Source organism: Citrus sinensis, chromosome 4, assembly GCF_022201045.2.
Source record: "Citrus sinensis cultivar Valencia sweet orange chromosome 4, DVS_A1.0, whole genome shotgun sequence".
In the NCBI taxonomy this organism is placed as follows: Eukaryota; Viridiplantae; Streptophyta; class Magnoliopsida; order Sapindales; family Rutaceae; genus Citrus; species Citrus sinensis.
The window spans coordinates 5,235,477-5,307,565 of NC_068559.1; the positions used below are offsets into that span (position 1 = coordinate 5,235,477).

At 33.7% G+C, this 72,089-nt stretch overlaps 3 protein-coding genes and 2 pseudogenes across 3 annotated transcripts; 3 read left to right on the forward strand and 2 right to left on the reverse strand.

Moving 5' to 3' along the window:
• Positions 1–31,327: 31,327 nt before the first annotated feature.
• LOC107177927 (uncharacterized) lies at positions 31,328–32,206 on the reverse strand. The gene has a single exon (XM_015532503.1). It carries the CDS (start codon positions 32,204–32,206, stop codon positions 31,328–31,330), a length of 879 nt encoding a protein of 292 aa, XP_015387989.1.
• Positions 32,207–32,956: 750 nt separating this feature from the next.
• Positions 32,957–36,827, forward strand: LOC102620743 (probable LRR receptor-like serine/threonine-protein kinase At3g47570; annotated as a pseudogene).
• A 1,626-nt stretch (positions 36,828–38,453) lies between these two features.
• LOC107177926 (LRR receptor-like serine/threonine-protein kinase EFR) lies at positions 38,454–39,862 on the forward strand. The gene is made up of 3 exons (XM_015532502.1): positions 38,454–38,505; positions 39,016–39,151; positions 39,262–39,862. The coding sequence occupies exons 1-3, from the start codon at positions 38,454–38,456 to the stop codon at positions 39,860–39,862; spliced, it is 789 nt and encodes a 262-aa protein (XP_015387988.1).
• Positions 39,863–46,160: 6,298 nt separating this feature from the next.
• On the forward strand, positions 46,161–47,025 carry LOC107177925 (probable LRR receptor-like serine/threonine-protein kinase At3g47570; annotated as a pseudogene).
• Positions 47,026–48,301: 1,276 nt separating this feature from the next.
• LOC102620292 (vacuolar protein-sorting-associated protein 33 homolog) lies at positions 48,302–56,076 on the reverse strand. The gene is made up of 23 exons (XM_025101250.2): positions 56,058–56,076; positions 55,854–55,931; positions 55,724–55,763; positions 55,520–55,600; positions 54,887–55,081; positions 54,566–54,676; positions 54,395–54,460; positions 54,125–54,232; positions 53,969–54,013; positions 53,369–53,425; positions 52,807–52,904; positions 52,404–52,455; positions 52,255–52,311; positions 51,806–51,868; positions 51,580–51,686; positions 51,165–51,287; positions 50,948–51,029; positions 50,773–50,840; positions 50,404–50,484; positions 49,499–49,556; positions 49,153–49,214; positions 48,956–49,049; positions 48,302–48,662 (listed from the first exon to the last, which is right to left on the reverse strand). Exons 2-23 carry the CDS (start codon positions 55,904–55,906, stop codon positions 48,573–48,575), a joined length of 1,791 nt encoding a protein of 596 aa, XP_024957018.1. The 5' UTR covers positions 55,907–55,931; positions 56,058–56,076; the 3' UTR covers positions 48,302–48,572.
• Positions 56,077–72,089: the final 16,013 nt, after the last annotated feature.

The window sequence follows — 72,089 nt, forward strand, 5'->3', positions numbered from 1 at the left end:
GTCAAATATCATATGAGTCATTTTATGTTTAATCATCGCTTGTCAGAATCAAATTAGTCATTTTTGAATCAATTATCTACTGCATTTATTCCTAACAATGTGCAGGAAGCCTTAAAAGATTCAAAGTGGAAAGTGGCTATGAATGTTGAAATGGGATCTCTTCAAAAAAATCAAACATGGGAACTAGTTGATCTTCCACCAGGAAAGAAACCAGTGAGTTGCCGATGGATCTACACTATAAAGTACAAGGCAGATGGCTCCATTGAACGATACAAAGCAAGGCTTGTAGCTAAGGATTACACCCAAACCTACGGAATAGATTACACCGATAGCAAAAATTAATACTATTCGTATCTTATTATCATTAGCAGCAAACTTGGATTGGCTAGTGCAACAGTTCAATGTAAAGAATGCTTTCCTCTATGGAGACCTATTTGAAGAAATTTATATGGATCTACCACTAGGATGTAGTGGACCAGAACGACTCAATCAGAAAGTATGCAAATTGAAAAAAATCATTATACGGGTTGAAGCAATCCCCAAGAGCATGGTTCGGGAAATTTAGAAAGGCTATAAGTTTTTTTGGCTATAGCCAAGGCAATTCATATGATACCTTGTTCATTAAAAAACGACAAGGTAAAATCGCTGCCCTGATCGTCTATGTGGATGATATGGTAGTTACAGGCAACGACGAAGAAGAAAGAGAGGCTCTTCAAAAGTATTTGTCGAGAGAGTTTGAGATGAAGGATTTAGGAGCCTTAAAATACTTTCTTGGAATTGAGGCTTTTCGATCTAAGAAATCTTCTTGTCTAAAAGGAAATATGCCTTAGATTTATTGCACGAAACGAGAATGACAACTTGTCAGCCTATTGACACCGCAATCGAAGGACTGAAGTTTTGTATTACCTCATACCAAGTTCCAGTAGACAAAGGAATATATCAAAGGCTGATTGGAAGATTGATGTACTTGTCCCACACAAGGCCAAATCTTGCTTATTCATTGAGTGTTGTAAGTCAGTTTATGCATAATCCCGGAGAACAACATATGAAAGCAATAATGCGGATCTTGAGGCACCTGAAGTCAAATCCACGAAAAGAAATCCTATTTTCCAAAAATGAAGATTACAACAACATAGAAGTTTATACTGATGCAGATTGGATTGGGTACTTTACCTTTGTGGGAGGCAACCTTGTCACATGTCGTTGCATGTTCAGTGCGAATCGTGTCTTTGACAAGTGCAGATCGTGTCTTTGACAACTTTCGTTCAATGTCGTTTTATTTGAAGTTCTCAACACTTATCAGCCAAGAGTCAATCAATTACCGAACTCATAAGTTGGTGTTCACATTTCTTTAGTCATGTCATCACTTGTATATGTGTGGAAATAGTTTTAGTCTACCACTAAACACCAGTACATTATCTTTGGTCATGAGACATCAAATGAGAATGTTTGCTTTCTTCACTATAATTTTTAGGGAAATTGATCAAATGCCATTATTATTTCAATAAATTTATCATTTTCTACTTTTTTCTATTATAATTTTTTTAAAAAGATATAGGAGTGTGTAAAGCTTAAATTATTTTTCATCCCTCAGTCTCCTCATTTTTCTAATTCAGATGGCCAACTAAATAAAATTGCTTATAAACCACTTCATCATATCCCTAAGGATATTACAATTTTCCACTTATGTTTCAAAATCATCAACCATTAAAATGATTTCATTAGAGTTCAACTTTTATTTTATTTTATTTTTTGTCTAGTATTTTACTCATATGTCCTAGTAAACTCGCCATTGATCAATAAAAATAAGGTAAGATTCAATTAAACTTCCTTCATAAATTTACATATTTCAATTTATCTATCAAATTATTGAAACATTAACGAGCCCTATTTACCATTCAAAAAATTTATCTATCAAATCATGAATTTTTTCATCCTTCTTCATGGTAAATAGGTGGCATGAAGTTTTCAAGAATTAAGAGGGTGAACCCTTCATAAATTGACGTATTTCATAGTTACAAGGCTAATTAAGGATGGTTCGGTGGATTAGACTTGCATGTTGCTACATAAAGAAGAAGAAGAAACAACATGGAAAGTTTATAAATGCAAAAACCTTGAATAAAGTCACTCCTGACGCGTCAAGAGAAAGTTAATTACCAAAATTACATGTCTTTGTTAACATTATCTCTTTAGTCATGTCATGAAACATCATATGTGGAATGCTTTAAGCCTTCCAAGAATACGTTTCTCTATGCCCATTTTGTAAGGTTATAAATCTTCAAAACGTTAGTTTAAATTCATCATCACTTTGCCAATACAAGTTGATTTTGGTGTTGATTGAAAAACGATGCCCATTTTCTACACCATATTTTTTTTTATGGAAAATGATCAAATGTCATTATTATTTCAGTAAATTACTCAATTCCCCATTTATGTTTCAAAACCCACTACCATTACAACGAATGTTGACTCTTTTGTTTTTCTGTAATTTACTATTTTACCCATATAATTCACGGCACTAAATACAACTCATTAAATACATTATTATTATAATATTTTATTATTTATTATTCATTCCAATCGCACTCAAACTTCAGTAAAACTGTTAAGAGGCGGGCCAAGAATGCCTTCAGGCTTGTCACTGAGAGGTAAATAAAAGGTTTTTCCAACTTCATCATAATTTATAAGTTGTTAATCAGTGTATTTTTGGCAAAAAAATTACAAGCATTTGATGTATACTAAGAGATTAAAGGTTTCATTAGTGCTTTCATCTTTATTTAATTTTTAGTTATTATATTTTATCTTAATTTTTAATCTAAATCCGTCTATTCAATTGTTCAAATAAATTAAGGTTAGAATAATTTCGGCAGCTAATAAGGCATATAATCTTTACAGCACGATACTCTAATCTTTATTATACTACTTGTGTCGGCTAATACACTTACTAATTTACGCAACAACATCCTTATCAAGCCACTAAAACTAAAAGATTTCTTTAGATTGAGAACTTTATTGGGTGTTATGAAACAAGTTTAAGGGGGGTGTAGGATTGTAAACTCGTTTTCGATCCATGTCCTAAAAAAACACATAGCCTAGCCCATCACATAGAACTTTCTAATTTAAGAGAAATTAGGTGTTAGGTAAGGTTGGTGTGGTTAGTGAAAGAGGTAAAGTGAAATGAGTTTGGTTGATAATTATTGTGGTGATTGAGAATAAAAAAGTGATTGTCATTAAATTTTTCTAGTTTGTGTCGGGTTATAATTAAGTTTTAGGTATTATAAAAGTACCTTTATCATTTGTGTTGTATGCATCAAGTCTAAGAAGAAGAACGCATAAGAAGCAAAACAAAACTTCTAAGAGTGATTTGTGAGAGCGTGTGAATTGATCTTGTAATGCTCTTGAGCTTTCTTTAATAAAATTTGTATTTTATCCTTTAAATTCTCCAATAATAGTATTAATTATTTTTTTTAATTGTTTGTATAAACTCAATTAATAAATGACAGATAAAATATTATATAAATTGAAATAGAAATTAAATATTCCAACTAAGTAAATATATATTATTCAAGTTAAAAAAAGCAAGAACCATGATAATTACAATATACAAATGTGGAAATGATTCAATTTATGGTAGTTGATGTTTTTCTTTAATTAATTATTTGTTGTCTTGTATAAATAGGGTTGTCTAGCTATTCTGAAAGCTATAAAAGTTTTCAGAATATTGTTATTTATTTTCCACATAAAGTACGTAACTTATTGGTTAAGTTGTGGGTCCCACAAAAACTTCGAATGAAGTCACTCCTGTCAATATCAAAGTTCAACCAACATTATCAAAATTATAGCTGTATGCATGTTCACATTTCTTTAGTCACGTCATGAAACATTGTATGTGGAAATGATTTAAGTCAGTACGTGCTCTTTACGCCCATTTCGTATACGTTAATTCGAATCATCTTCACTCTGTCTATTAATGTGGAATTTGGTGATGCCGGCCAAAGGGGATACCCACTTTCTTCACTATAACTTATAGGGAAAATGATGATCCAATTCAATTATTGTTTCAGTAAATTAATCATTTTTCCACTTATGTTTCAAAACCCTCTACAATTAAAATGATTCTGCTAATTAACCTTGACTTTGTTTTGTGTCGACCACTGTTTTCCGCACATGATATGATAAAACTGAGCATTGACTAACAAAATATCTAGAGGTAAAATAGTAGAAGATATAAAAGATCACAGATTACCAATTTTTTTTTTCAACAGCACGGGATTTTGACTTTGATAATTTTATTACAAATTTCAAGATATACTACAAGTGTTTAACCATATTGATATTTAATTTTTATTAATAGTATGGGTTATGACTTATAAGATGAGGGTTACAAGAGAGTCAAATAATTATACTATTCATTTCTAAAATTTTATGAGTTACATTAATTTATTGACAACTTTATTCTCTAATTTAGTTATGTTTACTAATATTAAATAAAACTTATGCCATATATATAAAACTAATTAAATACATGATTAGTTATTATTTAAAAAGCTGTAAAATTATGCAATTAGGGGACCCCTTTTCTTTTAAATACACCCACGTCTCTTATGAAAGGATTAAATAAAAATATTTTGGACACATTTTTATATAATAAAATATTTGTAATTTAATGGTAAGAGAGTTTTTTCAAGTAGTTTTGGAGATTTGGGCTCAAATTCTAATAGCCATATAATTTTGTTTCTTTAGATATTTGGTTCTCAAAAACTCAAATTCTATTATTTTCTCTTAAATTTTTAAAAATAATAATAACAAATTTTTTATTTTAAATGTTGGACCTCATTGTGAATATTAAAAAAATAAACACTCCTAATTAAATTAAAATTTTTTGAACTAAACTTCTCCTAATTTGATTGTATTGGTCTGTCACTATTACATGCTTATTGATTGATAATGTTAAGCGATGAAAATCTAACACTTTTACATAAATAGCAATGAAGTGGTGCGCACAATTGGTATGTGTAAGTGATAGTAGATGTGTGGCTAAATCAGATGAGATGATATGTGATCATTATGTGATTGGCATGATCACATTAGGAGAAGTTTAGTAAAGTCACAAGGTGGATCAAGAGAACATTAAATGAGTGGCTTTAGCCCCTTCTGAACCATTATTATTATTTTTAAATACAACCCAAATCCTTTCTTGAAAAGACAATAAAAAGAATTTGATTATTTTTAAATTCAACAGGATGTTTATAGTTTAGTGGTAGGAGTTTTATTTTATGATTTTTGTGATCATGATTTAAATCTCGACACTACTAGAAAAATAGTCTTTTACTGACACTTGGTTTGTGACACTTTATTACAAAGTATCAGTATTTGTATACATATGGGCCATTTTCCGTGTTTAACACATATGTATCACAAATTAATGATACTATAGTGTCTGTAATTGTGACATCAGAAATCGCTGACACTAAAGTATTAGTAATAAAAATAAAATAATTCTAATCATGTAACAGATGGAATTCGAACCTGGGACCTCGAACATCGAAACATTTAAGTTTAAGAAATTGGTCTTTTTCTTGGTGACACTAAGGTATCAGTAAAAGAAAATAAAATATAAATTTCGTTCCAAACTGATTTTCGAACCCAGGACTTTCCAAAGCCAAAGCATTTAAGTTTAAAATTGAAACCGCTCTGACTTTTTGTTAGTTATGCAACTGAATTAGTAGAATATTATAATTTTAATATAAAGTACTTGAAATGTATTGAGCGCGGCTCACTGAAAATTTTAGAGGGTTTTGGCTGAAAATTTATTAGTAAATAATATATTTTCAGTTAAAAACGGTATCGTTTCACTTAGAAAAAATAAAGATAAGTAAAACGCATCGTTTTATACAAGCCTAAGACCAAAATCGAAGCTAATTTTTTTCTAAGTCATTAACTCATCAGTCTTTCACCACTCGGTTCTCCTTCTCTGTCAAAGCTAAGTAAACCAAACCCTAAAATCATATCCCTCACTGTAATCAAACTTCACGTCGATCCCAACCAAGCTCGAAGCAGAGGAATTCATTTCTATCACGATTCGGTTCTCTCTGTCTCTCTCTTTTCACTGCGATAAATTCGTTTCTGAAGGTGCCATTTATTCATTTTTATTTATTTTTAATTATTATGTTTCCAATTTACAGTGCCTATTTTCCTCATGCATGTTGTTTTGTTGTGGTTTAACTGTAGAATGAGTTTTAAAATTCTTAGTTTTTTTTTTGTAATCTTGATTGTTTATAATTTGGGACCTGGGAAAATCTAACAGAGAGGTAAATGTAACTGAAGTTGAATTATTGTACTAAAGTCTTTAACTAAGAGTAGTTTTATAAGTGCCTGATTCAAATCAGTTTTCTTTCGTCTCTTTCTTTAGTTGCCTTGTCACTGGACTTTGAATTTCATGTACACTTTAACTGGAATTAATGGATACAATGTCAATGTAGATTTGGGTTTTTCTCATTTTCCCCATTTCTCGAAATTGCATTTTAAATTTTGCATGATGCTTTTAATTTTGGGCCTAACTTGTTCCATTTAATTAGCGCTTGATAAAGATACATATTAACAAAGGGTCAATTCATCAATCCTTTCCCTGTAATGCACTTGCTAGACTTAGTATAAATGCAATATCTCACATGCAAACCCTTCAACAACAACAAGTATTGCCCTTAATCTTTTTTTATGTGATTTCCCTTGTACAGCTCTCTGACATAGTAATTAACAATCTGTCGCTTTTGAAGAATCACAAAAGTTTACGGTGTAACAGCTGTCTTCATTTGGTAATTCTTTTAAATCACTCACTTACTTTCAATTTATATTATCGTTGTGTTTTGAGTTTTACTTGTACTAAGATGTTTTAAATATTTACATGCATAGCTTTACTTTCGTTTTTGTTGCATAGACTGTTCTGGAATAAAATTTTTTATTCTAATATATACTTTTGTTTGTTCTAATATGAAAAAGAAATTTTGAAAAATGTGGATGTGGCATGTTTTGTTGGCTTACTGAATGTGTACATGTAAGTTAGATTTGCTGGCTTGGTGAATGTGTACATGTATGCTCTGTTGGCTTGTTGAATGTGTACATGTATGCTCTGTTGGGTTGCTGAATACTTAGATATATGCTCTGTTGGGTTGCTGAATACTTAGATATATGCTATGTTGGGTTGCTGAATGCTTACATATATGCTCTGTTGGGTTGCTGAATGCGTACATATATTTAAGTGACTCTAAACAAATAGAATTTAGATTTATTTTGCAATTTGTATTTTTTAATTTAAACCTAAAGTTTGGAGTTATTTTTGCAATTTAAGTAAACTTATTAAACTAACAACATCTAACAAATGAACAGGTAACAATACAAGTTATGGACAAAACTTGGATATTCTGTGATAGATTGTCTGATGAGTATAGTGATGGGGTTGATGATTTCTTGGAGTTTGCCATTCTTAATTCTGAATGTCAATTAGATGTCCTTGTACCACTTGTTGTAATATGGAGTTTTTGAGTCCTCAACAAGTGAGGCTACATCTATTTAAAAAAAGGTTTTCTAGAAAATTATTTAGTTTGGAATTGGCATGGTGAGGTGGACCGGAAACCTACCTCTGTAAAATGCCAAGACCAGCCACAAAATCAACATTTTAGATGTCCGGATTATAGTTATGTAGATGACATGGTTCATGATGCTTTTGAGCATTGTGATAAAGATCCCAGTTCTTTAAAGAATATGCTTGAAGATGCTGAAAAGCCCCTATATCCGGGTTCAAAGCATTCAAAGTTATCGAGTCTAATGAAACTGTACAATATAAAAGGACTTTATGGTTGGTTTGATAGTGGGTTTTTAGTTTTATTGGAAGTGCTTAATGAGATATTGCCAAATGATAATAGTTTGCCTAAGTCCATGTACGAGGCCAGAAAAATAATGAAGCTATTAGGCTTAGATTATGAGAAAATACATGCATGTCAAAATGATTGCATTCTTTATAGGAATGAGTTCGAGAATCTTAGTGAATGCCCAAGGTGTGGAGCATCTAGATGGCAAATAAGAAAAGATGGATAAAAAAAAATTAGAAAGGGGGTCCCTAAAAAGGTGTTATGGTATTTTCCTATAATTCCTAGGTTGAAAAGAAAGTTTCAATCACCACAAACTGCTGAGAACTTAACATGGCACGAAAATAAACGAATTAGAGATGGCAAGCTTCGCCACCCAGCAGATTCACCAGCTTAGCAGTTAATTGACAAGAAATGGCCTGATTTTGCCCAAGAGCCGAGAAATCTTTGGTTCGCTTTATCATCTGATAGGATTAATCCACATAGCACACTTAGCACTACTTATAGTTGTTGGCCTGTTACATTGATAACATATAACCTTCCTCCGTGGCTGTGTATGAAAAGAAAATTAATGATGTTGTCTCTACTGATATCTGGTCCTAAACAACCTGGAAATGACATAGATGTATACCTAGCACCATTGATTGAGGACTTAAAAACCCTATGGGATGTAGGCGTTGATGTGTTTGATGGTTATAGGAAACAAACTTTTAATTTATGAGCTCTGTTGATGTGGACAATTAGTGATTTTCCAGTTTATGGAAACTTGTCTGGGTGTACTGTTAAGGGGTATTATGGTTGTCCAGTTTGTGGGATAAACACATGTGCATGTTGGCTACCGCATAGTCGGAAAATGTCATATATGGGTCATAGGCTATTTATTGAAAATTCTCCTAAGCCTTTGTCTGGTACAAGTATCTTAAACTTGGTGGCTGACATTGACACCAAGTTTGGGAAAAAAGTCCAAAAAAAGCATAAACGGGGTGAGGTTGAGGGTCACAATAAGGGTAAAGGTGAGGGTAACAGTAAGGGTAACAGTAAGGGTAAAGGTGAGGGTAAGGGTGATGTTGAGGGTGAGGGTGAGGGTGAGGGTGAGGTTGAGGGTGAGTGTGAGGGAGATAGTGAGATTGAAGGTGAGGGTGAGGGTAAAGGGGATGTAGCTCAGTTGCTGTACAAAAAGAGATCAATCTTCTTTGATTTAGAATATTGGGAACATTTGTTAGTTCGCCATCAACTAGATGTGATGCATATTGAGAAAAATATATGCGAGAGCATCTATGGCACATTACTCCAACAACTGGGGAAAACAAAAGATGGAATTAATGCTAGAAAAGATCTTACACATCCAGACCTTAGAGAAAAAATTAACAAAGCATTGATTGTATTAGCTCCTGATGAACAAAACAAAGTCCTGCCCCCTGCCCCGTACACTTTAAGTAAGAAGGAAAAAAAATGTTCTGTGAAACCTTGCAAAGTATTAAAGTTCCTGATGGCTATTGTTCTAATTTTAGAAATATTGTTTCAATGGATGATTGTCGTCTTCACGGGCTTAAGTCTCATGATTGTCATACCTTGATGCAACAACTACTACCATTAGCAATTCGAAATTATTTACCTCAAAATGTCAGATCTGTCATAATCAAGTTGTGCCTCTTCGTTAATTCTTTGTGTTCTAAGGTAGTAGAGCCCAATTCTCTAGACCAATTGCAAAAAGAACTTACAATCACCTTATACAATTTAGAACAATCTTTTCTACCTGCCTTCTTCGATATAATGGTCCATTTAACAGTCCATCTAGTTGAAGAAGTTAGATTATGTGGCCCGGTTTACCTTCGATGGATGTATCCATTTGAGAGAGAAATGAAACCTATAAAGGGCTATGTACGCAACCGATACCGTCCTGAACGTTGCATTGCAGAGTGCTATATTGCTGAGGAAGCACTTGAATTTTGTGCTGAATACCTTTCAAATTGTAATTCAATCGGACTACCTACTGGTTGTCTAATTGATTTTACAGTCGAAAGGCCACTCGGAGGTGCAAATATTAAGGTGGTTGATGGCCTTACATTGGCGCAAGCGCACCGATGTGTTTTGGTGAACATCCCTGAGATTCAACCATACATAGAGTATGTGATTGAAAATTTGAACCTCTTTTTCGTTAATTTTTTTCAATTTTAATAATTCTGTTGGTATAATTTTAGGGAGCATTTGGCCTTATTGCAATCAACACACCCTCGTCAATTAAAAAAACCTTTATGGTTGCCAACCGAGCACTCCCGTACGTTTGCTGATTGGCTGAAACAAAAGGTTAGATTAACTTCATTAGATCTAATAAAAGTATCCAAGTAAAAGCACACAAACTTTTCTCTTTCAACTAATTATTGTGATTTTATTAATTGAACAATAGGTAACAACTGATAAATCAAATAATGTAGTGGTTGACGAAAAAGTATGGTGGCTGGCAAACAAACCCCGCTCAAGCATGGTTACATATGATGGCTACTGTATTAATGGTTTTAATTTTGCTACAAGAGATCGGGACAACAACCGCATAACACAAAATAGTGGCGTTTATGTAGTTGCTAACACTTTACAGATTTCAAGTTCGAAAGACAAAAATCCTCATTCTGGGGATATGCCTTTTTATGGGGTTGTCAGTGAAATTTGGCAGCTTGATTATCTAGGGGTTAAGAACGTACTTTTCAAGTGCGATTGGGTAGATGATAGAGGGGTTTATGTTGATGAGTTAGGGTTCACTGTAGTCAATTTAGATCGAATAGGCTACAAATCTGATTGTTTCATTCTAGCTCGTCATGCAAAGCAAGTGTTTTATGTGAACGATCAGTTAGATAATAGTAAATCAGTTGTTTGTTCACTGAGCTCAAAATGTAATTATTCAAATGAGCACTTGTGTGATGGCATCGATGAGTATGCACCATTATCCAACAATTTTCCAGAATGTAAGTTAGGTTTGGGTGATGAGGAGTTTGTGTCAGAGTAGTTGTTGATGTTTTTCTTGTAAATATTGGTGCGGAAAATGAATAATCCAACTACTATGCCTTATTACCACTACTTCCTGTAAGTCACCAACAAATTTGTTTTTTATTATTTTATTATTATATTAGGATATTAGATTGGTATGTGGTGCACTCATCCACTTTGATGTATTTGCAGGTTTGTTGGAGACATGGCAGAAAAAGAGGAGCCAATATTTGATCCAGATCTAGAAGGCAGACCAAGACAAAACCTTACAAAGAAGAAAGACTTGCAGAGAGTAGCTAGTGACGACATTGAGGTTATGTACAATTCCTACGGAGTTCCAGTTGGCAAAAAGAGAAATAATCTGAGGAACTACATTGGGGTGATTGTACGGGAAAGAGTTCCAATTATCTATGATGATTGGAGGAAAGTGTCACTAGACATCAAAGAGACGTTATGGACTCATTTTCAGGAAAAGCTTAAGTTGAGTCTTAAGGCGAAAACCCAACTGTTCAAGTGGATGGGAATTGTATTAAGGGGCTTTAGATGTAAGTTGGCCAATGAATATATTCTGCCCAATGCAAACAACTTGAGTTCACTGAAAAAGCCTCCTCTTGAGTATGAAGGCATTAGAAAAGAGGACTGGAAGAGCTTTGTTGATAAAGTTTTATCTGAAGCCTTTCAGTTATGTTTAAAATTATGTTAGTTAGATAATATTATTGAGTTCATGTAACCATTTTAATCAATATCCGCTTTGTGCAGGAAAAAAGTAAGGCAGCAAAGGAAAAAAGAGCAAAGAATATGTACAATCATCACTTAGGCAGCACAGGATATGCTGGGTTGTTGCATAAAAGAGTAAGTATAATAACCACTCTATACAAACTTATGACATTTTCAATACAAATAATAGGATGATTCATACTAGTTTTCAATTCAATTTTTGTTGAATTACTACAGCAGTTGGACCTCGGAGTTACTGAGCGCGAGATTGACCGCAGTGAAGCCTGGTTATTGGCTTATAGGAGAAAAGATGGAACTTCTACACCTGAAGTGCAACAAGTGGCTGAGAGAATTGTAAGTTTCCACCACCACTGTCATTATTTAACTTATTTGTTTTTTTATTCCTAATTTTGATCAAATTATTTTTGTATTTATTTTGTAGAGTGAGCTAAGAAGTCAAGTTGAGCAGGGAACATTCCAATCCCAAGGACCGAATGATATCCTAGGTGAAGCAGCACTTCAAAAGAAGCCTAATGGAAGTCGGGTGCAAGGATTGGGTCAATTCATCACCCCATCCATGTATTTCAATGTCCCTGACCCCACGGAGTTGGCGCGAGAACAAAGAATGTATCAGGAGAGTTTTCAGTTAATGCAAGCTCAATTAGATCAAATGAATGCAAGGATCAATGCCTGCAACAACACTGAAGTAGGCAGTTCCAACTTTCCTAACTCCAAAGGTGGTTGCAGTGTTAAGATGGAGATAGATCGTCGATCACCCAGCAAAGTTACTCCAAAGTCAGTGACTAACAACCCCAAAGCAACTCCAAAGTCAGTGACCAACAACCCTAAAGCTACCCCAAAATCAGTGACCAACAACAACCCCAAAGCTACCCCCAAGTCGGTGACCAAAGTTAGTCCAAAGTCAGTGACCAATGACCCCACTGTTTGTCCAAAACCTGACAAAAACATCAACACACCTCCCCTGCCATCCCCTGCATAGAATCCACCCCCAGTAGTTTGTGAAGCCACTTCAAAAATCACCCCAAGAAGATCTCCAAGATTAACTCCTTCAAAGAGAAAAGTGGATGGCCGAAGGTCTCCTACAAATGTTGTGGTATATCTGTATGAACAGAAAGGAACAACAAAGGAACCCGTTGTTGTAAAACCAGTGACAACAAGGAAACTGATTCTGAGAAAGAATACCCGCGGAGCTGTGAAAACAAGAAAAGAGAAAAAAAGTTCACAAATGAACATCTTTTCTTTGATGATTGAGAGCTCTCTGCCACGGACGATTATGATTGCCCATGATTTGAAGACTTTTGGTGTCTACTGGGAGAGCAGATTGGACGAGCAGATTTGCAATGAAGTCATTGAGTTTACAGAGCTCTCAAATTTTGTTTTGGAGATATAGATCAAGTAAGAAATAAAAAACTCGATTTATGTTTTTACTATGTTTTCTGATTTTGCAAACTGTCATTTATTTATTTCTTATATTCATGCCATGAAAGTTTCTTTTTTTAATAGACACTTGTATGAAGAGATGGATAATGGCTGTGGTGTTATTCCAATTCAATTTGGATGCATAGCTAAGTTACACCCAAGTCAAGCAAGCTACCCAAATAGGTGTTCTTATATTTCAGACCTTTTGGACAAGATTCAAATAGCCCAAATAATTGTCTTCCCATATAACCCAGGGTATAGTTTATTTATTTTTTGTCAATTTTATTTTTTAACATAAATTATTTAAATTTATCTTGTAATCTGTCTTTTTTTTTTTACTTGTTTGTTTAGTGGCCACTGGGTGCTAGTAGCAATTGATATGGTGAGGCGAAAAATTTATTATCTTGATCCATTAGGTGATAATCTTGATGATGAGTTGAAGCAAATGGTGAATGAGTAAGTTTAATTAGTTTACTTAATTCTTTATTAATTTTTTATGTTGTAGATTAATTTGTTGCATCTGTTATTTATTATTTATAGTGGGATAACAATGCATCAAGTGAAGAGTAATAAAAAGAAGGTTGTGCAGTGGGTCTCTGTGAAGGTATTAATGAAACAAAGTTATGATTTCCATTGTTACTTCATCAGTATATTTGAAACTAAGTTTATTTATTTTTTTTTAGTGTCCGAAACAAGCTGGAACCTTTGAATGTGGTTACTATGTGATGAAGTACATCCAGGATATTGTTCGCGATTTGTGCATTCTTGAAAACAATATGAGTTTGTCCAAAACTTGTTTAATATTTGTTCGAAGAATGCATTGTGAAATGGATTTTCTTAAGTGAATTGTGAAGATGGTTAATGGGTGAACAATTTGCTGCTTTATGCTTGAAACTAGCAATATAATCATATCTTGTGCTAGGGATTAGAGGAAGTGTTGTGTATGTTTAGGATAATCACATACACTTCATTTGCCATATTTATTATAGGTAAAAGCTATAACGCTATATACATTTTACTGAATGCATTCAACATGTTTGGAAAAATTAATGCCAATTTTTACTGTGTTCTACTATGTATTTAAGGCACTTTAGTGTAAACCAAAATGACTGGAGTTGTTGCATGTACAAATAGAATGCATATAAATCTCAGTGTTCAGTGTTAAAGTATTATTGAGCAATGATTGGAGCTGCTGCATGTACAGATATAAAGCATATAAATCCCAGTGCTGAGTGTTAGAAGTAATATTGAGTAAAGCAAATAATATATTATAAATTATCAGCTTCTTAGATAGCTTTGGTAACCGTTGTTTGCTATGGTAATACAATTTATTTGCATGTTCTTCAGTTTTGATGTTAATCCTGGCAAACTTAAAAATATATGTTTTTATTGTGTTCTTCTATTTTAGGACAGATTCTATAATATATGAATATATTTTGTTGCTTTATTTTTGAAGTTCAAGGGTTGTAATGAGTACACTATGGACGATCTTTCGCAACTTCGCGATCAGTGGGCGATGTATGTTGCAAAGTTACTTGTAGCATACAATAATGAGGTAAATTATATTTTTGCTTGTAAATATCAAAGAATTGATTTTTGTAGCATAGTAGCTAATTGATTCTATATACTGCAATTATAGGTGGCAAAGGTGAAGGGAAAGGCAAGGAGCAAAGAGTAGATGTACTGATTGTTTCCTGCAAACTATCATTATGTGTTCATGTAAATATTTGACATGTTTTCAAACAATATTTTGGATATTTGTATTACTATTTTATTTGATACCTATTTAAATGTTGGTAGGAATATTATATACTTATATTTAATTATTCAAATTTGTACTTTAGTTTAATTTGAATAGATTTTCTTTGAATACCATTATTTGATTGGCAAACCTAAAAGAATAGTGAAAATAACTATAATTTCAGCACCATTTAATCGAAGCCATTAACGCTAAAAAATGATTCAGCATCATAATATTAGTGATGCTATAGTATTACAAATTGCTGACACTAAAGTATTAGTATCCGTTTTTTCTATCATGTCATATCCCAGTGTAAAATAAACTATTGACATGTAATAATTGTTAGTAAATACTATTACTATAGTGTCACAATATTTTGTGATACTATGGTGAAAGTAACTTTTAACAAGTGATCATTATCAGTAATTACTAATACCATAGTGTCATAAATCTGGTAATACTATAGTAACAGTAATCACTAACACCAATTACAAGTGTCACTATTTTTCTGACTCCCAGATTACTGACACAATTAACAAGTGTCAGTGAAAGTAATTTCTGACACTATTCTAAAGTCAGTAAAGACTATTTTTCTAGTAGTGCGACAACCAAATAATTTTTTAAAGATATTTATGCATATTTTCTTGATTCGTTATTATAATTTTTAATATTAAAAAGAAAAAATAAAATCTAAATATTTATGTAGATTTATTTTAATTTATTACTACTACTTTTTAATTAAAAAAGAAGAGAGAGAATAAACTTGAGTTAAGTGAACCAAAAAAAAAATTAAGTTTCCCGAAAGAGTAATGATATAGCCACAAACTCTTGTACAAACTTATTTTGTACAAACTGATGTGGCATCATAAGATTGGGTGAATTAAATATCACTTGACCCACATGAATTTTTTTTATTATTTTATATTTTCATTCGACCAATAAATTAATATCACGTCAGTTTGTACAAAAATTTGTGGCTGTATAATTACTTTTCCCGAAATTGAATTAAATTTTTTCAACTAAGCACCACTAATTGAATTGACTAGGTCCACCACTGTAAATGGCCATACTATTTTACGAGAGATATGGAATATTTTAAATAATTATTTTAATTAATAAAATATTAGGATTCTCCCTGTAGATTGTAACATTATAATAAATAACGCATGCGCATAGAAAACTGATTTAGAACAAGCCCTTCCATTCCTGAAAATTTTTTGAACATGAATTTTTATCCATGTTAATTTTAATTTGCTTAGATTTTCTTGCTATAATAAATTAACTGGTAATAATTTGAGCTCCGTTAAGCTGCCTGTGTGATATTTTTCATTCACTCTTGACCTGTCACAATTCCAAAAAACAAAACAGAAGAAAAAATGGGACTTCGGTATTTTAGGCGCTGACTAACATTTTAATGGCATAAAGGTATATATGATTGCACATGGAATATGCTCTGACTATATTATGAAAAGAAAAAAAAAATAAAGAAAGCATGTGATATTTATTTATGTTACGCAAGAATCAAAATTATTATGTAATAGACATATATTTAGTAAGAACTAAGAATCCTGAGCAATACATATTTACATACAAATATAAAAAATAATCTCAAGTTATGATAGTTGATATTTTCTCATAATTAATTATTTGTTCTCTTCGCATTATTGTAGCTGTTTTGAAAGATATAAAAGATTTCACAGTAATGTTATTTATTTTTCACAGATCGTGACCCACGGGTCAAGCTAGTAAGAAACATTTGGTCAGGCTGAGGGTTTTGTGGAATAGACTTGCACGTTGCTTACATATAAAGTAGAAGAAGAAACAACAAGGACGGTTCACAAATGCAAGTACTTTAAATAAAGTCGCTACTTATCAGCCAAGAGTCAATCAAATACCAAACTTATAAGTCGGTGTTCATATTTCTTTAGTCACGTCATGACTTGTATATATGTGGAAATGGGTTTAGTCTTCCACTACCACCAGTGAATTTTCTCATCGCCCATTTTGTTTGGTCGTGAGACATTATATGAGAACGCTTGCTTTCTTCACTACAACTTTCAGGGAAATTGATCAAATGTCATTATTATTTCAGTAAATTTATCAATTTTTCTACTTTTTCTATTATAATTTTTTTTAAAAGGTATAGTAGTGGGTAAAACTTAAATAAGTTTTTATGTTCCGGTCTCTTCTTTTTTTTTTAATTCAGATAGTCAACTAAATAAAATTACTTATAAACCACTTGGTCATATCTCTAAGAATATTACAATTTCCACTTATGTTTATATCTTGGACAAAAAAATTAAGTTAAAAAGCATTAAAATAATATATAAATTAGAAGCACATCAGAGATAATCAAATAATAAAAATTCTCTTATTTAACTTTTACCAAGGAGATGTAGATTTATGTTTGTTCTTCTTGTTTTTAATTTTTTTTTTAATGTTTTTACATTTACTAATCACAGGGCGACATAACAGTTAAATAACTACTTCATCAAGTAGAGGAAAACAAAATTTAATCCGTTTCAAATAAATAATTTTCAGATTTTTGTAATGAAGTTTGTAGCATTTGATTGTTAATTTAGGAATGAATATGATCAACTGGCTTCCTTCTGTTATGTCCAACTAATTTGGAATTGTATTGACATGAATACGGATTGTTATTTCGGAATATTCTGTTTAATTAGCTCATATTTCGGGATGTTGATATGGTATGATTGAATTTTCTTGCAGTTGTTATAACGTTGGCCAAACTTAAATAGAAAGAACCGATATCTCTTAATGAAGGAAAGCTCTGTTGTTATAGCGCACGTGGCCCAAATTTGCTGAGCAATTAACGCTGAACATTTCCGTTGTCCCAAAAGCTACCACTTCTTGTAAGCTGCAGTATTTAAATAAACAATGAGAAAATTATATGACTGTATCAGGACAATAAATACAAATGAATAATAAGGGAATAGAATACTTTGTGTAACAGAGTGATCCCATACTGATAACGAGTTGTAATATTAAGAAGGAAGTGTTTGCATGAATGATATAAAGTTAAGGGAGCTATATGAAATAAAGATAGAGGGCAAAGCACATAATCAACATTTTATTTCCGTGAACTCAGAATTGTAATACGAAGAAATACGTTAAATGGTTATTGACAGACAATGTTAACCGATGAAAACCTAACACTATTACAAAAATAACAGTGAAGCGGTGTGCACGATCAGTGTGTGTAAGTGGGACTAGATGTGCGGCTAAATCAGATGAGATGATATGTGATCATTGTGTGATTGGCATGATCGCATCGTAAGCATCAAGTGATTCACGACAGAAAGTTTATAAATATACAAACTTTGAATAAAATCGCCTCCGTCAATATCAAAGGCGGATCAAGAGAAAATTAATTACCAAAATTATAAGTCTTTCTTTTTAACCATTCTTTAGTCATGTCACGAATATGTGGAAATGATTTAAGTAAGGGTGTTCATAGATCAGATTTTCTGGATTGGGCGTCAATTTATATCGGATCCACGATTTTACGATTTATAAATTTTCAATCTAATCCAATCATGAATTGGTGAAATTCAATTTAAATCCAATTTGTATATCCGCGGATTGAATGCGGATTTGACTCAATCCACTATTTTGCAGATTGGCTTGCGAATTAAAATTTTTAATTCTGTCTAATCCATGAATTAATGAAATAAAAAAATATAATATAAAAATAATTTTACTACCAATCAGATCCAAAATTGAATAAGATTTAAATAAACTAATTGTTTAAACAAAACTAGAATAATACATTCGAAGTTTTAAAATATAATACACTAAAAAAAAATGAATTTTTTTTTATTTTCATTGTTCAATTATTTAATTATTTTTTATTTTATATTATCATTGGATAAGATATAATATGGTGTTAATGTAACTATACTTTTATTTATTTATTTATTAATAAATAGTAATGCTATAATTATAATTTTTACTTTTTGCAGATTCTTGGATTTTTACAGATTTACAAGTAAATTCATATCCAATCCATCGCTTGTGGATTTTATAATTTTCAATCAAATCCAATCCTCCAATTCACAGATGGAATTGCATATCAAATAGATTGAGTAGATCGGATTGTATTTTGAACACCTTTAGATTTAAGTCTTCCCCTACCAATTGATCTGCAATTCCATATGTGAATTAGAGGATTGGATTGGATTGAAAATTAAGATCGAATTGTATTCTGAACACCCCTAGATTTAAGTCTTCCCCTACCAATCCGCCCATTGTTTTAGGTCATGAAACATTAAATGAGAATGCCCATTTTCTTCACCATAATCTTTAGGAAATTGATCAAATGTCATCATTATTTCAGCAAACTAATATTTTTGTCCCATTTAGTAATAATATTTCTTTTGAAAGATAAAGGGGTGGGTAAAGTCTAAATTATTTTTTATACCCTCCTCTATGGGTAGACCCAACTAAGATCCATGAGAGCTTTAGACCCTACTGAGTCATATTTTTCCTTTTAAATATGCCCGAAGTCCCTTTTGAAAGAGATAATGAAAGGAATTTGGTCATTTCCAAATCTAATTGAATGGTTGTAGTTGAATGTAGAGCTGGCAAATTTTGACATGACCCGATTACCCAACACGAACATGACACCAATAAATAAGTATGGGTCGTCGAAATTAACACGATTATTAAATAGGTCGGGTCCGGGTTAACACAATTTTTTTCCGTGTCGGGTTAGGGTTAAAATTCTTGACCCATTTACCCGATCAATGACATGATTATATTTTCTATTTTAAAATAATTTACAAGTTCTTGTCATCAAAACTCAAATATTAGAGATGATCTCTCTTTTATTTTATTTTTTGAAAGGATGAATATAAACAGTGTTTTATTTACAAAATTTTATATATATTTAGAGCTTCAATAGTGTAAATGTGTAAAATATTGGTAGATGTATATTTTATAATATTGATATATAATATTATTTACATATATATAATTAAAATTTCAATAGTGTAAATATGTAATATTTTGGTAGAATGCATATTTTACAACTACATAACTTTTTTTTTTAAAAGATATTTATGCATATTTCCCTTAGGGATGATAATAGATCGAATCTGACCCAAGATCTACGTGATCCAAATCCAATTGGGTCATATTTGGGTTAGTATAAAATGAATTTGGATTGAATTTGGATATCGATGCACGGATCTAAGGTGGATCTGGAGTAGGTCTAGATTTATCTTAATATATAAATCTAGATCCATATCCACTTACTATTTAAATTTATTTAATTTAAAAGGTTTCTTAACAATTACGTAATTATAAATGATAATAAAATTTATTTATAGCATATTAGTACTATTTAGCATGTATTTAAGAATCTTAAAACTTAAAGGTACTTAAATGATAACAAAACAAAAATTAATTAAGTGTAAAATAAAATTAGTGCAACCGCCCCTAATTTTTTTTTAAGTTTTTCACTCTTCAATTCAGCCTCTTTCTTTCTTTTTAGTCTATTCTCGTTTCGCCAATTTATTTAAATGCTTGGATCAGTCCTTTAAATGCTAGGTGAATCTCTAGACTTGAGTTTTCTTTTCTATCATTCTCTCATAATCTTATTCATGTTGTATAATCACTAATCATTACTATCTATCAACTATAAAATAATTATATTATTCATATATTTAGTTAAATATGGTCATAGTAAAAATAATAAAGCATTGAATATAGTAAACAATATTCAACTTATATGTCATTACTTAATGTTATAGGAACGATGATGGTGCGTCGTGGATATCTGGATGGTGAAGAAGACATTAAAATATTACATTAATCTTATTCATGCAATTACTTTTGATGGATATTTTATTATCTTTCTTATTTGTTTGTTCTAGTGTAAAAGCAAAAGATGCAATATTTATTAGATTTTTGTACAAATTATATAATTTAATTGTTATTAATACATTTTATCTTTAATTTTCTTTCTAAAAAATTATTGCCCTCTTATTATTGAGAATTAGAATTCATAACACATCTAAAATAGATTTGAATTTGATTTTTTTTTTGGATTTGGAGCAAGTATAGATTTTTATTTTTTGTTTTGGACCTGGATATGGAGGAAAAACATGGATCCATGACGGATCTAAAGCAGATACATATCTTAATTTTTATTATAGATATGGATTTTGAGTATAATATATCCAATCCATATTTGTCTCATTGCCATCCATAATTTCCCTGATTTATTTTATAATTTTTTAAATTAAAAATAAAACAATAAAATCTAAATATTTATGTAGATTTCTTTTAATTTATTACTACTAGTTTTGTATTAAAAACAAAAGAGAGAGAATCAATTTGAGTTCAGTGAACAATTTAAAAAAAAATCAAGTTCCTTGAAATTAAATTAAATTTTTTCAACTGAGCCCCACTAATTGAACTGACTAGGTCGGCCACTGTAAAAGGCCATACCATTTTATGAGAAATGGGAGATTTTAAATAACTATTTAAATATTACGATTCTCTCTGTAAATTGTAACATTATAATAAATAATGCATACGGATAGAAAACTGATTTAGAACAAGCCCCTGCATTCCTGAAAGTTTCTTGAACATGAATTTATATCCATGTTTTGATCTGCTTAGACTTTCTTGCTATAACAAATTAATTGGTAGTAATTTGAGCTCCGTTAAACAGCCTGTCGCACAAAGGCATATATGATTGCATATTGAATATGCTTTGAATATATCTATACACACACACACACACACACACATATATATATATATATGCAAGAATCAAAATGATTATGTGATAGATTAGTGACGGATTTAAAAAAATACTGTACCAGGGGTAATTAAATAAAAGGAAGATGTAAAAACCGAAACTTGAATATATAAAATTTTTTAAAATACATTTACAACTGGGTAAAAGCTCGTTTAGTCCTTATATTTTGAGGTTAGTGTCCGTTTAGTCCCTACATTTTTTAAAATACCTCAAAGCATCCCTATCATTAAATTATTGACATCCTTGCCATTACCTTTTATTCATTTTGACTTATTTTTACAATATTACACTATTACAATAATGTTCCTTTTTTTAAACATTATTAAAAAGAAAAATTAAATTACCAGTTTAACACCAAAAAATAAAATAAAAATAATATATATATTAATTTTTTAGGAACACTCTGCTGAGAAGTTAAAATATTAATTTTTTTACAAAATTTATTTTGTTTGGACACACTTGAGCTTCCACAAAAATTAATATATATCTTTTTTATTTTTTTATTTTATTTTTGGGTTTAATTTGATAATCCAATTGTTTTATTAATATCTAAAAAAGAAACATTACTGTAAGAGTGTAAAATTGTAAAAGTGTGCTAAAAAAATAAAAAAATAATGGCATAAGTGTTAATATTTAATAGTAAGGACGTTTTGAGGTATTTTAAAAAATATAGGGATTAAATGGGCACTAAGTTCATAATATAGGGATTAAACAAACTTTTACCCTTTACAACTTGACGTGATTTCTAGACCACTTTCATTTGTATTTGGAAATGACTGCATTACTGATTTTCTTTTAAAATGTTTTTCCATATATATTTCAAAATTATATATATGAGTACTTATATAAAACAAATTAAAAAACACTAAGTGTAAATTGTGTTCAATGTATAACTAATAACTATACACAAAATTACAAAAGAAATTGTCAGGCTAGAATTGGTCACTTAAACAATTGAATGCGTAAATTGATCTATTAAGATTAGTTAAAATTGCCATAAAATTAACATGCGAAAAGGAATAAAAAATTAAATTATTAACTCAATTCGACAAAAAAAAATCTAAAATGGATATGTTTAGTTGATACAAAGATGTTGTAAAGACAAACACATTCTGCTGATCCCACCCAACGCCACAATAATTAAATAAATCACACCCTCCTTTTGCTTTCTTCACAAGATTAAAGAATGAAGAAGCTTGACTACCTGGAGCTTGCTTTTTTGGTTTAACGCAATCCCTAGTGACAAAAGTGGCATCCACAATTCAATAATTAAGAATTGTAAATATTTTGGATTGTGGGCTTTGATTTTTAATTCACACTACGACTCTTACAATTAATAACAGTTTAAATTTTAAAGGATGAGTCTATCTAATAATTTGACATAATTTTTCTTTATGGAATAAAGGTTTTTTTTTATTTTTTTATTTTTGCCTTCAGTAAAGACTCAAGCCCCCATTGATCCTATAATGAATCCGCCTTTGGTGATAGACGTATATTTAGTAAGAACTAAGAATCATGAGCATTACATATTTACATACATACAAATATGAAACATAATCTCAAATTATGGTAGTTGATATTTTCCCATAATTGATTATTTGTTCTCTTAGCATTATTGTAGCTATTTTGAAAGATACAAAAGATTTCACAGTAATATTATTTATATTTCACAGATGGCAACCCATCGGTTAAGGGTTTTGTGGAATAGACTTACCTGTTGCTTTCAGATAAAGCAGAAGAAGAAACATGGAAAGTTCACAAATGCAAATACTTTGAACATAGTCACTACTCATCAGCCAAGAGTCAATCAATTACCAAACTTATAAGTTGGTGTTCGCATTTCTTTAGTCACGTCATGACATATATATGTGGAAATGGTTTTAGTCATCCACTAACACCAGTACATTTTCTCAACGCCCATTTTGTTCGGTCATGAGACATCAAATGAGAAGGTTTGCTTTCTTCACTATAATTTTTAGGGAAATTGGTAAAATGCCATTATTATTTCAGTAAATTTCTCATTTTTCTACTTTTTCTATTGTAATTTTTTTTTTAAAGATCTAGTGTGTAAAACTTAAATTAGTTTTTATTGTCTCCTCATTTTTCCAACTCAGATGACCAACTGAATAAAATTATTTATAAATCACTTAGTCATATCTATAAGGATATCACAACTGTCCACTTATGTTTCAAAATCATCAACCATTAAAATGATTTCGTCAGAGTTCAGCTTTTTTTTTTTTTAATTTGTGTTTAGTATTTTACTCATATGTAGGAAACTCACCATTGATCAATAAAAATAAGGTAACATTCAATTTAACTTCCCTCATAAATTTACATATTTCAATTTTTCTATCAAATTATTGAAACATTAACGAGCCCTATTTATCATTCAAGAAATTACCGTAAAATAGGGTCGTATTGATGAAATTCTTCATGAAACTTTTCATCCTTCTTCATGATAAATGGGTGGTATGAAGTTTTCAATAATTAAGAGGGTGAAACCCTTCATAAATTGACGTATTTCATAGTTATAAGGCTAATTAAGTATGGTTCTGTTGATTAGACTTGCATGTTGCTACATATAGAAGAAGAAGAACAACATGGAAAGTTTATAAATGCAAAAACCTTGAATAAAGTCACTCCTGACGCGTCAAGAGAAAGTTAATTACCAAAATTACATGTCTGTGTTAACATTATCTCTTTAGTCATGTCATGAAACATCATATGTGGTAATGCTTTAAGCCTTCCAAGAATGCGTTTCTCTATGCCCATTTTGTAAGGTCGTAAATCTTCACCACGTTAGTTTAAATTCATCATCATTTTGCCAATACAAGTTGATCTTGGTGTTGATCGAAGAAGGATGCCCACTTTCTACACCAATTTTTTTTATGGAAAATGATCGAATGTCATTATTATTTCAGTAAATTACTCGATTCCCCATTTATGTTTCAAAACCCACTATCATTACAACGAATGTTGACTCTTTTGTTTTTCCGTAATTTACTATTTTACCCATATAATTCACGTTACTAAATACGACTCATTAAATACATTATTATCATAATATATTATTATTTATTATTCATTCCAAACGCACTCAAACTTCAGTAAAACTGTTAAGAGGCTGGCCAAGAATGCCTTCAGGCTTGTCGCAGAGAGATAAATAAAAGGTTTTTCCAACTTCATCATAATGTATAAGTTGTTAATTAGTGTATTTTTGGCCAAAAAACTACATGCATTTGATGTATACTAAGAGATTAAAGGTTCCATTTTCGCTTGCATCTTTATTTAATTTTTAGTTATTTTATTTTATTTAATTTTTAATCTAAAACCGCCTATTCGATTGTTCAAATTAATTAGGGTTAGAATAATTTGGGTAACTAATAAGATATATAATTTCTGCGGCATGATACTCTACTCTTCATTATATTACTTGTGCCGACTAGTACACTTGCTAATTTACGCAACAACATCCTTACCAAGCCACTAAAGCAAAAATATTTCTTTAGATTGAGAAATTTATTGGGTGTTAGGAAAAAAGTTTAAGGGGGAGTGTTGGATTGTAAACTTATTTTCGATCAAAGTCTCAAAAAAACACAAACCCTAGCCTATCTCATAGAACTTTCTAAGTTATGTGAGATTAGGTGTTAGGTAAGATTGGTGAAAGATGTAAAGTGAAATGAGTTAGGTTGCTAATTACAGTGGTGGTTGAGAATAAAGGAGTGATTGTCATTAAATTGTTTTAGTTTATGTGTGGTTATAATTAAGTTTTGGATACTATAAGTACCCTTATTATTTGTGTTGTATGCATCAAGTTGAAGAAGAAGAACACATAAGAAGCAAAACAAAACTTTTAAGAGTGATTCGTGAGAGTGTGTGAATTGATCTTGTAATGTTCTTGAGCTTTTTTTAAAAACATTTGTATTTTATCCTTCAAATTCTCCAACAATAGTATTAATTGATTTTTTTTAATTATTTGTACAAACACAATTTATAGAAGACAAATAAGATGTTATATCAATTGAAATATAAATTAAATATTCCAACTAAGTAAGCATGGAAATGGATCCGGTGCTGGTCAGCAATTGCCTTATATGGGCCCCAAGTAATTGCTGACCATTGATCTGGTACTCAACACAAGCTCAACTGAGCACCGGATCCTGGCCCAAGTAAGCATATATTACTCAAGTTAAAAAAATGCAAGAACCATGATAATTACAATATATAAATATGAAAATGATTCAATTTATGGTAGTTGATGTTTTTCTTTAATTATTTATTTGTTTTCTTGTATAAATAGAGTTGTCTTGCTATTCTGAAAGGTATAAAGCTTTTCAAAATATTGTTATTTATTTTCGACATAAACTACGTAACTTATTGGTTAAGTTGTGGGTCCCACAGAAACTGCAAATGAAGTTACTCCTGTCAATATCAAAGTTCAACCAAGACAACATTATCAAAATTATAGCTGTATGCATGTTCACATTTCTGTAGTCACGTCATGAAACATTGTATGTGGAAACGATTTAAGTCAGTGCGTGCTCTTTACGCCCATTTCGTATACGTTAATTTGAAACATCTTCACTCTGTCTATTAATGTGGAATTTGGTGATGCCGGCCAAAGGGGATACCCACTTTCTTCACTATAATTTTTAGGGAAAATGATGATCAAAATAATTATTGTTTCAGTAAATTAATCATTTTTCCACTTATGTTTCAAAAACCTCTACAATTAAAATGATTCTGCTAATTAACCTTGACTTTTTTTTTTTTTTTGATCAATAAGGGCTCTTAAGAGAGCTAAGGTAACACTAATCGGGAGTGTGCAACCCCATGAACATCCTTAATCAATATGCTAGGCATATTTGGAGGAATTGATTGAAAATAATGTAAACCCAAGGAGAAAGAAAAATTGTACGAAGCTAGGAAATCAGCTGCTTCATTGGCTTCTCGGTAGATATGCTCCACTTTGGTCAGCCAATCACGCCGGAGGAGTGCCTGAATTTCCTGAATGAGGGTAAAATGCTCGTTGATAGGAGGGTTTGAGTTGGAGATTAACTTCATAACACACATGCTATCTACTTCCACATAAACTCTGTGAAAGCCATATTGCTAAGCGATAGATAATCCATGAAATAAACCCCAGAGCTCAGCTGAAGTCACCGAGCACACACCTAAATTGGCACTGTAGCCTACCTGCCAAACACCTCTGAAATCACGGATTAGCCCACCAGCTCCTGCAATCCCCGAAGATTTCTTGGCACCGTCTGAATTTAATTTAACCCAAGGCCAAACAGGCGCAGTCCAACGAATCCATCTTTCGATACGGGTAGTGCCAGCAGCAAAGGAGAACGAATTACTTCGTTGAATTTCAGCAGCCCTTACTTTAATATCCATTGCAATAGTATTACTCTCCCAATAATCCTTAGTAAAAATAAAATGATTCCGCCAAATAGCCACTCCAAACAGGACACGCCAAAGGCTAGTACCTGGAGACTTGTTTGAAGCTTGCAAGTTTCCTGACATCCACCCCTCAAGGTCAGCATTGAAGAACTCATGATGATTATGGTCCCGAAGAAGTCGAATCCAAACCGCTCTAGAAAAAGGACAGTCACGGAGCACATGGACTGTGGTCTCCAACTCATGCCCGCATCTCTCACAATGTGGTTCAATGGGTAAATGTCGTGACGTTAATTCTCCCCGTGTCTTCAAGCGATTGTGAAGCACCAACCAGATGAAAGTCTTTATACTCTGCGGGCCCTTCCATGACCACGCCAACTGCCAGATCGTATTCCTTTCCTGTATGTATGGCTGAGCCAAGTGTTCATACGCTGACTTCACTGTGAACTTTCCATGAGTTGCAGCTGCCCAGTAAGCTTTATCAGCACCAGTTCGCGCCGAAGGTGGATGAACTGAAGCAATGTGCATCACTGCATTATGAAATAAGAGGTAGCTAAACTTCGGCTAGTTCCAGGTGCCATCTGCAGTCACAAAGTCAGCCACATACAAATCACAAAGTTCAGGAGGTATTGGTTTCAAAATAAAAGCCGTAAGAGGAGAAGATTATGTGGCCCAACAGTCCCACCAAAATTTCACTCTCAGACCATTACCAATATTCCAACGTAACCCCCGTTTGGCATGATCCCAAACTCAACACACAGATTTCCACAAATGAGAGCCATGCCGAATGGGAAGAAAATGTGGGATATCCGAGAGAGACACTCTGTACTTTGTAGCTAGTACTTGGGCACAAAGTTTACTAGGTTCAGTGATCAAATTCCATGCAACCTTCAATAATAAAGCTTCATTCATAATCTCCAACCTCTTAAATCCTAGCCCACCAGCCAGCTTCGGTTGACAAATAGTGCGCCAACTAACTAAACTCATCTTACGCATTTCGTCATTCCCACTCCACAAGAATCTTCTGCAAACTTGATTTATTTTCGTCTTGATACTAGCCTGTAAATTAGTAGTCTGCATAGCATAAATAGGAATTGCTTGGAGGACGGATTGGGTGAGGGTAATACGTCTTGCAAGGGACAGTTGAGAAGCAGCCCAACCTGAAAGTCTCTGCTTCATTTTATCTAGAATTCCCTGGTATGTTTGCTTTGAAACCCGACGATGCAGCAGAGGCATGCCTAAGTAATTACCCAAATCTTTTTTGACTGTATACCTCAGTTCGCGCCCCAAACGAACAGCTGCAGCCCCGTAGATATTCTTAGAAAAATATACTTGAGTCTTAGATTTGTTCACCTTTGCGTCGGAACTCAAACAAAATTCTTCTAAGACCGAATTAATGAAACAAGCTTGTGCACTAGAAGCCTCTGCAAAGAGTAATAGATCATCAGCAAAAAATAAATGGCTTAGGGGAGTACCCATTCGAGCTAATCGAATTGGTTTCCATTGTTCTTTCTGAATGGAGCGGTAAATCCCATGACTCAGTCTCTCAATGCAGAGAACAAAAATATACGGAGATAACGGGTCACCCTGCCGAACACCTCTACTAGGGGCAAAATCCTCCGTTAATTCCCCATTCCACAAAATGTTCATCCTATTAGACTTAATGCACTTCATTATTAACTGGACGAGATCGAAAGGCAAAGCTAGCTCCATTAAGGTCTCATGAATAAAATTCCAGTTCAATCTATCATAAGCTTTCTCTAAATCAATCTTAATAGCCATTAAACCTTTTTTACCCATCTTCTGTCGCATAGAGTGGACAACCTCTTGAGCGATGATGATATTCTCCGTAATATGCCTGCCGGGGACAAAACTTGTCTGGTGAGGTCCAACAAGATCAAGGAGTAAAGCTTGGAGTCTAGTCACAATAATCTTGGTTACTGTTTTATAAAAAACTGTGCATAAACTAATAGGGCAATACATCTTAAAGGATGTGGGACGCTCAGTCTTTGGGATTAAGACTAAGAGAGTTTTACTAACCTCTCTGGGGATACTGTGCGAATTGAAGATTTCTTTTATACCAGAACTAAAAGACTCACCAACAATATGCCACTGAGCCTGATAAAACCCTGCAGGGTAACCATCGATTCCAGGAGCTTTGAGTGGACTCATCTGACAGATAGCCTTATGAATTTCTTCCTTATCAATCGGCATAGCAAGACTCGCCAAGCGGGTATGGTCAATTTGAGGAAAACACCCTTGCACATGATACGGCTGATATGTATCCTGTTCAGATTAATATAGAGTAGAGAAAAAATTCACAGCATGGGTTTTAATTTCTTGAGCTTCATAAAGCCAATTACCTTCATCATCCCTAATCGCAGTGATGCGATTATGAGCCCTCCTTGTAATGGTTTTTTGGTGAAAAAATGATGTATTCCGATCCCCATATTTTATCCACTCTCTGCGAGATTTTTGATACCATAACAACTCCTCTTGGGACAATACTTCTTCCAACTTCTTTTTTAAACTTGCCTCCAGACGATACAGGCTACTGAGCGGCCGATTTTCCAAGGCTTTCTGAACCCCACCAAGTCGTGCCAACAATTCCTTTTTCTGTTTAAATATATTGCCAAAAATTTCCCTATTCCAATTAGCTACCTTACTTGTGAAGTGAGAAGCTGCTTGAGCATACGGCATATTTCCCTGCCAATTATCTTGCAAAAAATTCCCAAACCGATTATCTGTCATCCAGGCCGCTAGAAAACGGAACGGCTTTATACTCCCCACTCCTCTACCATTGCGCTCAAAACGAACCAAAACCGGTCTGTGATCAGATTCAACTCTCGGAAGATTGGTAACTAAGTAATTCTCGAAACTTTAGAATCCAATCCTTATTACTCAGAGCACGATCCAGGCGCTTGGATAAACTCCCACGAGCCCAAGTGAAACAAGGACCACTGAAAGGCAAATCAACCATTTGATTAGCATGAAACCATGAATTAAATATTGGACAAATACCCGAGCTCAGTTGAGACCCGCCACGTTTTTCCTCAGCATATAAAATTGAATTAAAATCGACCCCACCAGTCAAGGATCATGCATCGAACTCGCAATGCAATTCAACTGATGCCAAAGTTCACGACGGCGAATGGAGTTGGGGCTCGCATAGACTGCTGTGACCCAAGCTTGAGTAATATTCTAGGCACTGATTTTTAAGTGTATAAGCTTATTATGATTTAAGGCAACCTCAACCTCAAAAAAGTCACGCCATAACACCCCTCCAGAGAAACCATTAGCCTCCACGCGATGAGAGCGGTCAAAACCACTTTTTTTTATAAAATCATCAGCTTTCTTCCCACTTATTCTTGGCTTGAAAATTGCTACAACTGTAGGATTGTAGTTCTTAACTAAAGCAACAAAAATTCGTTTAAAAGTTGGGGACCCCGCCCTTTGAACGTTCCAGAATAATATTGAAATTGTCATAAAACAATTTTGGATAAAGTGGGTGAGCAGGAACAGCATACGCACTAAGCCTCACCATCATTCCTTCATGCACTCCAGGAGTCTCCTGTACAACCGTGTCTTCATTATCAGACATAATGGCTTCACCTTCATGTCCAAATACAGGTTGAGAATCGCCCTCATAATTCACCCTTATGTCGATACCCCCTGCCTCCTTACCATCGGGAGGCTCCGCAAGCTACTTTGGAGGAAGTTGCTGTGCAGGTTTGGCAACAAATGTTTCACTTGGTGGCTGTCTTGCAGTGGCCTGGTTTCTAACAGGTAAGGTGACAGCTGTATGTTTTGTGGGATCAAGAGTTGTCAAGTTGAAGGTAAATTCAGCGGGATCACTAGAAGTATGTCTCAAGTGGCTCAGGTTGGGGTCATTAGTATTATGGGATAGGATTTTGGTGACACGGGGACGTAAAGTTTCATGCATGGAACTGGATGCGGTAGGGTGCAGTGGTTTAGGTTTTGGAAACTGTGGTTTTGCCACTTGCTTTCCTTTGGATAGATGGTGATGAGGTTTTAGGATGCGAGAGGTTTTCAAAGTAGTGTTTTTTCGATTGTGGAAGTGGTCGGTAATGGATGTGGTTGGTTGCTGGGGAGGGACGTGTGTGGGGTTCTGAACAACAAGCTCCTCTATAGTTGGTGCATCATGATTGTCAGATAAGGCAGCAAATCGAGAGGTAGTATTGAAATTCTTGCGCTGATTCCTTTTCGAATCCGTAATGTTCTCCTTATCCACAACTGATCTAGCTCTCCCTTTACGCTCCACAACCATCCATGGGCCAAATCTCTCACTGCTGCTGTTGGCCACAGTTGGTACACCGATCTCATTAAATTATACATTCTCTAGTGGATTGTTCTCAGGGTTTGTCTCGTTTATATCCCATTCGAAGTTTGTTTATGCAAGCAAGCTGTGCTGTTGTGACCATACTTACCACAATGGTAGCATATGATCGGCAGCCCTTCATATTCAACCTTCTGAATCCTTCCATCCAAGTTAAACCGAGACACCAACGGCTTAGTAAGAGAGACACGAATAGCAATCCTAGCGAATTTGCCCCTTTCCCGCAATTCAGTTCGATAATCAATCTTAATGACATTACCCACAAGTTGTCCAATCTTTCTTAGGACACGCTTATCATATAAGTGGAAAGCCATTCCAGGCAACCGAATCCAAACAACTGCAGAATCAATTTCTGTAATGGTGCTATCAAAGCTGGGAGTCCAAGGTTGGACTGTTAGATAATGTCCAAAAATTACCCATGGCCCCTCAGTTAACGCATAAACAGCATCCTCTGATGAGTTAAGCTGTATTAAATAGTAATTATTCTCAAGGTCGATTACTGAAAAATCCGAAATCATATGCCACATGACCTTCAGCCGACTGCACAAAACCTTATAGCCTATATTCCTCCCCAACAACTTTACCACCACAAAGTTTTGCCACGGTTTAACTAATTTCTCATGGATTCGTTGGGAAAAATTAATAGTTAGCATGGCACCATCGTCCCCAACAATTACATCTCCAGGTTCAAAGTCCCACTCGTCATCCATCTCAGTATCATCGAAACTTCTCTGTTGAGTACGGTGCATGAGTGCATCCTTGAAAGATAGCGGCGGTGGGTTATCCGCATCCATACCATGGCTGCGAAATCGAGCCTTTTTGGTAGAACGATCCTCAGGCAGCGGTGGTGAAATCGTTTTCAGTAAACTAGGGTTTTCATGGGTTTCGAGATTTTCGGAGCTTTCCGACATCTTCGGACTTGCGTCTCTTTTTTAAATTCGTATTAATTAACCTTGACTTTGTTTTGTGTCGACTACTGTTTTCTGCACATGATGTAATAAAACTGAGCATGACTAACAAAAATATCTAGAGGTAAAGGAGTGTTTTTTTTATTTTGGATTTATACTACAAGTGTTTTAACAAATTTCAAGATATACTACAAGTGTTTAACCATTTTGATATTTAATTTTTATTAATAGTATGGGTTATGATTTATAAGATGAGGGTTACAAGAGAGTGAAAAATTATACTATTCATTTCCAACATTTTATGAGTTACATTAATTTATTGACAACTTGATTCTCTAATTTAGCTATGTTTACTAATATTAAATAAAACTTATGTCATATAAATAAAATTACTTAAACACATGATTAGTTATTGTTTAAAAAGCTGTAACATTATGCAACTAGGGGGTTATTGGATATTATAAAAATAAAAAGTGGTATATATTAAGGATAAAAATTCTAAGTTGAGTTGAGTTTTTACTGAATAATAGTAGTTTAGAAAAGATAAATAAAAAAATTAAATTTAAAATAATTTTGATCATAAAAAAAAACCCGAATATCCCAACGAAAATATCAATGTGGCATTAAGTGCCCGATATTTAAGGTCAAATAGGTTTTAGAGCCAATTGGTTTTAACCCGTAAACAAAAGTGGGATCCATTAAAATCTTTAATGGCACCGGAACAAAAAGTCTTTTTGTGGGTTTGTTGAAGAACTAAGAATATGCTGCCAACACAATGTGAAAGTACATTGGAAGATCAACATTTTGAGGGACAAAATTTACATATAAATTAACTTTGACAGACGCATACTTCAACAAATACCGGCTATACTGAAGGAGAAAAGTTTGCCATTTATTCACCATGGGCATAAGAGTGTCTTGCTCTTTCTTCGCTCCGTACACTGTCCTTTTATTCTACTTTACCTCACGCCTCCTTCCTCATCAATTCCTTGGTATACAGGCTTCTACAGTTGCCAGCAACGAGACAGACCGGCTAGCCTTGCTTCAATTCAAGTCGAAGATCACTCATGACCCTCTTGGTGCTTTAGGCTCATGGAATGCATCCATCCATTTTTGCAATTGGTATGGTGTTACATGTAGTCGTAGGCACCAGCAGAGAGTCACGATCTTGGACTTGGGGTCCCTTAAGCTTGCTGGCTCTATAACACCACATATTGGAAATTTGACCTTTCTCAAAGTTCTAAATCTCGAAAACAATAGTTTCACCCATGAAATCCCTTCAGAAATTGGTCGTTTGAGAAGATTGCAAGTACTAGCTCTTAACAACAACTCAATTGGTGGGGAATTCCCGCCAATATATCCCGATGCTCAAACCTTGCTCAAATCAATCTACTTCAGAAGCAGTTGGTGGGAAAACTTCCATCAGATTTTAGCTCCTTGTTAAAGATTGAATTTCTCAGCTTAGGTTTTAACCATCTGACAGGAAGTATACCTTCTTCCTTCGGAAACTTAACATCCATTGATACACTTTATCTGTCCCAAAATAATTTAGATGGGAGTAGTCCGGATACTCTTGGCTTGTTGAAGAATCTTGGGACCCTGGCATTGGCTGCAAATAGGCTATCTGGTACTATTCCTTCTTCAATCTTCAATATCTCTTCGATCACAGTTTTTGAAGCGGGAACGAACCAAATTCACGGGTGTATTCCCCTGGACATCGGTTTTAGTCTCCCAAATCTGCAATTTTTCAGTGTTATGTTTAACCAAATTACTGGAAGTATTCCACCGTCTATATCTAATGCCTCAAAGTTGGAAGTACTTCAAGTAACTGATAATAAATTAAGAGGGGAAGTACCTTATTTGGAAAAGGTACAAAGGCTTTCTATATTCATGATTACAGGGAATAGTCTTGGGAGTGGGGGACGCCACGATTTAAACTTCCTCTGTTCTCTGACTAATGCAACAATGTTAATATGGGTGGGTATAAATGTCAACAATTTTGGCGGGATACTACCTGGATGCATTAGCAACTTCTCAACCACTCTTGAAATGTTTCTCCTTGACCACAATAAAATAGTTGGAAGCATTCCAGCGGGATCGGAAAGTTTGTCAACTTGCAAAGTTTGCACATGTGGAACAACCAAGTATCAGGTACCATCCCCCTCGCCATAGGAGAGCTCCAAAATTTAGGGATATTGGCTTTAGATTCTAACAGATTATCAGGAAATATTCCACCCTCTATTGGAAATTTAAAAAAATTGGTAGAACTATATGTGAGTGACAATTTTCTTAAGGGCAGTATCCCTTCAAGCCTAGGACTGTGTGAGAGCTTGACAACAATTGGTCTTTTCAACAACAATCTTAGCGGTACCATACCTCCTCAATTAATGGGCCTCACATCCTTAGTTGCTCTAGATTTGTCTAGAAACCAATTTAGAGGTTCCTTTCCTACTGAAGTTGGAAATCTAATAAATCTAGAAACATTAACTGTTTCCGGAAACATTTTACAAGGTGAGATTCCTAGTACTCTTGGTAGTTGTATAAAATTGGAAATATTGGAGATGCAAGGCAACGTATTCCAGGGTCCAATTCCTTCATCACTGAGTTCTTTAAGAGGTCTTACAATATTGGATTTATCTCGAAATAAACTTTCGGGCGAAATTCCTGAATTTTTGGTAGGATTAAAAGTAATAGAGAATTTAAATTTGTCTTACAACGACCTTGAGGGCATGGTACCAACAGAAGGAGTTTTTAAGAATGCAAGTGCTATTTCGGTTTTGGGAAATAATAAGCTCTGTGGTGGCATATCTGAATTTAAACTTCCACCATGTGGTTTAAAGAAATCTAGAGAAAGGAGATTGACCTTTGAACTAAAATTAGTCATTGCCATTGTTTCTGGGCTTATGGGACTTGCTTTAACTCTATCTATTTCATTTCTTTGTTGGGTAAGGAAAAGAAAAGAGCAATCAAATCCAAACAGTTTGATAAATTCACTCCTAAACCTATCATATCAAAATCTTCACAATGCTACTGATGGGTTCTCCTCAGCAAACCTTATAGGCACTGGTAGCTTTGGGTCTGTTTATAAAGGTGTTCTTGATGAGGGTAGAACAACTGTCACAGTGAAGGTTTTTAATCTTCATCATCATAGAGCTTCTAGGAGTTTTATAGCTGAGTGTAGGGCATTGAGGAGCATTAGACATCGAAATCTTGTCAAGGTTTTCACTGCATGTTCAGGAGTGGATTATCAAGGTAATGACTTCAAGGCTCTTGTATATGAGTTCATGCAGAATGGAAGCCTAGAGGAGTGGTTGTATCCTGTCAATAGAGAAGACGAGGTAGACAAAGCACCAAGGAATTTAAATTTGCTTCAGAGACTGAACATTGCCATTGATGTAGCATCTGCACTGGACTATTTGCACCATGATTGCCAACCTATTACTACTCATTGTGATCTCAAACCCAGCAATATTCTTCTTGATGAAGAAATGGTTGCACATGTAGGTGACTTTGGATTAGCAAGATTTCTTCCACCCACTCATGTGCAAACAAGCTCCATCGGTGTCAAAGGATCTATTGGTTATATCGCTCCAGGTATCATCTTTTATATTTATCATAATTTGACCTCCAAAGAATTAAAAAAAGGAATGTTCCTCTTCAATGAAAATTTTACGGTAACTTTCGAAACAAAATTTTTGACATTGTTGAAAATACTCTGAATTTCTTCTATAAAATCTTATACTATTTCATGTAAAATTGTTGAATGACAGAGTATGGCCTAGGTAGTGAGGTGTCAACAAATGGAGATGTTTACAGTTATGGGATACTCATGTTAGAATTGATAATAAGGAAAAAACCATCAGACATAATGTTTGAGGGTGATATGAATCTACATAACTTTGCAAGAATGGCCTTACCTGATCATGTGATGGATATTGTTGATTCAACACTTCTAAATGATGTCGAAGATTTGGCTATTATAAGTAATCAAAGGCAAAGGCAGATAAGAGTCAACAACATTATAGAATGTCTCATTTCTATGCTAAGAATCGGAGTTACTTGTTCAATGGAGTCGCCAAAAGACCGAATGAAGATGACCAATGTTGTCCATGAATTACAATCTACCAAGAACATTCTTCTTGGATCTAGAACCATGCGCGAAATGCAAAGATTTCGCTGAATGATATAAATTCCCCTTTAGTTTTTGACAAGGTAATGTTAATTTATGTTGTTTCTTATTACTTGTCATTTTCTTTTAATAATGTTTTTACACTTCTACCAATCACAGGGCGACAGTACAGTTAAATGAATACTTCATTTAGAAGAACGCAAAATTTGACCTTAAACAAGGAAGACAGTCAAGTGATCAGAAGAGACTATTTTCTGGGGGCTGCATGCTAGAGGCACAACATTTTATCAATTCTGTGTAGACCGTGCTCCAGTTATATATGTATTCAATCCATTAAAATAAATAATGTGGAATTTTTGTACTGAAATTTTTAGTATTTAATTTGTTTAAGAATGACTATGATCATCTAGCTTCCTTGTGGTATCTCTCCGACTGGTTTGGAATTTTATTGAAATAAATATGGACTATTATTTCGGAACATCTTCTGTTATTTGTACCTAGTAAATATATAAATCTTGATCTGATTTGACTGAATTTTCTTCAGTCTCTTTGTAGCGGTGTCCATATTTCTTGCTTGAGGTTTGAACTCGGTCAAAATATAAAAGAACAATCGCTCAGGCCGACTCGATTTCAGTTTTGATGGAAGTTCTCATGACGATGCAATATATTGTGATCAATATGCACAAGTGACTTTCGCAATAATCCAAGTCTCAGTTTTTAGAAGAATCAGTACATCCATAAATCAGCAAAAAGAAGATACAAATCAGAGAGTGCACACAAAATAGTATCAGGTTGATTATCTAAACGTGCCAATAGTTAGTCCAATTCAGTCTTACAAACTTGTCGTAGACCAACTAAAAATGGTTGCTTCAACTAATAACTAGACTGAAAAGAGCTATGGAAGTCAACCCAAATTCTCCGGGAGTGTTTCAGCCTAGCTATTACCACTAATGATTTTTGTGGCCATCACCTAATTACGCCATCATATAATTATATCAAATGATGGACTGATTGACAGAGCTGGAAGCTTGTGAGTTTGTACTTTAATTTGATTTGTGATTGATGCAGTATTTGTTTCTTGTTTTATGACTGACATGATACTCTGATATATTCTAGATTTTCTCCGGTAGTAGGGGTGTCTAACTAGCACAACTTCACATGTGGACTTTTGGATTCTGGTGATTGTTGTTCAACTGGTTTTGTGAAACAATTCATCGAACACTTATTCTAACATTTTCCTTGAGCGAATTAATTTGCATTTACTTAGAGCTCCTTCAAAGCTTTGATTTTGTTGTTAATCCTCAATAATCCAGAGTTTCGGTTTTTAGAATTCCTTTGTGCTGCATTGCGGAAAAAATCACTAACGAATCTATCTAAATTTCAGGAAATTGATAAGAAATTGTGTGAATTCTAGAGCTATATTTATATATAAAATCATTGTCAAGTGTAGGGCTCTTAAACTATGCGATTTAAGATATTTTTTAATTAATTATAAAATTGTACAGTTCAAGAGAGTTAAAAACTAACTCTTTTAAATTTCATAGTTTAATAGTGTGTTTGCGGAAAATAAATAAATAATTAAAGAGAAGAGGGCGGAGGGATCAGCAAAAAGGAGGTACTTGTGTAACTAATTACCAATGCGTGTCATTTGTATGTTTTGTCCTATATCATTGATGTGTTATTACTTCTTAATGACTCGAGAACCTCTAATTCAAATCATCAATCTTTATAGATTGTTATAATTTGATGAAGTAGAGTCACAAATTAATTTCTCTGGTTTTTCATTATAAGTAATCATAACATTAATTATAAATTTCACATACTATACCAGGATCGTTTTAAGAAACGGATATCAAAACAATCTTTAAGAATCATATTGAACTTAATTATAACAAGTCGCATTGTCCTCAACATTATCATAGTTGAAAATCAGCTTTTGAATATAACTTTTGTTATTGTCTACTTTAATATCATACAATAATTATTAATTTATGTAGTAAGTTTGTCCTATTATTGTAAAATAGACAAATTTTCAAAAAATTTATTATTTTATAAATTTATTTAATTATTAATTTCAAAAGTTGACTAAAAATAAATGCACAAAATTTTTAAGTTTCTATGATGACCAGTGCAAAGGTTATGCTAGAAGGCTCCGGCCGGCACTTCAGGAGAGGTACGTGATAATACTAAAAATCGCAGGGCCCTGTTAAGTGGCTACAATATTAATTCTTGATTCCTAAACCTTGAATTTTGAAAAACCCACTTCACCAAATACGAGCTACTAAGTGAAATTTGCAATTTAAAAGAGAGTAAATAAATAAATAAAACAAGGGCATAAGAGTGTCCAATATCACCCTGTTGTTGAGGCTCTTTCTACAATCTCAGTAACCATCCGAAAGGTTTGACAAAATTATGAATGTTACATTATGATTATAATAATAATTACATGGTAGCCCTGCTGAGTAGATACATTGGTCTAGATTCTTGATTGTTGAACCTTAAATTTTGACAAACCCATTCCACCATTTACCTGCAACTCAGAGATAAAAATTTTCCATTCAACATGAGCATAAGAGTGCCTTGCCCTTGCACTTTCTTTTTGCTGCGTATGCTGTCCTTGTATTCTGCTTTAGCTTCCACACCATTCTAATTCCTGAAATCCCTGGTGTAAGGGCTTCTGCAGCAGTCGGGAACGAGACAGATCGACTAGCCTTGCTTGAATTCAAGTCCAAGATCAGCCATGACCCTCTTGGTGCTTTAGGCTTGTGGAATGAATCCATCCACTTCTGCCAATGGCATGGCGTTACTTGTAGTCGAAGGCACAGAAAGTCACAATCTTGGACTTGGAGTCCCTTAAAATTGCTGGCTCCATATTACCCCACATTGGAAATTTGAGCTTTCTTAAAATATTGAATCTCGAAAACAATAGCTTCACCCATGAAATCCCTTCGGAAATTGGTCGTTTGCGAAGATTGCAAGTACCAGATCTTAACAACAACTCAATTGGTGGGGAAATTCCTGTCAATTTATCCAGTTGCTCGAATCTTATCCGCATCGGTCTAGCTAAAAATCAGTTGATGGGTAAAATTCCTTCAGATTTTGGCTCCTTATCTAAGATTGAAGTTCTCTCTTTAGGTTTTAACAATCTGATTGGAAGTACACCTCCTCCTTTAGGAAACTTATCATCCCTTCGTAAAATTTCTTTAGCCATCAATAATTTGGCCGGGAGTATCCCTTTTACTTTAAGCAAACTAAAGAATCTTGTGATTCTTTATCTTGGCGTTAATAGGTTGTCTGGTATTGTTCCTTCTTCAATCTTCAATATCTCTTCCATCGCAGAGTTTGATGTGGGAGAGAATAAAATTCAAGGGAATATTCCCTTGGACTATGGTTTTACTCTACAAAATCTCCAATATTTCAGCATTGGTACTAACCGAATTACTGGAGCTATTCCACCTTCTATATCCAATGCCTCGAAATTGGAAGTATTTCAAGCCCTGAACAATAAACTAACAGGGGAAGTGCCTTAATTGGAAAAGCTACAAAGTCTTACTTTGTTCAGAGTTGCATCCAACAGTCTTGGGAGTCGGGGACACAATGATTTAAACTTCCAGTACTCTTTGACTAACGCAACAAGTATAATCGAGTTGAACATAAATGACAACAATTTCGGAGGGTTTACTACCTGGATGCATTACCAACTTCTCAACAACTCTTGAAATATTGCTCCTTGACAGTAATAAAATATATGGAAGCATTCCAGTTGGGATTGGAAAGTTTATCAACTTGCAGAGACTGGAGATATGGAACAACAGATGGTCAGGTACCATTCCCGCTGCCATAGCAGAGCTCCAAAATTTGGGGATATTGGGTTTACAAAGATACAGGTTTTCAGGAAATATTCCACCTTCGATTGGAAATTTGAAAATCTTATTCAAACTAAGTTTGACTTACAATCTTCTTGAGGGTAACATTCCATCAACCTTAGGCCAGTGCGAGAACTTGGAAGAAATTGATCTTTCTAATAACAATCTTAGTGGCACCATACCTCCCCAATAGATTAGTCTCTATTGAAGATGTGAAGCTCAAATCTAGATCTAGGAATGTGTATGACGTGTCATTTGCTTGTCAAAAAGAGTAACGACGTGTCGAGCATTGAAGTTTAGAGAAGTTGCATGATACAAATGCTATGTTGGCTGGTTGCATTAGTTACGCACATGGTTCATCACGTGCTTCACTAATCCAAACGGCAGCCACATCTGCGTTTTGGGTAGCAGATTGTTTGAGTGTCTAAAAAGTGTCCCTGAGCAATTTCAAGAGGTGGTTAAATATGTTAACTCACGCGGGAGGCAACTGGAGTTGTTTGGCTAGGAACCCAGAAGCGTGAGCTGGTTACTTGGGGTTCTTCCAGATGGTTCTGAGGGGAGTATAAAAGGTCTTATGATCTGTTACTAGGGGGTATTAATTTAGTTACATGTACTCTTCGTCTTTGTATCTTGTAATCTCGGAAATCAGTAAAAGCTTGCTTCTCTTTTCACAGTGGATGTAGGCAAGAAAATGGCTGAACCACTATAAATCTTAGTGTAGTGTGTGATCTGTTTTTTGCCATTTCTGCTTTTGTTTTTGGTTCTTGATTAATTCCAGTTACCAAGCCAAAGTTCTCGTTAAACTTAGTATAATGTTAAACCTAGTTAGAGATCAAGTTGCTTAGAGTGGATCTTAGGGGTTCCAAGTTGATCTTGGTAGTTAACTTGGTTCTAACAAATTGGTATCAGAGCTGATCTCTAGTTTCTTAGTCTCTGCAATGGCGTCAGTTAAACTCGAGGTCAAGAAATTTAGAGGCGAAAATGATTTTCATCTATGGAGGCTCCAGATGAGAGCCTTACTGGTGCATCAAAGATTGGATATTCCACTCGATGAAGAATCATCATCTAAAAAGCCAATGAAGGTGACTGATGAAGAATTATCTGATGTGCTTGATAGGGCACATAGTACAATAATTCTAAGCCTTTGAGATAGTATACCTAGAGAAGTTGGTGGTGAAAAAATAGCAGCAGGGTTATGGAAGAAGCTTAAAGACTTATACACAAACAAATCAATGGCCAAAAGACTCGCCATAAAGAAGAAGCTATATACCTTGTAGATGGAAGAGGGATCATCAATTACTTATCACATTGATGCTTTCAACAAGATCATCTTGGATCTTGAAGATATTATTGTGAAAATTGATGATGAAGATAAAACCATGATTTTGCTTTGTTTTCTGCTAAGTTCTTATGAGAATCTTATGGATACACTGATGTATGGGAGAAAAAACCTCTCTATGGTAGATGTTAAAGAAACTCTGAGTTCCAAGGCTACAATCAAGAGAGAAGTTAGGGAAGGAGAAAGTCTGACAGCAAGGAGAAGAACTGAAAAGAGAGAAACCAGCAAGGGTAAAAAGAAGAGATTCAAATCCAAACCAAAGAACTTAAAGTGTTTCCATTGCCACAAGGAAGGTCATTTCAAGAAGGACTGTCCTGAAAGGAAAAACAATAATAAATATACAAAAGAAAAGAGTAGAGATGTTGTTGTTGCATCAGAACTTAAAGAATCTGATGGAGTTCTAATAGCAATTGATGGTCAAACCAAAGGTAATTGAATTTTAAATTCTGGTTGTTCCTTCCACATGTGCCCAAATAAAAATTTATTCATAAACTATGAAGCTTGTGATGGTGGAGTAGTTGTAATGGGTAATGATGCAAGCTACAGAATGGTTGGTAGGGGTTTAATTAGGTTGAAAATATATGATGGCATGATTAGGGAATTAAGGGATGTGAGACATGTGCTAGAATTTAAAAGAAATCTTATCTCCCTAAGGATGATGGATAAAATGAGGTGTCTAGTTAAACTTGAGTCAGGCACTTTAAAGGTTATGAAGGAGTCAATGGTTGTGATGAAAGGAAACATGAGTAATGGTCTGTATGTACTTTAGGGCTCAGCTGTTATATGGGATGTTGTTGTGTCAAACCAAAATCTAAACAAAAACATGTTGTGGCATATGAGGTTAGGCCATATGAGTGAAATAGACTTAAAAGAACTATCAAAACAGGGGATCTTAGATGTCAATAAGGTAGAGTCTTTGAGATTCTGTGAAGATTGTGTCCTAGGAAAATCTTCAAGAGTGAAATTCAGTACTGGTATTCATAACTCAAAGGGAACTCTAGACTTCATGCTTATTTGTGTGGGCCTGCACAGACAGCTTTTTTAAGTGGGGCAAGGTATTTCTTATCTCTCATAGATGACTTCTTTATAATGGTTTGGGTGTTTTGTTGAAGAGCAAAGATAGAGTGTTTGATCAGTTCAAGATCTAAAAAACACTAGTTGAAACACAAACAAATAGGAAAGTGAGAAGACTGAGAACAAACAATGTATTAAAGTTCTGCAATAAGGACTTTGATAATGTTTGCACAAAACATGGCATGGTTAGACACAAAACTGTAAGACACACACTACAGCAAAATGGATTAGCTAAAAGAATGAATAGGACCCTAATAGATAAAGTTAGGTGTATGCTTCTTCACTTAAAGTTATCCATGAACCTATGGGTTGAAGCTCTAGACACAGTATGCTACATAGTAAACATGAGTCTCTCTTCTATAATTGATTTTAAAATTCCATATGAGCTCTGGTCTGGTAAACCAGCAAACTACTCTCATATGAGAATATTTGGTTGTCCAGTATATGCTCATGTCAAGCAAGAGAAGTTAGAGCCCAGGGCTTTAAAATGTGTGTTTCTTAGTTATCCTGCTGGGGTGAAGGGATAAAAACTATGGTGCATTGATATGAGGATACCAAGGGCTATAATTAGTAGGGATGTGGTGTTTAATGAACATGAGATATTTCAGAATTCAGCCTCTGTGAAGCAAACTATTGAAAGACATATCGGAAGTGACAAGAAGACTTCATTTGAGGTGGAGTTGTCAAGCTCAAGTACGGGTATTGATACAAGAGCAAGGCTTGAGCATGCATTAGAAAGGTTTTTTTTTTTTTAACCAGAAGAAGAATCAGAAGGTGATAATGATATAAGAGATTATCAATTGGTGAGAGACAGAAAGAAAAGAGAATCTAAGCCACCTAAGAGGTATGCATATGCATACTTGATTGCATTTGCATTATCAGCAGCACATGGTATAAAGATTGATAAACCAAAAACTTACACTGAAGCTATCAGTTGTAAGGACTCAGAGAAGTGGAGAGCAGCTATGGATGAAAAAATGCAATTATTAATCAAGAATAATACTTGAGATCTGATTCCAAGACCAGAAAAAAAAAAGTGGTTGGCTGCAAGTGGATTTATAAGATCAAAGAAGATATACCAGGGGTTGAACCACATTGATTCAAGGTCAGGCTGGTTGCCAAGGGCTTCACACAAAAGAAGGGTATTGACTTCAATGAAGCCTTCTCCCCAGTGGTGAGACATTTTTCCCTGAGGATCCTATTAGCACTTGTTGTAGTCAATGACATGCACCTGGAGTAGATGGATGTCAAGACTGCATTCCTTCATGGTGAATTGGAAGAAATGATTGTAATGACACAACCAGAAGGTTATGAGAATCCAGATAAAGTTGATCATGTATGTCATTTGAAAAGTCTCTATATGGATTAAAGCAATCACTGAGACAGTGATATTTGAGGTTTGACAAGTTCATGGCTGAAAACCGTTTTCAAAGGTGCTATAACAATTGTTATGTATACCACAAAGTTTTGAAAGATGACAGTAAGATTTATCTGTTGTTGTATGTTGATGACATGCTTATAGCATGCAAACATATAGATCGGATAAATAAATTAAAAAAGTAGTTGAAGAATGCATTTGAGATGAAATATCTTGGAGTAGCCAAGAAAATCCTTGGAGTATAGTTGCTAAGAGATAGAAAGAAAGACATATTAAAGCTATCACAGCAGAGGTACATCAAAAAAGTACTTGAAAGATTTGAAATGGTGGACTCAAAACCAGTTCAAACCCCACTGTCAGCTCATTTCAGATTATCTTGCCAATAGTGTCTAAGAACTGAAGATGAAAAGGCTGAAATGAACACTACTTCATATTCAAGTGTTGTTGGGTGCTTAATGTATGCCATGGTCCTAACTAGGTCAAATATCTCCTATGTTGTAAGTGTTGTTTCCAGGTATATGGCTAATCCTGGAAAGGAACATTAGAGGGTTGTAAAATAGATCCTAATGTATCTCAGTGGTATTGTTGACTATGGTCTCATCTATGGAACCAAAATGGGTACATAGGTTAATGTTGAAGGCTATGTAGATGTTAATTTTGTTAGGGATCTAAATAAGAGGAGGTCCCTGACAAGCTATTTGTTCACACTCAACTGTTGTACCATAAATTGGAAAGCCTCATTACAAAGTGTTGTTGCATTGTCAACAATAGAAGTTGAATACATTGCAGCAGCAGAAGTTTTTAAAGAAGCAATATGGCTTAGAGGAATGATTACAGAGTTGGGATATGAACAAAAGCAGGTGGATGTCCACTGTGACAGCCAAAGTGCAATTTGCTTAAGTAAGAACCAAGTGCATCACGAAAAAACAAAGCACATTGACATTAAACTGCACTTTGTCAGGCTAGAGGTGTCCAAAGGTGTGGTGAAGTTGATGAAAATACAAATTGATGACAACATTGCAGATATACTGACAAAGGCTATACCAATAGCTAAGTTGGAGTTCTGAATGAACTCAGTTGGAATCTGCAGGCTGTAAAACTGTAGGAATGGAATGAGAATCTAAAGCATAGGAGTAATTGATTTAAGTTCAAGGTAGAGAATATTGAAGATCTGGACCAACGAATGTGTATGACGTGTCAGTTGCTTGTCAGAAAGAGTAACGACATGTCGAGTATTGAAGTTTAGAGAAGTTGTATGATACAAATGCTATGTCGGCTGGTTGCATTAGTTACACACATGGTTCATCACGTGCTTCACTAATCCAAACGGCAGCCACATCTGTGTTTTGGATAGCAGATTGTTTGAGCGTCTGACAAGTGTTCTTGAGCAATTTCAAGAGGTGGTTAAATCTGTTAATTCATGCGGGAGGCAACTAGAGTTGTTTGGCTGGGAACCTAGAAGCGTGAGCTGGTTACTTGGGGTTCTTCCAGATGGTTCTGAGGGGAGTATAAAAGGTCCTGTGATCTGTTACTGGGGGGTATCAATTTAATTACATGTACTCTTCATCTTTGTATCTTGTAATCTCATAAATCAGTAAAAGCTTGCTTCTCTTTTCATAGTGGATGTAGACAAGAAAATGGCCGAACCACTATAAACCTTGGTGCAGTGTGTGATCTATTTTCTGTCATTTCTACTTTTGTTTTTGGTTCCAGTTACCAAGCCAAAGTTCTCGTTAAAATCAGTACAGTGTTAAAACTAGTTAGAGATCAAGTTGTTTAGAGTGAATCTTGGGGGTTCCAAATTGATCTTGGTGGTTAACTTTGTTCTAACAGTCTCTCATCCTTATTAATTGCTCTTGATGTGTCTGTAAACAAAGTAACCGGTTCCCTTCACATTGAAGTTAGAAAACTGAAAAATCTAGAAATATTAGATGTTTCTAGAAACATGTTAGAAGGTGAGATTCCAAGTACTCTCGGTAGTTGTACAAGTTTGGAAATATTAGGGATGCAACGCAACTTATTTTGCGTTTCTCTTCCTTCAACTTAGAGTTCCTTAAGAGGTCTTAAGAGTCATGGATTTCTCTCAAAACAATCTTTCTGGTGAAATTCTTAAATTTTTAACAAGATTATTCTTGGATAATTTAAATCTATCTTACAATAACCTTGAGGGAATGGTACCAACAGGAGTCTATAAAAATGCAAGTGCTACTTCGGTTACGGGGAATAGTAAGCTCTGTGGTGGCATATCTAAATTTAAACTACCAAAATGTGGTTCAAAAAAATCTAACGGAAAGAGATTGCCCGTTGCACTGAATTTAGTCATTTCCATTGTTTCTGGGCTTGTCGGGCTTGCTTTAGCTCTATCTATTTGTTTCTTTTTTGGGTAAGGAAGACAAGGGAGAAATCAAATTCAAGCAGTTAAATAAATTCACTCCCCAACCTATCGTACCAAAATCTTTACAATGCTACAAATGGGTTCTCCTCAGCAAACCTGATTGGTGCAGGTACCTTTGGGTCTGTTTATAAAGGAATTCTTGATGAGAGTAGAACAACTATTGATGTGAAGGTTTTCCCATCTTCGTCATCAAGGAGCTTTCAAGATTTTCAAGAGTTTCATAGCTGAGTGCAAGGCATTGAGGAATATTCGACATCGGAATCTTATCAAAGTTCTGACAGCATGTTTAGGAGTGGATTATCAAGGTAATGACTTCAAGGCTCTTGTCTATGAGTTCATCCACAATAGAAGCCCGGAGAAGTGGCTGTATCCAATTAGCAAAGAAGATGAAACATATGAGAGACCAAGGAACTTAAATTTACTCCGGAGACTAAACATTGCCATTGATGTAGCATCTGCACTGAACTATTTGCACCATGATTGTCAACCTGTAACTGCTCATTGTGACCTCAAACCCAGCAATGTTCTTCTAGATGATGACATGACAGCACGTGTAGGTGACTTTGGATTAGCCAGATTTCTTCCACCTACTCGTACGCAAACAAGTTCCATTGATGTCAAATGATCTATTGGCTATATTGCTCCAGGTATTTTCTTTTATATTTGTCACACTTTGAACTCTAAAGCAATATAAAAATGGTCTCCTCTAATGAAGATTGTTTTGCACTTTATATTTGCAAGTATTCTTAATTTCTTTTATAAAACCTTATTCTATTTCTTGTAAACTTTTTGAATGGCAGAGTATGGCGTAGGAAATGAGGTATCAACAATTGGAGATGTTTACAGTTATGGGATATTGCTGTTAGAATTGATGATAAGGGAAAAACCATCAGACATCATGTTTGAGGGAGATATGAATCTACATAAATTTGCAAAAATGGCCTTGCCCAATCATGTGAAGGATATTGTGGATTCAATACTTTTAAATGATGATGAAAAATTGGTTGTTAGAGGAGACCAGAAGCAAACGCAAGCAAAAATCAACGTCATTATAGAATGTGTCATCTCCATGGTAAGAATTGGAGTTGCTTGTTCGATGGAGTCACCGCAAGATCGAATGAAAATGACCAATGTTGTCCACGAATTACAATCAATCAAGAATACTCTTCTTGGGCCTAAAAATTTGGCAACATGCAAAGAGGTAATCTTACGGTACAAATTATCTTTTTGCTTTTACCAAAGTGATGTAAATTTTACTTCTCATTATTTTTTTGTTTTAATGTTTTTACCTTTCGCTAATCACAGGGCAACAGAACAGTTAAATAAATATTGCACCAAGCAGAAGAAACCAATATTTGATCTCAGATAAGAAAAATGGTCAAGTGATCAGAAGAGACTATTTCCTTGTGGCTGCATGCCCTAGGCGGAACATTAAGTTTATCAATTTATGTGTAGTAGAGTTATGCGCACTCAATACGTTTCAAATGAATAATTTTCGGATTTTTTTATTGAAATTTGTAGTGTGTTTGATTAGTTTACGAATGACTGATCAATTAGCTTCTTTGTGTTATCTCCAACTAGTTTTGGAATTGTGTTGAAATGAATATGGATTATTATTTCCGAATATTCTGTTATAATTAGCTCACCTATCGGAATGTTGATCAGATATGTATGAATTTTCTTCACCGTCTTTCTAGCAGTATCCATATTGATTGAGGTTCCATCGGTCTAAATTGAAATAAGTATTGCTAATGTCAGATCTAAACTTGAAATTTGGTGCTTAAAGCCTTCAAGGTACTTGAGCTTCCCATAACCAAATGATGATTAAAGTTTCCGCCAACATATCTTGCAGTTGTTATATTTGGTGATGAAGGAAGCTGACTTGTTCAAGTGAAGAATCAGTACTAATATAAACAATTTTAAACAAAAGATTTGTAGATCAAAGATCAAAGAGAATACACAGAATTGAATCAGCTTAAAAATCTCGAAGCGCCTAAAGTGACTTGAAAAATGACAAGCTATAACCCCAGAATTGTATCTTGTTCATCCTACCCAACCATCCTACATCAACAAGGCTCACTTTCTGACACTAACGTATATAGAATACATCCCCAACAAACAGTATATACAAATAAGAAAACATAAAATTTGGTCGTTTCAAATATTAGACTGAAAAGAGCTATACAAGTCAACCCAAATTCTCCGAGAATGTTTCAGCCAAGCTATTACCACTAATGATCTTCGTGGTCCCAACTATCACATCATATGCCATCCCTTCCTGTAAGACAGAGTATATATAAATAAAACAAAACTCAAGAGGAATTTCAACTAACGGTAAAACAGATATGATCAGAACTGTTCACCAATCTGGGAACAAAATCAACATTCAATGATCAGCAGTGTACGGTGGTTACAAGATCAAGTTAAAAAATTCAAGTCTCCAGTATCAAATTGATAGTTTCAATGAGGGTTTTGGCATTCCGTTAACGTGAACTCGAAAATTCATATGAAATACAATACAGTTCTCAGCATCGGAGGAAGTCAGTGATGAAACAAATTTCTCATACATACCTGAGCACTGAGAAATCGAAGAGCAGAAATTTCTGCAAATGTTACCCCTCCAACAAAGACTACAAGTACTAGGGAACGCCTTCCATCACCAACTCTGAAATGTGTTCAGTTATTTTATACAAATTGAGCAAAACAGTTTAAACAGAGGTGTGAACAAAATAATTGGTGGGATTACTTTAGTCATGCATAACACTTACTTGTCTATCGAGGAGGACAGCCCCTGCGACATGTCAAATGATGGACTACTTGAGAACCCACCCTGTGGAAATGACACATAATATTAACAGCAGAGCATATCCATATAACTTAAAATGCAATAAGCATAAGAGAGAAAGAGTGAGAGAGTTTAGAACAGTTAAGACTTCTTTTAGTCATCAAGAAAACACTACTGGTGACACCATATATGAATATTTTGAAATGATGAAGCATATCTTTCTCTTTCTTGGATAAGAAAAGGGAAAATGTAAAAACGATGAAACATATCAACCAGAAAAAAGGAACAAGAGCGGAAAACAAATCGAACAAAAAGAAAAGTATACTGACTCTTTTTGTTTCATAATGGGGTCCGGGCAACAGCTTCAGAATTTCTTCCATGGGACGCCTGAGGGTCATATCACATTTCAAAAACATCATCTATAAGTTCCCATATGAAATCCAAATATAATGAGTTCATAGTCATTGACTCAAAGGAGGTTACCCAGCAAGGTTCCACAATCTATTTCTAGCATATCAATTGACAATCAAAAGAGTATATTACAAAAACCTACCACAATCTGGCAAATCTATGTAATGATAATCATACATGACTATGATGCAGCTGACCAATTACATACAATCTTTCATAAATATCTAGTTCAAGTAGATGTCAGACACCTTGAACAATGACATGATGCAATGACAAATAAAAGAAAACACACCCAATAGCCTTGATCCATTCCACATCAATATCTTTTTTCCAAAAATGATGCAAAATTAAACAACTGCTTTTACACTTTGCAAGTTCTAAAAACATACATGCAATCCTATCACATGGGGTAGAGCTCTGATTACCCATGCTGCACATGTGAATGCAATGAACTATTTAAGAACTCAGTGCACATTAAAGGCCCGAAAAAACACTAGCAACTGGATCCAGAAAGAAATAGGAGACAAGAAAAATTAAACATCGTTCATGAGTAAGAAACTAATTTTTGAGGAAAGCAAACTCTGATATAGAGAGAAAATAATCCGACTTACAACTTATATCAATATTAATACATTCAAAACATATCTGAATTACTTTATTCACAATTTGTGAAATCAGCATAAAATTAAACTAGATTGATAAGGATGAACTTAATGTGAATCTCTCATTATGAAATAAAGAAAAAGGAGAAAAGATCAAAAAGAGATAAAAGAGATAGACAATAATCTTGCCATCTAACTTAAGGATATAAAAATATCCTCACCATCCAGATCGAATGGCATTCTGAACAAGGCGGATACTAAGAGGAGCATATCCGGAGAAGACGTAGGAGATATCGTTCGGGCTGTGACATAAGAAAATTCTTCAAATGTAAGTAAGAAAGATTATATGTTGCCTAGCGAGGTAGATATAGCTAGGGCAAATCTGGGTGCAAATATTAAAGTATATCTGAAATGCCAACAAGAACCATTCCAAGTGTAACCGCAGAATACACCAAATTAGTATCAACGAAGACAATGGAACCACAATCAACGCTGGGCATGCTATATGTTACAGCCAAAAAGTAAATTTAATAAATACTATGGAAGCACAAACTAACAGAAGCAGAGTGCTTGATCAAGAAGAACAATACTTTGCTGTGTCAGTATCTTCAACAAGTTGCAGAGCACGCTTAACCAACTGCCAGTTGCTTTTTGTCTCCTATGAGTTTCAGACCATATGAGATCCATTAAATAATTTGATAGAAGTGATAAGCTTGATTATTTGGCTATGTGCTCACTACCAAAAAATGCCAAAATGCAGTTAACCTGTTTTTTGAACAATCCCGCTTTCTCTAAATTGTTCAATGTAGCCATATGCTCAAACCCATAACTGTGAAGAAGTTCCCTCCTAAACCATGAATACAAAAATATCAAAATCTAAAACAGTTTACAAATAAAAATTGCTACGAAGTGAAATAGCTAATATTACTGTTCAAGTCAAGAAAAGCATAATGTTATAATGATGTAATCAAGAGATACTTGCCTCAAATAATCAAATTGCTTTTTGGGCAACCCTGAATTTGTGACAGAAAATAGGATCAGAAGGCGTAGGACTTTGTTAAGAGGCTCCTGCTTATGGATCATCTCTTCTATATACTCGAAACATCTGCATTCATAAACTCATTAGATCCCTACCTTCAAAAACTATAATTTAGGTCCAACAAATTTGAATAAAATGTGTATGTATTTCACTATGTAACGCAATTTCCACTTGTATGATAAAACAAATAGCAGATGAATAATGGGGCCATTGGAGCAGAAGGGATAAATTTCTTACAATGAAGCCAAAAATAAAATAAACAAACGGTGATAGCAAAATGCCCATTGCAGAACAAATGTATCAAAATCCTAACATTTTAATCTAGAAATTAGGAGGCACAAGAATAAATGCAGCTTACATGTCATAACTCTGAGCCTCAATAATTGTGTGTTCCATGTCAAGTTGCCCAAGAAATGATGGCTTTGATGTAAATGTTGACAGGTGCTGAGCGAGATTTATGTGCCTCTAAAGAAACAATCAGCACCAAATTACAATCTAAAATTCAACAAATTTTAGACCACTTAGGAAACAAAACCCTGGTAACTCTAAAATGCAAGTACAAAAATTAAGGAAAGAGAAATTACAGTCATTTCTGGCAATGAGTTGAGCTTTTTGACAAAGTCCTTTAGTTCCGAAACTGTCTGAGACTGTATGCATCACCAAATAACCCATTACTGAGTGTTAACAGATGTCTTCAATAATAGCATAAGTGAAGAATTTGAGGAATTGTTCAGTGATTCCCAAGACAAAATGGGTGTGCACTATGGTATCAAATGCTCAATCACACATTATTTGGCATATAATCCTCCCTCACCATCAGCTCCATTCATTTGCTCACATGCAATTACATCCTAAATTATTGGCAGAGACTATAAGTGCAACATCTTCACTAAATAACACGACTAGTGCGGCCCAAAAGAGAACCATATTAACAATAAATCAGTTTGCAGCACCACTTAAGTTGGCAACAACTAATATTATTAAGCATAGAAGATAAGGCATGTTGTTTTCAAGCACCAAATAACATACTTACCATTGTGGTCACCTCAGTATAGTCCTGTTTCATGGATGTCGCTTTTTGACGCAGAACCTGCAAGCATTACTGCAAATAGCAACTGAGGAACTGGTATTTTAATGAAGATACTTTTCATTAAAAAGTCAAAAATGAAAAAACAGATCAACCTGGACAACAACTTCGAAGTTGAGATCCCGTATTTCCTTGAACAGCTTGTCACTAAATTTGATAATCATTCCCAGTCAGAAAAAGAGGGGAGAAAGAAGAAATAAAGAAGGAAAGAGAAAAGCATAATCCCATAATAGTCCAAGAAAAGTTTGGTAAGAGATGATTCTAAAATGGTCATGTGGAACCAGCTACCAACTAAAGTGTTCCCCAAGGCTGAGCGAAAAAAAGACTTAACATGACTTTTCCTTGCTAGCTGCCACATAAGATATTCCTATTTGTATCTCAATGAATTACAAACAAGATATAGCCAATGTTAATAAAGATCTCTCTAACAGTTACGCTCATCTGAACCTCAAACCCCATAACATGGGCTCAGCTAAAGGATATATGAGACAAGTTCACCTTGAATTAAGTGGAACTTTCATCTTTTTTCCATCTTGTTGTTGTGCACCCATAATTGATGCGTCAAGCTCCACAGAACCATTATTGATACGCAGAAACTGCATGGATGCTATTAGAGATGGCTTGTAACAAATGCAATCACTTAATTCTTAAAACAGAAGGCGGCATAAATTAAATTGGCATTCAGGAAAATATAGGTATGCTTCCTTTGAACATTTATCTTTAAAAATTGAGAATATAATTATCTGATACTGAATCTTTAGTAGCATATGAGGTTTAACTCTCACAACTCCAGTTGTATAGAACATTAGATAACTGGATAAAAAATTTATTCTTTTCCTTCTATCGAGGAAAAGAAATAACAATTTTGGATTCAAAAGGTCAATCGATCTAGTACAAGGACGATGCAGAGGACAAAGGCCACATAGGCAGCCTAAATTTTCCACTTATATTCCCAATACCAATTGATCAAACACATTTTAATTTCGTGTTTTAATGTGCCAGATAATGATATAAATTGTTCTTCACATATGATCAGTATCCCATATTTCCGTCAGCTTACCTCATCCACCAGTCCTTCATATGTTAATTGAGAACACATGGGAGTAACCATGTCAACCTACATTCATGCAATGGTAAATGTCAAGTGATGACAACAGTATCAACAAAAATTGATGTCCAGAAACACTCTAGACCAGAAAAGGCAACTTTGTTAGAGTTCACATGAAAGAATCAATTCTTATCAAAAATAAAATAAAAAAATCAATAATATCAAGTTTTAATGGAGTCCAAACAGAGCCTTTAACATCAGTACTGCAAAAAGATCGAGATTTCCAAAGTTATTAATGATAACAACGATTCTCCACATTAACGTTATATAAAATGTTGAAGTTCAAGGTTCTCCCAGCAAACTAAATTTCATAACTTTACGTCACTCTTTCCACTATGTATAGATATCTGACAGAAAATTGGCTTCAAGTGCTTTTGAAATTGTTAAATTCCCCTCCTATAAATGTTCATACTATCTTACATATCAATCAACCTTCTTAGAAAAACAATGAAGAAAAACAAAATAGAAAAGGAGAAAGAAAAATGCATATGCAACCAGCATTATATTTCTGTATGGATACTAATACCAATATGTAATAAAGTATGCAATTACCTCTCTATCGATAAGGACAAGTGTATTTATCTCTGGGATGTTCATCTGCGGAAAGAACAAAATGTACCATCAGAAGCTAGAAAACAGACACTGATCCACAAAATAGCAATTAAAAAAACTAATTTGCTCAAAGGTTTAAAAGCAAAAATTAATTACATCAGATAAGGAAACTGGTTCCTCTGTCTGCATGCGGTTCAGAATTTCTGCAACACGTACTGATGCTTTTCCCTTGGCTCTCACATTTGGTATTAATCCAAAAGTAAACTACAAATGCATAAAGTTGAGTAAGTGCAAAATTCGTAATTAAAAGAGTACAGGGAACCATACAGAATCCATACATGATAAAACGTTATAAAAAAGAGAGCTCTACTTTAAAATCTAAGGCTTCATCTACATAATCCAATAAAAGTCTAAAATTAAACCAACCTCAAGCTTGTGAATTGCTTTTGCAATGTGCCATTGGGAACTTGCATCACCATCAACTTGCCATTCCTGACAAGCCAATAGTTAAATAGAATGGAAAACAAACATCATATGTGTGAACAGATGTAAATAAGTCAGCATTTGATTAGGGAATAGAAGCATGTTTGGCCATACTTTATGAGCAAGATCAAGTTCAAATGATAAAACATCCTCATCCAATGGAACCATGTACAATGGGTATTCCCCAATAGTCATCAAGTTATGAACTTTTTCCTCCTCAAGAATCTGCATGATGAAAAAGAAAATTAAAAAGTAAGACATTTAAAGTGGTTCTTAAGCAGAATGCACACATTAAGTTAGCACTCAGATCAACAGCTTTAGCTGATGAGTAAATGTCCAACATTTAATTTTATTTAAGCTCTAACAAAATGTTCAGATTAACATATCAAAAAATTAAAACTGAATCCAGTTTATTATATACGAAAAAACAATTACCTTCTCACAAGCAACAGAGCGGCGAGGGACAAAATAAAGAAAATACTCTCTCTGAAGTCCTTTAGAAGCATCATCGTGAACATGAGAACTTATAAATCTCATCGAAATAAACTGTGGACCAACAAAATACACCACTTTGGCACAATCAGTCTGAACTGGCTCAGCAGAAAGAAGCCGCAATTCGATGCCATATTCCTATTAGCAATTAACAGCACTTCTTTGTTAGAACTACAAAATTTGCAATTCAATCTAGTATGAAAAACACTTTAATTATAACAGTTTGTTTGTGCATAAAATCACGGGAATTTCTTTCTTTTCACTCCTTCAAGACGAAATCTCATATGCAATCACAATCCTTGTTCTTAAAAATTAAATTAAAAGTACTACAATAACCGTACAAGCTCACAATAAGGTCCATTCTGAGTGAATTTTAGCAAAAACTAGAACTTCAAGAGCATTTTAATCATCTAAAAGCTTCTTTCAAGTAAAATGACAATTAAGTGCCTCTCTTCATAGCACTTCAAGCTTTGATCTCTAACATAATTTACTTCATTTCAGTTAAATTCTATTAAAAAATATTAAAATCAACAGCTTACGGAAAAACAAAAGACACAAATAGCTAAAGAGAATTACCTTAAGTGTAGATGTCGGGACGATCAACGATAGTGAACCGCTGAGCTTCGGATCAATGACCAAACACTTCTTTCCTCGAATCTGCGAACAGCAAAACTACATCAATTTAACCATGGTTTAACTATACAATGACGCAAATAAGTACAGATAAATTAATTTATTTTAAAAGATAATGTAATTACAATTTTCTGAATAAAAGCTTACGTTTTTTAGGATATTTACGAGGTCTCTCTGCGATTGTTCTCTGTAAAATTAACCAGCAAAAAAAGTTTTTATTTACAATCATAATAGTTCAATGATGTTATTAACAAAGCTGAAGGAGGAGTGCTGATACCTAATAGATTTAAGATTTAAAGGAGCGTTATCCAAGTTTGGAATTTGCGCCATTGACACCGATGATCTCGCTCCGTTTCTGTAATATCGATGTGTCTTGGCTCATAAGATGGTAACAAGAACCGAGTAAATTTTTGGGCCGACTGACTTGATACCCGGACCCGAGTTTAAAAAAAAAATTGAAAATTATTACAATAGAAATCACCTTAATATTCCATTCCTTATTCCAGCCTGATTTATAGGAGTTTATTCTATTTGATTTTTTAGGTTGATCTTCAATTATGTATTTTTTTTTAACTTTAGTTTTGCATTTCTATGAACTTTTATATGCCTATTTGTAAATTGTACTACAACTCTATTAAATTGGGAATGCAATATTAGTTTTTTTATATTTTATGAACTCACTAAAATTTTCCAATGCAAAATCAACTATTTAAATGAGAGAAAATCATTGCATCCGGTACACACAGGGAGACCCAATAATATAACAAGAAAGTATCCACTATGATTAATGTTAAAAATTGCGTGTTGATTGAGTGATAAAAATGTTATTTTGTACTTATATTATAATTTATATTTATAATTACGTAACATATTGTGAACTTCTAATGTGTTTTTAAATATTAGATTTTGTATATATTTGTGTTTTGATTAAGTACAAAATTATTTGATGTGGTATTTGCATTAAACAAATTCTGTTCAATTTTGATTGGTTCTAGATCTTTTTTTTACCGACTATGCTGCTGTGAGATATTTGATGACTAAATAAAATATCAACCTAAGACTAATTAGTTGGATTTTGTTACTTCAAGAATTTGATCTCACTATCAAAGATAAAAAGAGTGCCAAAAATGTCGTTGCTGATCATTAATCAAGACTCACATCTGAATTATGCACTACATTACACTCATCAATTATTCTTTTCCAGATGAATTTTTTATTTCCTGTTACTTTAATGCCAGGATATACTAACATCATTAATTTCATTGTTATAAGTAAAATGTCTTTGCAATGGAACACTTAAGAGAAGAAAAAAATTTTGGCTGGAGTAAAAAAATTTTATTGGGATGATCCTTACTTATTTAAATATTACCCTAATCAAATTTTTTGACAATGTATTCTTGACAATGAGGTAAGTAGTATCATTAATTTTTATCATTTTCAATCATATGGTGGACACTTTTCTTCAAGAAAAATTACAGCTAAAATTTTCCAATATGGATTTTATTGGCCTACCATATTTAAAGATACATGTAAATTTTGTAAAACTTGTAAAAGCTATCAAAAATTGGGATCAATTAAATTTTGTAAAACTTATAAAAACTATCAAAAATTGGGATCAATTACTAAGAGAAACACGATACCCTTAAATCTCATACTTGAGATCGAAATATTTGATTCTTGGCGAATTGATTTCATGGGCCCATTTCCACTGTGCTTTGGATTTGTGTATATATTAATTGCAATTGATTATTTCTCAAAATGGATTGAAGCAATTTCTTATCAAAATAATGATAGCAAAATTGAGATTAAATTTTTAAGAGAAAATTTTTTAAATCGATTTGAAATCCCTCAAACTATTATCAATGATGGAGATAAGCATTTTTGTACGAGTCATTTAAGTGTTTAATAAAGAAATATAGAATTATACATAAAGTTAGTATCCCTTATCATCCTCAAATAAATAGTCAAATTGAATTAGCAAATAGTGAGATAAAATAAATTTTAGAAAAGATGATTAACCTAAACCGTAAAGATTAGTCTCTTCGACTGACTGATACCATACTGTATTTATGACATCTTTAGGAATGTCACCCAATCGATTGATTTATGGTAAACATTACCACGTACCTGTTGAACTTGAGTATAAATCATTTTGGGATATTAAAGCTTTTAATTCAAATTTTGATGATGCTGGTAATGTACGTAAATTGCAATTAAATGAACTAAGCAATTAAGGAATATTACATATAAAAATTCAAGAATTATTAAGGTAAGAATAAAAGTTTTTCATGATAAAAGACTTTTTCATAAAACATTTGAGATTGGTCAAAAAGTGTTGCTTTATACTTGTCTTCATTTATTTCCAAAAAAGTTAAAATCAAAGTCAAGTGGTCAATTTGTTGTAAAAAATATATATTTATATGGCAACATTAAAATTGAAAATCCAAATAACAATGTCACATTTAAAGTTAATAGAAAAATATTAACATCATATCTAGAATATCAACCACATAAAGAAAGTACCAAAATAAATTTGAGTGGCCTACTAAACCTTGGTTAAGTCTCTTTCATTTTTAATGGGTGATTTAACTTTTTTTTAAAAATTGTTACTTTACCTTTTGAATTGTTTGATTCTTTCTTTCTATGTCTTGAATGATATGCATTATTATGTTTCTTGCTTAAGTGTGTTTAATGATTGTGTTTCCTTTCATTATTATACATCATGACAACCTCAATAAGAAAGATTCTTTTCAAATATCTTTGAAAACTTTTACAAGTGACATTTCACTTAAAAGACCAAATATAATTTCAGAAATCACATCTTGTTTGTGATCCACGACCATCAACGTTAGTATCACATGTTAAGGATCTAGAAAGATAACTCAGGAAAATAAATGATAGTATATATGACTTCCAATTGGAGCTTGAAGTTAACTAAATAAAATGATGAAAGCGAGTTGAATGTTTAATTATACCCTTTTTTTTTACATTGTGTATTTTCATTTTGTGATTTTGTTTGCCTTCACAATTAACTTGATTTTGTAGAATTGATTCATTTTTTGATATGTTTTGATTTACTTTCTCATATAAATGATTGATAATTGTACTCTGTGACTTCTTAAGTCGGTATCTTTCAGCTTTCTATGATAACTGAAATCCCAAAATCAAATATAAAAAAAAATACAACGTAAATTGCATAAGTTTTTCCTTCTCTTCTTTAAAATGTCTTCAACAAAATTTACAAAGTTCGTTGTGAACAACTGCGTTTGTTAATGACCATTGGGATTCTTATTGATATTCGTTGGTTAATTAAAGTAAGGTCCGATCGTCGGGTGAGTTGTCTAATCCATTTATTTCCTACATGCCTAGTTTTGGTAAAAGCATATTTGCTATATAAAAAAAAAAAGTAAATCTAAACGACTTGGCTATGAATGTCCTCACTATGTAAGACTTAATGACAATCGATGTACATAATAATAGTTTTGGAATGGTTTCTGAAAATCATGAAGATAAAATTAAGTTTGTTAAAGATAGCCTAAATAAAAAATCGTTAGACGATATCTTACGTTCTCTTAAGACGCATCGAAACGAATATGCACAACATGAGATTCATAATTTATGGATACTTTCCAAAAAGAAATTGCACAATTTAGTCTTGGGAATTTAACTGTAAAAGACCATATTTACCAGTTTATAAGAAAATTATATAGTAAGCCTATCATCGACCCATAGAGGGTGTTCATGTCATTACTCGACATAAAACCAGAGGAAGATGTGACCCACAATCACAACTACCACTATATATCTTTTTATTTTACGTTCTTTTATCGTTTGCATTATTGCTTTTAGTGGCGTGATTTTTTACCTAATCATTATTTGTTCTCTTTTACTGTTTGCTTTTTTTTTTTATTGCTTGCTTTTGAATTATTGAGCCACAAGGTTTATGCATCATTTGACAAATACACCAACCCATTTACAGTTGTGTATCATTATATCTGTCACTAAGATATTTAAATATGATCTTTTTTTTAAACACACAACTTGTTTTTAAAGATTATTCAAATTGCAGTAACTTTGAGTAGACAATTCAAAAATATTTATATACTTTCTGGATTTCACTATGGAAAATACAATAAGTTTGTTCAGACAGCTATAGATCTTAGTCATGTCATAGCAGAGTAAAAATTACACCTTGTATATGGAGGAGGTGACTGATAGTTATCAAAACTTATCTTAGAAGTTGTTTTTATTAGGGGAACCCAAGTGTTAGGCATCATTCCTCAAGTTTTAAAACTTGTGAAATTCTGCCCAACCCACCAACTAGAGAAGAGTTGTTGTCTCAAGTACATAGAGAGAATATCCGAAATGTTAAATCATGCTGATAATTTCATTTTTTTACTAGGAGATCTTGCAACTTTAGAGACACTAATTACATTTACATTTTGAGCCCATTTAAACGTCTATCAAAATCCTATCTAAATGTTGATAACTTTTATGATGCTTTGGTAGCATTTCATAACCATGCAATTAAGAGTCATTTCGTTCCAATCTCTATGAAAAAAACTCTTTATTTGTTCCTCTACCGCAAATGAGTTACTTGATTTTTTATAAACTTACAAACCAAAACCAAATCCCAAAACCTTAGCATTGGATTGGTTGGCTAATGATGGTAATCGAAACCCTAGTAAGAAGTGCAAATTAGATTTAATTCTTTGTATGTAAATATTTCCTCAGAGCAGTTAAGTAATATCTTTTGAACTCTATTTCTTTCCTTTAAGACATCGAGGACAATATCATGTTCTGGTTAGAGGAGGAAATAATTAAAAGCCATAGAATGTCGTATTGATGATTTTGCTAATTTTTACTGTGTATTTGAGTTGAAGATAGTTGAATATAGAATGTAGTGACTTTAAAAACGCATCTTCTGTAGCCAATTCGGGTTTGATCCTCCTTATTTCTTCTTATATTATTTATGTTTTCTTTATCTTTTTTGCCTTTTTGCATGTACATCTTTAAATTATGAATAATGTTTAGAATAGATTGTAGAGAGGATATACTTTATGCAAATTGTAAATATGTGTTCTTTTTTTAAGAAAAACGAAAAAAAAAAGCAATTTTTTTTATTGTCTAAGATGATTATGTAAAGAGTCACTACTTTTGAGACGCATCCTAACAGTTCAGTATGTATTATATTTTGATTTTGAAATTCATAGTAAGTTTTTTTGTTCCTTTTTTCTTTGAATTACTTAAATTTGTGAATTCTCCATTTATTTTTAAGTCATTTTGTTATTTTATTTTATTTAACATGTATTATTAAATCATTCTTCACACACACACTATGACATATACTAGTGGGTTGTAAATTAAAATTTTTACAGTATTTAGTTCTTTTGCTTTGTTGGAGATAATATCTAAGGTAGTGGAAAGTGTATATTTGAAAAAAAAAAGACAAAAGAAAAAAAAGAAAAAAGAAAAAAAATTAAATGTGTTTAATTTTGGTAAATCTAAAACCTAAGTAAGTAAATCCACAGAGATGTTTCAACACCTAATATCCTAAGACTAACTGGTCTAGGAGTCACTGACCCAAAGTTTGCTACATAGGTTAAAAATGTAATATTTTAAAATATGTGTAAATAATTTACTGTTTAAAGATAGAATTTCTAAAGAATGTTAGAGCGAAAATGTTGTTTTTTTTTTTAATGAAGACCCATAAGTATTGTGTTAATTACTTGAGCATAAAAAAAGGTTTGGTGTTATCCTAGATAATGAGTGAACGACAAAAAACTTAAGAAATTTGGGAGAGTTTATTTATTTGATAGTTTAGATGATAGATGAACAACCATTAACTTGTATGTAAATTTTGTAAATCTTAATTTATTATAGTGCTTTAATTGCTAGGGTAGCAATAAGTTAGTTGGAGAGTGTGATTAATGTTAAAAATTGTATGTTCATTAACGGTTAAAAAATGTTATTTTGTACTAATATTATAAAATATATTTGTAATTATGTAACATACTGTAAATTTCTTATTATATTTATAAATATTTGATTTTGCCTTTTTTTGGTGTTGATTAGGTAAAAATAATAATTTTACACAATTCAAGGCTCCAAACAGATAAACAGATCTCAAATTTCAATTTCGAAGGTCCGAAAAGTTAGGTCATTATTGAGAATGATCTGCGACTTTTGTTATGAAATTATAAGGTTTTATCATGTTAAGTATGGTAATTGTGAAATTATGAGTTTTTACTATGTTAGGTGTGGTAATTGTTAGTGAAATGAGTTAGGTGTGCTTGAATAGATTAAGTTAGGTTTATATTTGGTTAGTGGAACAAATGTGTGACCATGATATAATCGGCTTTGTTTATCTGTGTGGTGTGGATTGATCATGGACTAGTATAAGTTAAGAGGGAACACACTTTTCTTCACTTTTTTCTCTCCAAATTCTTCTCTTCCTCACTCTATCTTAATTATGCTTTAATATTTTGTAATATATTTTCAATAAATAAATTTATTTTATTTCCAATTTTTAGTCATCATTATTTCTTTTAATTATGTATAATTTAATTTTAATAATTATTTTTATTTCAATTATGCTTAGCTAAATACTCGGAGTTAGGATAAGGTGAAACTTTTAGTAGAAAAATGTGATTTAATTAAATTCAATTTTTAATTATATAAAGTAAATTATTTTCGATTTAATTTTATCCATATATTTTATATTTTGAAATTTTGATTTATTATAAACAAATAAGGGAGTTTGACATAATAAATTTTTAATATCTTGTTATAAAGTATGATGAAATGGTATTTTGACTTATTGTAGATAAATTGAATTTTGGCACACTATGGGAAAATAATGATAATTTATACAATTAATCTTTTGGGCAATAAAAAATTAAAAATATTATTAAATTATATTTACCACTAAGAGTGGATCCATAACTATAATTAATTTATTTCTACCGCTTCACTTAAATTAAATAATGTGAATTTAAATTCTTTTTTTAAATAAATTAAAAGGAAATAATAAATCAAATATTTTTTTGTTGGAAATAACAAATCAAATATTTTCTCTATAAATGGATCTCAAATTCACCGAATTATGTTATAGTAAAATATTTTTATACTTTTGAATTATAAATTACTTTTGAGTTGTGTCACACCACTCTCATCCAATCATTCGCGGCTACAAACAACATTTTTTTTTCTACTCAAGTCCAAAAAGCTTATGCTCTTTGATGTAATAAATTTTGATCATTATCAATTATGCGAATCTAACAATCTAGCATCTAAGTTTTTTTAATATAAAAAATTATTTTTTTAAGCATTATTTAAAAAAAGAAAAGAAATTAGATGCAGTGCCTAGTTGACTTAACTCGTATAGTGAGAATAAAAGGCTATGGATTCAAGTACAAAAGGGTAGGTTGATTGAGGTGGGAAAATGTGCAATTATTTGTAATTCAAAAAATGTAACAACTTAGGGCCTGTTTGGTACTGTTTTCAAACCTCTATTTTCATTCTTGTTTTATAAATACAATTGAAAAACATGTTTGGTGGGCTAAATTCAGAAATAGATTATAAAACAAAAAATTCGGATTCAGTTTTCCAGTTGTAAAGTTGAAAACGTGTTTAATATATTTTCAAATGAATTTACAGTTCACACTAAAGAACAAACTACAGAACAAATCTCAAACATCTCTGGCTCGTATTCTCTTCATCAACAGCTCCCAAAGTCCCCGATCTAAACTCTTTGCTCTCATTATCACTCTCTTCTTCCTCTTTCTCTAGATCTACAACACATATCTCTCTCTCTAACTCGATCTGCCAGTCCATTGCTGCTGCTGCTTGATCTCGGCTGTTGCAGCTGCTGTCTTTACTTGGTCTTTGCTCCAGCTACTTCCAGTCTGTTGCTGCTGTTGCTGCTCTTCCAGTCCGTTGCTGCTGCTGCTCGATCTCGGTTGTTGCACCTACTGTCTTCACTTGGTATTTGCTCCAGCTACTTCCAATCTGTTGCTGCTGCTGCTGCTCTTCCAGTCCGTTGCTGCTGCTGCTAGATCTCGGCTGTTGCAGCTGCTGTCTTCACTTGGTATTTGCTCCAGCTACTTCCAGTCCATTGATATTGCTGCTGCTCTTCCAGTCCGTTGCTGCTGCTGCTGCTAGATCTCGGCTGTTGCAGCTACTTTCTTCACTTGCTCTTTGCTCCAGCTACGTGTGCTTGCTGCAATCTGCTCTTCCACTCGCTTGCTGCAACCACTTACTCGGTGCCATCTTTGCTCCATCTCTTACTGGTATATTTCTTTCTTTTTTCTATTTGGCTGAATTTTGAGTGTAATTCTTTTTGTTTAGCTTGGACCCATATCATGTTCAATTCGGAAAATTGGATTCAATTGGGCAAATTGGATGTTGCTATGTTCAATTAGTTTTTTAGGCAAATTAATTGGGTGTAGTTTTTTATTATCTTGTGTATTGGTGTTTGCTCTGGTTTTAAGTGGCATGTGGAAACTGTTATTTTCTTTGGATGTACCCATCTTTGATCATGGACAATATATCCAGTAATTGAAGCCTAGCACTTATTATCCATGGAGCAAGTTACTCCGACTAGCTTACTGAGCCTCATCTTTATTTCATATTTGAAATTGAAATTCATTTGGCAATTGCCTAATGTTGTGGGAGAAAATTAACTACAGCTTCATGGAAAAATCAGAAATTCTTTTAAGATGTTATTGAATTATTTTGAGTTGTTGGAATTTTTGCTTTATAGAACTTGATAGGTATAGATATTCAGAGACTTGTTTGTGAAATACAAGATTTTGTATTGGAAGGTTGCACCCAACATATACAATTGAACTTGGTGTAACTTTCTGGTGAATTTTGGCAGCTTCCGGTCGTTCTGAGTTTGAATTTCCTCTTGAATATATCGATCTGCATTTTATTGACATTTGTTGCAAGCAATTACTTTGATTTTTTTTATTCATTTTATGAAGTTGTGATTATTAGAATTTGGGATAGGGCTTGTAATAAGGTTTGGACTGTCAAATTTGGACTGTCAAATTTTGAATAACATTGCACATTTGAAAGCTGTCTTTTTCTACGCAAACATGCCGACATGCACATACACACCATGATCTTTCGAGTAACATTCATTTTGTAATCTATGACATGTTGCTGAAATTACTTTCATGTTATGTTGAATTTGATTAATATTTTATATGTGTTATTTTTTTTTTCAAGATATGGATCCATATGATGTTGATGTTGAGGATAAGGCCGATTGGTCTAGCCGGACTGAAAATGCTTTTATTCGTATAGTGCATGACCATGTTAAAAAGGGTGATTTACAAACATCAACCTTTACTAAGAAAATTTGGACCACTATAAGTGATGAGTTATTTGAACAATCCCACAAAAGATTCAATGTAGGGCAACTTAAGTCCAAGTTTAATAGGTTGTACAAAAAACATCGAGAGTTTTCTGACTTAGTAGCTCATACTGGGTTTGGTTGGGATCTTATTTCAAATACGGTCACAGCATCGGAAGCTGTTTGGGCTGAATATATTAAGGTAAAACTATATTCACAGTATATTAAATAGTTTCGTATAAAATTAAAGTATTATTATTTGGTTTTATACACTTATTTTTTTTCCACAAAGAGTGCCTGGAGTGAAGCCATATCGTAAAAAATGATTAGAGCACTACCAAACCTTAGGGGAGATATTCAACACCACCACAACTTCTGGCCATTTGTGTTTTTCATCTAACCAAGTTCCATTGTCCTCAGATGAGGATCATGAATTGGAAGAGAATTTCCTTGGTGTTGTGCAAATTTTAATGTACTCGCAAGCGCACGAATCTGTTGTAGTATAGATTAATGGTGACGAGTGTCGATCCCACGAGGAGGTGGATTTTAATTGTGTAGAATTAATTTTGTGAATGGGTGATTGGATTTGTGGTGGAAATGATTGGAATATGCTAAAACTTAAATTAAAATGGAGAGAATAAATTCTAAAATTGGTATTGAAATGGTGAGAATAAATTGAAGAGAATTCTATTGAAATGACGTACTTGGGTATCTGGATCCGTATCAACATGCATCATGGGCTAAATAATCCGTATTAATGCCAATTAAATCATGAGGGGGGAATCCACACCTCATGAACCACGCTCTAATCAATATGGTGCTAAGGGCTTATCGTGCCAAATAATAATAACCTTGTACTAGAGGGCCGGTGTAACCAAGGCGGTACTAGACAAGATTAGTATTATTTGTCGACGAGAAGTCAAAACATCCACAAAAACTAGAGGGGAAGAGAAAATAAATTTACCAAATTAAGCCCATGACGCATGTTGAGACTTCACCTTCAACCCAAGCTTGAAAGAAAATTAGCCACTCATAATTGAACTAGGGGCAAAATGGAAATTTATTAAAATACGAAGAAAATACAAGATGGAGAGGGAATTACAGAAAATGGATCCCAAAAATGGATTCAGAGATATCAAATTAGGGGGGAGAGGCCCCCTTTTTATAGATACATGGAGTAAATCATGGCCATCGGATTAAAAACAGTTTGGACGCTCAGGATTGCGCCACGTCATCAGTCAACAGTCCACGGTTTGACCACGCGGATGAACAGTAACACGGTTTGACCCGACTTTGAACAGTAACGCGGTTTGACCCGACTTTGAACAGTAACGCGGTTTGACCCGGATGAACAGTAACGCGGTTTAGTTGAAAATAATCCTGTGTGATGCATGCACCGTACGCGAGATTTTTCGTCCACTGATATGCTGCCACGTCACCATCAACAGTACATAAGAATTTTAGTCCAACAGGATCGTGACACCTCATCAGTCAATGCCACATCATCGGTCAATGCCACGTCATCATCCGTCTATGTGAACAGTGTCGTGAACAGTAACGTATACAGTACCGTACACGTGAATAGTACCGTACATGTGAATAGTGCCATTTTTCCTTTTATACTCCTCCTAAGGTTTTTGACCGTCCTGAGTTCAAAAGTGATGTCCGTTTTGCCGTCTGATTTCTCCTTTATTGTGAAATGACTATAATGCCCCTAAAATACATAAAATACTTAATTAAAATAAAACACATGTAATTAAATCACAAGAAGGTTAAATACATAAAAGTAAGGGTTGTTAATAAGACTTGAAATGTAAAATGACGGTTTTCTCCTTTATAAATATGCATTTTCTAACACTCAACACACCCCCCAACCAGCTTATTGCTAGTCCCTAGCAAATGAAGCGAAAATAAAATTCAAATTCAAAATGATTTTTTTTTTTTTAAATTCAGAAACACTCATGTTTATTCAATCAGATTAATGATAGCAATCAAATAAAAGTATAAGCATTATCTCCAGTCTAAAGTAACATCACACCCACATCAACCATCCACATGAATCAACCCAGTAGACTTTGTTATAGCTACTTTCAAGAATGACATGTCAAACCCCAAAATCTCACTGGAAGTAGTGACACTCTCACAAAGAAATTAAACCCAATAAAAATAATCACTCCAATGAATGATAATTGAGAGAAAATAATGAAGAAGTGATATCACATGCTCTCACCAAGATAAAATAAATATGCCCTCAGCTTAGAAATAATACGATCTCAAGTCAAATAAAATGTTAGTCAACCCACTTTATTTATCTTTTTTTTTTTTTTTAATTATGCATGACTACATCTTTTTAGCCCATATAACTAGCTTCTACTTCAAACTATAGTTCCCTAAAATCAAGAAGGACTTTTATTAGGACGTAACGTAGGCTAGGGACATGGTTAACAAAGAAGGGAAATAAGGAAAACAAAGTGTATGTTTGAGAAAAATGCAAAGAATTTTTTTTTTTTTTTTTGAACTTGCAAGGTGGATTTCACCTATTATTGTTATTTTTATTCTTTTGAAACAACAACTTTTGTTTTATTTATTTTTTTTCTCTTTTTTTTTTTTTTTGCTTTTATTTGGCACAACTTCACTGAACAAAATAATTATTTACATTTTTCTCAAACATAAATAGGTGATGGACCTTATAAGACATCGGGTAATACTCCAAATCGGAGTGGGTCAAGATGATAAGTTGACAAAGAAAAGGTTTTTTTTTTTTTTTTTTTTTTTTTTTAAAGGCTCAAAAGGGTTAACTATGGATATATCACAAAAGGGATGGCTAGAAAGGCTCAAACGGATCAAAGATGGCCTTTCCATCGTCTTTTAGGGCTCTAAATAATCATCCATATCTACTAGTTAAATGAGCCTCCCAATGTAGCAACACACATTTTTTTTTTATTTTTTATTAAGGGTTAACTCAAAAGAAATCTAGAGATCGTGTATACAATAATAAACTGTTAAGCTGTATAAAGAATGGGCAAAAGGGTTACTCTCCAAGAAAAATGATAGGCTCAAAAACTCACTTGGTACTTATTATGACATGTTCATTCCTTCAAGCAACTCATATATGTCTCCGACATCAACATGTAGAGTAGCAAACATAATGTAACATCACTTAAGACCAAAGATAATACAAATACTAAAATTTAAAATTAATCATGTCACCCAATGTTAAAACAAATCACACAATTTTTTTTTTTTTTAAACAACATTCTACCCCCCAACCTATTCTAAACATGAAAGGGAAATATGCATGCAGAAATGTGAAAATGATGCATAAAAACTAATTAGAAAAGTTACACGTAAAATGATAGAAAACGAAAATAATTTTTTATTTTTTTTAAAGAAGATGCGTTTCTAGAGGAACTACACTCCATATTCAGCCATCTTCGACTCAAAAGTTGGAAAATGTATATTGATAGAGGAGAAATTAAAAAGAAGAAAAATAAACATAAACACATAATAAAGAAAAAGAAAATGTCTGAAATTTTTTTTTTAGTTTTTTAATTTTTTTTTTTTTTTTTTACGATGAAGATGCGTTTCTAGAGTCACTACACTCCATATTCAGCCATCTTCGACACAAAAAGTTAGCAACAGTTAGTTTCTACAACAAAAATTAGTAAAAACTTAACCAAAATTCCACAATTGTCGACTATTCCCTCCCCCCAACCAGAACGAAACATTGTCCTCAATGTTTGAAAGGAAAGAAGTAGAGTTTAGAAGACATCACCTGGGTGGTGCAACACAGAAAACAATATTTACAAGCGGAGAGTTAAATCTAATTTGTACTTCTTACTGCGGCTACTGTTACCATCATTATTTGGGCGCTCCAACACAAAGGTCCAGGGGTCTGGCTCCGGTTTATAAGCTTGTAACAGATCAAGTAGCTCATTAGCAGTGTGAGCACAAATAAAGAGTTTTTTCACATTAGCGGGAATGAAATAGTTTTTTATTGCATGGTTAAGAAATGCGATAAAGCCATCATAAAAGTTATTGACATTTAACAAACCGATGGGTTTTTGGTGGATGTGCAGATGGGCCCAAGATGCTAGCGTGATAAGTGCCTCTAGTGTTGCAAGATCTCCTGGAAGGAAAATAAAAGCATCAGCATGATTAAGCATTTCAATTATTCTTTCTTGCATACCTGAGACGACTAACTCTTCTCCAGTTGATGAGTCAGACGAACTGCCCAATGGTTTTAAGACTCTTGGGATGATGCCTAACACTTGACTTCCTCTGATAAAAGCTGCTTCTGAGACCATTTTTGATAACCCTCGATTACCTCCTCCATACACCAAGTGTAATTTTCTCGCTGCTATGCTTCGACCAAGATCTATGGCTGCCTCAACGAACTCTTTATGTTTGCCATATGTAAATCCAGAAAGCACACAAATGTTCTTGAATTGTCTATTGGGAGTAGCTGCCATTGTGATACTTCGCAAAAATAATTTGTGAGTGCTTGACAAAGAAAATCACATTTAAGAGTCTTGGTGATAGTGGGTCATAGTTGTGTAGGAGGTCACATGTCCATGTCAAATAACGCGTAAAGCACGTGGCTCGCGAGTCAAAAAGGAAACAGTAAAAAGGGAAAAGCAAACAGTAATAAGGAAAAAGCAAACAGTAATAAAATTATTAAAGACAATAATGCAAACAATAAGACAATAGTGAAATAAAATAACAATAAAGTAAAAGGATATTTACAGGTAGTTGCGACTGTGGCTCACATCTTCCTCTGGTTTTACGTCCAGAAACGGCTTGAACGCCCTCTATGGGTCGAGGATAGGCTTCCTATCCAGTTTTCTTATAAACTGGCAAACATGGTCGTTTATAGTCAGATTCCCGAGACTATATCGTGCATGCTCTTTCTGGAACAATGGCCATAACTGGAGAATCGCTCCTTGCACATATCCACTGGGATGCGTTTCAAGAGACAAAAGGATATCATCCAATGACTCCTTATTCAAGCCATCCCTAATGAATTGAATCTTATCTTCCCTGTTATCAGACATCATTCCTAAAGAACATGGGTTTTTATTGCAACTCATTCTGGCACACTTATGACAAGCAACCGAAATTCTTCGAGCTCGTCGTTTTCTTGCATAATTTCCTTTACCACAACCAGGCATGTATGCAATAAATTTTGGAGGTAACTCACCTGCCGATCGTACTTTTGCCTCAATTAACCAACGGATATCAGCAGGTATGTTATTCCTCATGAGCAATCGCATGCGTTCGGACCGAGCTTTATAGATTGTAAGGAGGGCATTCTGAGGAAGTGAAGGGAATCGCTTGTGAAGCTTCGCTAGAGTCTCGTTTCTGTCCATACTTTCGCCTCAGAATATCAGTTATTATGGGAAACTGAAGTAACCGACTTGATTGTCACGGAGTACCGTTATCCGCCACTTCACCGGGGTAACAAACTAAAGCACACAAACAGAAAACAAATTAAAACACACAAAGAAAATTAAAATCGTCCTCTTATTGAATTTACCTCAAGCTCCAACTGGATGTCGTAAACACTTCTCTCAATGTCTCTGAGTTGGCTTTCTAAACCCTCAACATAGGCTACTAACTCTGGTGGTTGTAGAGCTCAAATGCGTTGTGTTTTACAAAATTGAATCTGCCTTTTGAGATGAGTTTTGACACGTTGAAGTGGTTTAAGAATGTTCAGGAGGAACGGTCTAAGTATGAGACTCATGATTAAAAATGATAAGAGAAAACTTAATGGTAAAATAAACACACTTATGCAAAAACAATTTCAATTAGCAAAAGAAAAATAATAAAAAGAAAGAAAGAAAAATCAAATCAACGAAAAGAAGAAAAAAAAAATCAATTCAAATTTGGTGGGTCACTCAAATTTATTTCGGTGTCTTCTTCATGTGGTTGGTACTCTAGATATGGCTTTAATCTTTGACCATTAACTTTAAACGTGACACCGTTCTTTGGGTCCTTAATTTCAATTGCCCCATGTGGAAAAACAGTATGAACAATAAAGGGACCAGACCAACGAGAGCGTAACTTACCTGGGAATAGGTGCAAGCGAGAATTGAACAAAAGCACTTTCTGACCTGGAGTGAACGATTTTCTCATAATTTACTTATCATGGAAGACTTTCATTCGTTGCTTGTAAATCTTGGCATTTTCGTATGCATCATTGCGAATTTCTTCAAGTTCTGCCAGCTGTAATCTTCTTTCTGAGCTGGCTTGCTGCATGTCAAAATTGAATTTCTTGATAGCCCAATATGCACGATGCTCGAGTTCCACAGGTAGGTGGCAAGCTTTTCCATACACTAGTCTGTAGGGTGACATCCCAATCGGGGTCTTGAAAGCCGTTCTATATGCCCATAATGCATCATCAAGTCTTAATGACCAATCTTTTTTGTCCGGCCTCACCGTCTTTTCTAATATGTGCTTTATTTCTCGATTGGATATCTCAACTTGGCCACTGGTTTGCGGATGATACGGGGTCGCCACTTTGTGTGTGATTGAATACTTTGTCAAAAGTGCTTTGAATGCTTTGTTACAAAAGTGGGCACCACCATCACTGATTATTGCTCGAGGGAATCCAAAGCGCGAGACAATGTTGCTTTTCAAAAATCCTATCACCACCTTGTGATCATTGGTCCTACATGAAATTGCTTCTACCCATTTTGATACGTAGTCAACAGCAACCAATATGTATTGATGGCCAAAAGACGGGGGAAAGGGTCCCATGAAGTCGATACCCCATACGTCAAAAATCTCAACCACTAAAATTGGATTTAGTGGCATCATGTTCCTCCGTGTAATGCTCCCCATTCGTTGACACCTATCACATAAAGAACAGAAAGTGTAAGCGTCTCGAAATATAGATGGCCAATAGAAACCACATTGTAAAACTTTAGTCGCTGTTTTCTTAGCACTGAAATGGCCTCCACAAGCTTGTTCATGGCAGAATGAAAGGATATTCTGAATTTCACTTTCTGGGACACATCGTCTAACAATTTGGTCTGCACAATACTTGAATAAATATGGGTCATCCCAAAAAAAATTCTTTATTTCTGCAAAGAATTTAGCCTTGTCTTGCTTGGTCCAATGCTCTGGAAGTTTACCTGTAACAAGATAATT

Coding starts and splice junctions, on each gene's coding strand:
- LOC107177927 (XM_015532503.1), bottom strand. CDS start 32,206: ATGTCGGAAAGCTCCGAAAATCTCGAAACCCATGAAAACCCTAGTTTA.
- LOC102620292 (XM_025101250.2), bottom strand. CDS start 55,906: ATGGCGCAAATTCCAAACTTGGATAACGCTCCTTTAAATCTTAAATCT. Junction 51,288..51,579: donor GAGGCTCAGAGTTATGACAT/GTAAGCTGCATT, acceptor TTATGAATGCAG/ATGTTTCGAGTATATAGAAG. Junction 49,557..50,403: donor AATGCCATTCGATCTGGATG/GTGAGGATATTT, acceptor TATGACCCTCAG/GCGTCCCATGGAAGAAATTC.
- LOC107177926 (XM_015532502.1), top strand. CDS start 38,454: ATGACCAGTGCAAAGGTTATGCTAGAAGGCTCCGGCCGGCACTTCAGG. Junction 38,506..39,015: donor CGGCCGGCACTTCAGGAGAG/GTACGTGATAAT, acceptor GGGCTTCTGCAG/CAGTCGGGAACGAGACAGAT. Junction 39,152..39,261: donor GGCGTTACTTGTAGTCGAAG/GCACAGAAAGTC, acceptor CGAAAACAATAG/CTTCACCCATGAAATCCCTT.